General features: G+C 36.6%; 1 pseudogene; it reads right to left on the bottom strand.

Moving 5' to 3' along the window:
• Positions 1 to 42865: 42865 nt before the first annotated feature.
• Positions 42866 to 45296, bottom strand: LOC116638619 (annotated as a pseudogene).
• Positions 45297 to 72089: the final 26793 nt, after the last annotated feature.

Below are 72089 nucleotides of genomic sequence, written 5' to 3'. Positions count from 1 at the left end.
CTATGATGAGTTACTCCTTATAATATTTTTAAAGAGGTTATCTTTGCTTTCCTCTAAAATTTGCTTTTTTAGAATTAATTCTGAAATGGCCCCCACTCAATATTTGACATTCAGTCAGGCTGCCTTTTCCTTGAACTACTTTGCTTTCAAAATCATGTCCAAAAGAGTTTAATTTCTTTCTCCCCAACCACACAAGTTATTGTACTTGTTAAAGAATAGATAAAATTCCTAATTAAAAAAAAAAAAAACCCCAGGGGCACCTGGGTGGCTCAGTCAGTTAAGCATCTGACTCTTGATCTCAGCTCAGGTCTTGATCTCAGGGTTGTGAGCTCAAGCCCCGCATTGGGCTCCACATTGGGCATGGAGTCTACTCAAAAAACAAAGAAACATATTTATGTATGTGTGTGTGCATCTTTCTTGAACTATTTCATAAATATCTCATTATATTATTCTTTCTTTTTTTTTTTAGGTTAAACATTTTTTTTATTATGTTATGTTAATCACCATACATTACATCATTAGTTTTTGATGTAGTGTTCCATGATTCATTGTTTGCATATAACACCCAGTTATATGCAACCCATCCCTCCAGGCTAACCCATCCCCCCACCTTCCTCCCCTCTAGAACCCTCAGTTTGTTTCTCAGAGTCCATCGTCTCTCATGGTTCATCTCCCCCTCCAATTTCCCACCTTCATTTTTCCCTTCCTGCTATCTTCTTCTTCTTTTTTTCTTTTTTTAACATATAATGTATTATTTGTTTCAGAGGTACAGGTCTGTGATTCAACAGTCTTACACAATTCACAGTGCTCACCATAGCACATACCCTCCCCAATGTCTATCACCCAGCCATCCCATCCCTCCCACCCCCGACTCTGGCAACCCTCAGTTTGTTTCCTGAGATTAAGAATTCCTCATATCAGTGAGGTCATATGATACTTGTCTTTCTCTGATTGACTTATTTCATTCAGCATAATACCCTCTAGTTCCATCCACGTCATTGCAAATGGCAAGATTTCATTCCTTTTGATGGCTGCATAATATTCCATTGTATATATATACCACACCTTCTTTATCCATTCATCTGTCGATGGACATCTTGGCTCTTTCCACAGTTTGGCTATTGGGGACATTGCTGCTATAAACATCGGGGTGCACGTACCCCTTCGGATCCCTACATCTGTATCTTTTTCTTTGCAATATTATGTTTCAATTTGGCAAACATCCCCTAAGACAGTTACCATGGATAATAAAACCACTCCAGGCTAGTCAGTTCAACCTCAGTGAGACAGATGACCATTTTCTTTTTCAACACCTGCAACACTAACTGCCAAGAGAGAAATGTGCATCTCACTCTGTGTCTGGTATAAACAGCACAGAAACAACAGCAAAGATGATTCAGGTCAATGTGAGCCAGCTCTAGCACACCACTGAATCAAATCCATATCTTAAAGTCTGATTTAATAGGGGAAGATAAAAATTAATAATCAAAGCTTAGGAGAACTTTTGTTTGGAATAACACTCAAAACACAACAGGCTTCCTTTCCTGAAAGCTGTGTTAGCTTTTTCAAATAAGGGTATCAACAAATGTCTTATAGTCAATTACCTGAGACTGAGACTGTGAATCTAGAGGAGATTCCAAACCTGTCTGAAATAAGAATTGTAAATTAAAAGAAGGGAACTGGGGATCATTTTTAATGAAAAAAATTTCAACCTTATCTTCGGATTAGTGGCATCATTATTTTTTTTTCTTTCACTTCTTTGAAATAGTAAGAGAAAAGTACTGATTTCAGATTTTAATTCCTCTCTCCCCTGGTCAAATACCCTGCAGTACTTCCTCTATTCCTACTGTTATTAATTTATTGGGCACTTATGATTTATCACCTGAATTAAGACAATATTCTTCTAACTGGTCCCCTTGCTTCTGAGCCATAATCTTCATAAATCCCTATACAGTGCTGCAGAGTGATTTGTCAGGGGGAAAAACCGTATCATATTGATCCTCTGCTTAAAATGCTTCACTATTTTCTCATTCCCCTCAGTACAGATACAGACTTTACAGCCTAGAATAAAGAACCTCAATGATACAGCTTTGGCGTCTTTGCCTCCTCTCTTACACAAAACCAAACTCATTCTGTGCTCTCTGTGATAGACTGACTGCACTGATATACCCAATTTCCATATCTTCTGGTACCCATGCATTTGTTAATACTCTCTCACATGGATTTTGGACTTAGTAAGCCATGTGATTTGCTCTGGCCAATGGGACAACAGCAAACTTGATGCAAGCAGAGTCCCAAAAAAGTGTTTGCATATTTCTACTTCCATTCTTGGACACCTAGGAATATGACCAGGTCCACTTTCTGCGGGCTGAAAGGCATGGATTAAGGATACTCGTCCCAGTCATCTTACACCATCAGCCAACAGCAAGGAAACATTCACATATGTGTCCCAAGCTGAGGCCAAAAGAAATGGTCAGACAAGCCATACCAATATCATTTGTAGATTCACGAACATTAGCAAATCACCATTATTTAAGGATCTAAGTAATGAAGCATTGGACAGTAAATGGTACCATAACAAAAAACAGTAACATGTTTCATTGGCTTCTCAAATGGGCATTGAACAAAGACGAGAACAATACTGAGAATGCTGCTAAAAAATGTTTTATAGTGGCAAAACAACTGGTGTAACTGTCACTTGCAGTAAGTTGGAAGATGTAAAATGCACCTAATAAAATTTCAGAATTGAGCAGCAGGGGTTTCCAGGCACAAAGTGGAAAGTGTGTTGGCTTTTCTAAGTTGTATATGTTTATGAGATAGATGAACCAGTATTTTCGGGAGAGAGCATAAAATTGTCTCTCATCTCCAAATTCTCAACTGGGAAAACAATTCTCAAAGTAAAATACCTAAGAGCAAAGATCAAATCAAGAGAGACCCACCTAACTAAGTAAAAGGATTTCTTAAAGTCATAAAGGCATTATCCCACTGCAGACAGTGACACACAAAATATCACTGAATCAGTCAGGAGAGACAGGCATGCCTCAATAAAAAATTCTTGGTGTGACACTTTTAAGCATAAAATGGAATCAAAAAAATGTTTTAGATAGCCACAATATTTATTGTTATTTTTTAGATAACCCACAATACTTTTTCAATATTGGTGAAAGTGCCGTTGGCCTAGAGTTAAAAAGAATCTATGTATTTCAAAATGTATTTCAAGGCCTTTCAAAAGATTTTGGGACATCTACCTTTCTATGTGCAAGATCAGGCTGAGAAAGTAGCTGAAAGAGTATACTTTTCAATGACCTTTTCAGAAGTTAAAAAGTGAAGGTAATGGACCTGGAAAGACATCCCGATGTGCAGAGCCATTAAGCTGTGAAAAATAATGGAAAAGAAAGTTTACTCCCATAGAACAATAGAGAACAATAGTCTAGAGAGCCAATCCCAAGGAGCAAATCTTGGTCTAATCAAGAAACACCAACCCCCCACACACACACTTGAGGTAGTGGGAATTTGTATTGTTCCATCTGGATTCTATAATTTTTATGAAGCAGTGACTGCTATGTGTCCCCCACCCTACCTTTTATGTTTTTAGTTGTTTTTTTCTTATTATGTTATGTTAATCACCATACATTACATCATTAGTTTTTGATGTAGTGTTCCATGATTCATTGTTTGTGTATAACACCCAGTGCTCCATTCAGTACATGCCCTCCTTAATACCCATCACCAGGCTAACCCATCCCCACACCCCCTCCCCTCTAGAACCCTCAGTTTGTTTCTCAGAGTACATATCCCACCCTACATTTTAAATGAAATGGACTATTGCGGTTATCCTGTCCTTATCTGATTATGTTATGAGTGTGTAAAGACTTGGTGGGGGCGGGGAGGAGAATAACTTGTCTTTCTAATGTATAGATCTCTGAATGATGACAAACTAAACTATATGGACCTCATGTAAAGCATGAGTTCCTGGACTCTCAGTCTAATATAATAATCAATGAGTATATAGATTATTAAAGGGAAATGGGATATGCATACAGAGTATTTACATGTGGAAGAGACATGAATCAGAGGGAAGATGTTGGTGAAGTGATTCTATTTGTGCCTCTAAGTTTTCATGTCTTTCTCTCTTCATGTTCTTTGTGGTACCACCCTCTTATGTGGACTCTGGGTTTGGTTACATGAGTTACTGTGGCCAATAGGCCACTAGCAAACTTACCACAAACAGAGGATTAAAAAGTACTTGGTACTCTCTTTGGTTTGCCATCAGAGTATGTTCAGATTTGCCAGCTAGAGGTTGAGATATGTGTCACAGAGACAGTCAGCCAAGCTGAGAGTATTCTTAATTAGTCAAAACAAAATTCTGATAACCAGCTAATATCCCTAAGTAATATTATCATTCCTTATCTCTAAGAAATGCCCAGCCAAAACCCAATCAACCTGTAAACCTATGAGAAATGACAAATGTGTGTTTAAAGCCACAGAGTTGCCTGCTGATTGCCATACAGCATTATTGTAATAGTTAACTGATAGAATACTCTCTCAGACCGGATTTCCCTCTAGCCCCCACATTATTATCATCTATTAATTACCTAAGTTAGTAATCTCCAAATTATCTTCATGATTATATTCTTTCCCCTACTCACCAACACACACACACACACACACACACACACACACCCAAATCATCATAAATTATGTCAATTCTACTTATAATATTTTTTAAATTTAACTATTTCATTCTATGTTCTACAGTCACAATTCTAATTTATAATTTCATTACATTTGTCTCTTTGTTTTTTGGGGTTTTTTTTTGTTTTTTAAGATTTTTTTTATTTATTTGACAGAGACAGAGACAGCGAGAGAGGGAACACAAGCAGGGGGAGAGGGAGAGGGAGAAGCAGGCTTCCCGCTGAGCAGGGAGCCCGATGTGGGGCTCGATCCCAGGACCCTGGGATCATGACCTGAGCAGAAGGCAGATGCTTAATGACTGAGCCACCCAGGCGCCCCTACATTTGTCTCTTTGTAACATTCATCCCATATCCACTTCCTGTTGCCTATCTTGTATTACTCTCTCATATGCCAACAAGATTGTCCTAAAAGAGATTTCATCATGTCAGTCAGGCTTCAATGTCCCTGGCCAACCTTGCAACTTGGCTTGCTATTGGAAATCTTTCCCAATTTACCTTAGGCTATTATCCAGCTTCATCTTCAAATACACTATAGCATTCATCTATGCTCTAGCATTTACAAATTACTATCTGATTTCCGAATACACATGAATCTTTTCCTCTGGGCCTGTTTGCTCCTCCTGGAACTGCACTGTCCAATTCACCATGTGTGGCTATTTAAATTTAAGTTAACTAAAATGAAATATAATTAAAAATTCAGTTCCTCATTCACACTAGCCAGATTTCAAATGCTCAGTAGCCACATCTGGCTAGTGGCTACCACACTGGATAGTGCAAATTACAGAACATTTCCATTACTGCAGAAAATTCTATAGTTGATCTAGAATATTTTCTCCTTATGTGAATATCTGCTCTACTGGATGAGGCAGACATAATGTGAGATCCAAACTGTATTTATATTACCCGATATTCATGCCATTATTTTCATTGACAAAATATAGATGAAAGGGGGAAAGTTCAAGGATAATCAGGTTGAGATTGATTCTTTTGCAAGGTTGCAAAAGTACTAATGAAGAAACTAGTTATATAGAATCACACAGCAGATTACTAATGGGTTATGCATTATGTGACTTAGAACTGGGATTCAGAACAATTCAATAGAATCCTAGTACTACCAGTTTGGTCTCTCATCTGATTAGCTTTCAAAGAATCCCCAGAAAACTCTGACTCCTATTGTGGTCATTTTTCAAAGTCCAAATTCAAATTTCCCCTTCTCTCTTTAATATTCCATGTCATCTCTTCCTTCTAAAATTGCCATATTCCATCTTTATCCCATCTGGAATTAATTCTTATTTTTATGACTGTAGTTACATTTTGCTTGACATATCATATTATACTGAGACTACATACGGTTGAATTTTTAATGGAATTTAATGGATGCCAAATATTATTTACTAATCATAATGTTCCATAGAATATAAAGGATTAAGAGGGTAACAGGAATCATGCCTTATATTATATATATGATGTATCATCTATATATAGATATTATGTATTTATCTCTCTATTCCTGCCCCTCGATGTTCATTAGAATATTAAGGAATTTGCTGACTCTGCATCAGGTGAGTCTCAATTGAGAGGCTCTTCAGAAAATCCCACGTTTTAAAAGAGATTAAAACAGTCAGGGGCAATGCTTAATTCAGATGGATGAATGTTATTGAAGAATTTCAGCAAGTGTGAGAGCTTGGGGTATTTTATGGGTAGAAATGTCTTCCTAGGGGCACCTGGGTGGCTCAGTCAGTTAAGCGTCTGCCTTTGGCTCAGGTCTTGATCCCAGGGTCCTGGGATGGAGCCCCGCATCGGGCTCCCTGCTCAGCGGGATTCTGCTTGTCCCTCTGCCCCTCTCCCTGCTCGTGCTTTCTCTCTCTCATAAATAAATAAAATATAAAAAAAAAAAGAAATTTCTTCCTAGTAGCCTTTCAATTACACTATATGGAATCCAACTCCTACTATGGAACGAAACCTTGACACCAACTTTGAAATGGCCTGATTCTAATCAACCAATACAGGTCTCAAAACACACAAATCAACAATTCTATTTAAGAGAATTCTGAGACTATGAGTATATTTCAATTCATGGGGGACAATTCCTGATAGACTTTGTTTAACCACACAGTGAACATTTCTACTGTGGCTACATTTTAAAAAGAAATAAAAGCAAAGTGCGGAATTTACTGAACCTCGGTAAGTGCTATACAAGTATTCATCCACCACTTGTTAAAGAAAAGACATTCAGAGTTAGGTTGCCTTTGACAAATGTAATCAATACAATTGGTAATTAGAGTAGCAATCAGCTGGCAACATCCTGAGCAGAAAACCAAGTGGTCTATTAAACAATAACTACAAAATGTCAGAACAATTTTATTTTTTTTTAAGATTTTATTTATTTGAGAGAGAGCGAAAGCGAGAGGGATCAGAGGGGGGAGAGGGAGAAGCAGACTCCCTACTGAGCAGTGAGTCCGATGTGGGGCTCTGTCCCAGGACCCCAAAATCATGACCTGAGCGGAAGACAGACGCTTAACCAACTGAACCACCCCGGCGCCCCTGTCAGAACAATTTTATCAATGAAAGACACATTACTAAAAAACAAAAGCGAAACTCCAAACACAGGTACTTCACTACACACTGTATCTGGGTTTTCCCATTTCTGTTATAGCCTTTATCTGTACTTATGCATAGCAATATTAGCTCTCACATCTGACCTCTTATCATACTTTCTCTGTATCTTGGCATTCATGACTATTGTTATATTTGGGCACATGTTATCTCGCATACACATGTTATCTCTCATACAAGTGCTCTTAAAAGAACAGGCATGTCTTTAAACCACTGTATTCTTTGTTATTCTTATGCCTGAAACACCTAAGATATTAAATGTCTATTGAATGTATATATCATAACAGCTTTTATAGGTTATTACAGTCAGACTCTCCTCAAAAAAGCAGTATAATGTAATGACTAAGAGCAAACACTAGTCTTGATGCTTAAATATTCATTCTTTCAGTTTTTAGGTTGGGCAAAGCACTCAACTTCCCTAAGCTTCAATCTTGTCATCTTTAAAGTGAAATTAATAAAATATTTATTTTACAGGGCTGGAAAGATTAAAAAGGATTATTTAAGGAATTTTTAACTATTACTACCGTTAATTAGGTCTAACTTAGACTTATCTTTAATACCTTCCCTCAAGGTAAAATAATATTGTCTCTACTAACGTGATTAAGGATATTAATCGTAATTGGCAGTTTGGGGTTCGTTTTTTTTAATTTGGGCATATGGAAGAAGGTGATATATCTTACTCATCTTCTGTGTTAAGACACACTAAAAGGGGGGAAATGCCCAATATATAGGCATCAACAATTTGTTAAACTAAGACAGTGCTTTAAATTTCAAAGCAGTTCCTCCTCACAGCAACCAAAATAACCCAACACTTGGCTAAGATGAGTTATTAATTCTATTTCAATTATGGGAGATTATAACTGGCAAAAAAGTATCTTTTATAGTTGCAGAGTCAGCTTCACCAGCCTGATGCTCATCCCAGAAAAGCCAAATGAATAACAGATTCACTGTGAGCAATTTTCCAAATTTCTTGCAACAAGCACTATAATTTGCTTACAGGTGTAATGTGCCACCAATAATTGGACTAACTTGAATTCTGTTAGTGTAGCATCTGCTGATACCATTCCTTCCTCCTAATTGCAATTATTAGAGCTCTTTTTGACTTCGTCAATTTCCAATTCCAATGCATTGGTTGTTCAAAGCCATTTGAGTAATTATGATTGTTGTTCTCCAATCATGGATTAATTCTCTGAAGCATGAGTTGGGAGATAATTCAGTGAGGCTGTTGCTTCACCATAAAAACTGAGAAGCATTAAAGACAGAAAGTGAGTGTGAATATGTATGGATGTCTATACATATCTACACATATATAACATATATTTAACTTCTAAAAATATATATACATATACATACATATATTTAACTTAATTAAAACCTTGATTTACAATGTTTATATATTACATTAGCTTCTTCCTATGAAATGGGGAATATACCAATCCAAACACTACAATTGGTTTCCCAAAACATTACAGTAATTTAATACTTAGCAGTTAATGTTAAGGGTATATTGTCCCTTTGTTCATGTTGTTAGTTTGTTGTAGGGAGAGGTTACCTGTTTTAGGTCTATTTTAAGTTAATGGGATAGTTATGAAAACAAAAGACTTATTTTGGGCTCAGTCCACTCACTTGCTTGTGCAGCCACAATCTGGCCTCAAATAAATGAGCTAAACTCCTACAATGTGTTTTGATGGACTCATATCAATCATAATGATGCTAATTATTGCTAATGAGAATGTGATAGGAAGGTCAATATGTGAAACTTTAAATAAACTTGCTATGCTTCACAATGATTTTCTCATAATGATCATACCTGTACTAGTTTTATTAATGAGTGACTACCTGGCAGAGCTGGAAACCCTCTTGCTTAACTTTGGGTAGTGCAGTGAATGTAAGGTTTTGAACCATAACTAAATCAATCTGAAATTCTTTTCTAACTGTACCAGTAACTTCAACAACTCTGAAACTTAGTTCCCTTATCTGTAATGTTGACATAATAAAATCTCTCTTATAAAGTTATGAAGAATAGAGTTGACATGTATTGGGATCCTAGTAGACAGTGCTCAGCAGAGAGGAAGTACCAAAGCAACGGTATTTGTCAGATGCTGAGTTGAGACTTAGAAAGTAATATAAGAACCTCAATAAGGAAATGTTACATAATGCAGAAAAAATAATGCCTTTAAGAGAATTAGTTATATAAAGACTCAGAAGTTGGTTTTACTGGTTTTATTCATAAAATACCCCCAAAGTTGAATACATTAAATAAATTGATAGCATAAAGTACATTTCACCACTTATACCTGAAGTTATCTACCTTTTGGTCTTATAATCAGCTGCATTTCAGAAATCTCAGTCTCAACCACAGAATTAATTCACTAATAAAAATTGCACTTACATTATAAATCATTAATGACTGCACGCTATGTGCTAAGTGTATTAACCTACCTTAGCTCACTTATCAATTATGACAAATCTATGTTGTAATTGTTATTGTAGCCATTTTTTTTTTTCAATTTAAATTTTAGGTAGTTAACATGCAGTGCAATATTGGTTTCTGGAGTAGAATTCAGTGATTCATCACTTACATACAGCACCCAGTGCTCATCACAACAAGTGCTCTCCTTAGTACCCATCACCCACCTAGCCCATCCCTCACCCATCTCCCTCTACCAACCCTCGGTTTGTTGTCTATCCTTAAGAGTCTCTTATGGCTTGTTTCCCTCTCTCCTTTTATTCTTTCCCCCGTCCCCTATGTTCATCTGTTTTCTGTTAAATTTCACATATGAATGAGATCATATGGTATTTGTCTTTCTCTGACTGACTCATTTCACTTAGCATAGTACACTCTAGCTCCATCCATGTCATTGGAAATGGCAAGATTTCATTCTTTTTGATGGCTGAACAATATTTCATTGTATATATATACCACTCTTCTTTATCTATTCATCAGTCGATAGACATTTGGGCTCTCTCCATACTTTGGCTATTGTTGATAATGCTGCTATAAACATCAGGGTGCAGGTATCCCTCTGAATCTGTATTTTTGTATCCTTTGGGTAAATCCTTAGTAGTGCATTTGCTGGATCATAGGGTAGTTCTATTTTTAAATTTCTGAGGAACCTCCATACTGTTTTCCACAGTGGCTGCACCAGTTTGCATTCCCACCAACAATGCAAGAGGGTTCCCTTCTCCACATCCTCGCCAACATCTGTTGTTTCTCATGTTGTTAATTTTAGCCATCCTGACAGCTGTGAGATGGTATCTCATTATGGTTTTGATTTGTTTTTCCCTGATGATGAGTGATGTTGAGCATCTTCTTATGTGTCTGTTAGCCATCTGAATGTCTTCTATTCATTCATAACCCATTTCTTACCTGGGTTATCCGGTTTTTGGGTGTTGAGTTTGAGAAGTTCTTTGTAGATTTTGGATATTAACCCTTTATGAGATATGTCATTTGCAAATATCTTCTCCCATTGTTTTCTTTGCTGTGCAGAAGCTTTTCATCCTGATGAAATCCTAATAGTTCATTTTTGCTTTGTTTCCCTTGCCTCTGGCGACGTGTCTAATAAGAAGTTGCTACAGCCAAGGTCAAAGATGTTGCTGCCTGTGTTCTCCTCTAGGATTTTGATGGTTTCCTCTCTCACATTAAGGTCTTTCATCCATTTTGAATTTCTTTTTGTGTATGGTGTAAGAAAGTGGTCCAGTTTCATTGTTCTTCATGTTGCTGTCCAGTTTTCCCAACACCATTTGTTGACGTGTCTATTGTTTTTCCATTGAATATCCTTTACTATTTTGTTGAAGATTAGTTGACCATAGAGTTGAGGGTCTATTTATGCGCTCTCTATTCTGTTCCATTGATCTATGTGTCTGTCTTTGTGCCAGTACCATACTGTCTTGATGACTACAGCTTTGTAATAGAGCTTGAAATCCAGAATCATGATGCCTCTAGTTTTTTCTTTCTCAGAATTGCTTTGACTATTCAGGGTCTTTTGTGGCTTCATACAAACTTTAGGATTGTTTGTTTTAGCTCTGAAAAATGCTGGTGGTATTTTGAGGGGGATTGTATTAAATGTGTAAATTGCTTTGTGCAGTATATTGTAGCCATTTTAAAGATAATTTAATAGAGATTCAGACAAGTTAAATAATTCTCATGCATTCATATATTAGTAGAGCTATGATTAGAACCCCAAAATTCAACTCTAAAGTCCAAAGACAGTGAAGAACCAATAGAGGTTACAGTAGAAACACCATTTACCTGATTGTGAGATGGACCTAACATAGGCCCAGTCCCACAAAAAGGGCCTTGTGTGGACCCAAATTTGAAACTAGCCCATACAAAAATCCTGATTAAAAATAAGTAAATAAAAAGGCAGCTTCTGGAAGCAGCAAATTTAATTTGTTTAGTACTTAAGATATGCATAAAGATGAATGGGGAGATTAAGCTGTAACTATAGATTGCAGTTGGAACAGCAAGGACCTTACCCAAGGCGTATGAATGGTTTTGTGCAGTCAAAATCAAGGGCATGGCATCTCTGCTGTGACCTGTGTTGGTTCTTGCCATTTCTATTGGTTCCTATCAAGTACTAAATGGTTTGTCCAACAGCTGAATATCATATAATGAAAATTGGGTTTTCCTCAGTGTAGACAAAAAAGTTACCTCAGAATTGTCAAGTTGGTGCTATGACTAATGACTCAGTGGACATTTATGGATTAACAAGAATACGACAGAAAAATTCAGAGAGGCTAGAACTATAATCAGGGCAATGCACTAAAGGAGAGAAGACACTGCAGACTAAGCAATGGGAACAAGTCTGCTAAGGTAAGTGAAGCATAGTGCTGAGCAAATTCGAGGTTATATGATACTACCTTCCCTTCCCCCTCCACTTCCATGGTATCCATCACTAATCAATCATGATCCTCATTTTCCCCAGTAAACCTGAAGAGGGTTCATTCAATTCCTTTCAAACCTGTGAAACAAGCAGCCAGTACTGACTGGTATGGGTTGATTTGCATAAAATCTAGTGGCTATCTTGAGTATACAATATTTAATTTAATAACTGTTTACTGAGCACTACCATTAGTAAAATCAGTCCATTTCTGTACTCAAACTCACCCAAGAAAGTATGGTCCTTTCAAAACAAAACAAAAACAAATATTGTTAATAACTTACCAGAGGAAAGGACAATGTAACAACTTGAGATTTTTTTCCAAAAGTAAATTTTATATTAGATTTATATAGAACATACAAACCACTTCTGCAGTTATAGATAATTTTTAAGAAATCTGAGAAAGATTTAAAAGTTGAAGAAATATTGATAAGGAAAAATCCAGACATTTAAACTTAATATTCAATCTCAAACAGTGAAGCGTATGTGAGGTTATTTTGTTATAGCTGTTGTTTTGTTCTGTTTATTTGTTTTTGTTTTTTGTTTTTTTCACAAATTCACCTACTTACCCCATAGTTTATTCCACCAGCTACATGAACAAAATATCTGTCAGGTAGCTGGAAATTCTGGAATGCCACAGAATGCTATGGCTGACAGTAAATAGTAATCTAGGTTAATTATTGAAAATGGGATTGTCCAGCAAGAGATAATCTGGTATCCTAGTGATAGAAGGGTTATGACCAAACACTATTAAGGGCTCTATACCAGCAGGAAGAGATCTATAGCACACCTTTCAGTAAAGGCATGCGGAAGAAAAATTCTGCAAACAAGGGCAGGCATTATAAAATCTGGGCATGTTATTCAAACAAATGTTCAAGCAAAATCTTTACCAGGAATAGAGTGAAATGTGGTGGCTTTGTCTCAGGAATGAGGCAGAAATTCAAATTATAAAAGTAGGCTACAAGGTCAGAGCTGGACTGGAGCTGTTTCCTGAATTCTAAGTCCTCTGAGTATTGTCTTTGAGAAGTAAAAGACCTGAAAAACCAAGTCTAAATTCCAATTCTGCTACTTATTATTTGTGTAATCTTGGAAAAATTGCTTTGCCCTTCTGAACTTCAGTTTTCTCATCTATAAACTACTGTGGGCCTACTTACTCTGTAGGGATATCTTAAAGATTAAATAAGAAAGCATAATTTAAATGCCTTATACAGTAGCTAGCACATAAGTGGACCTGAATAAATCTACTTGAATCCACTATGGAATTGTACCTCCTCATCCACAAATGTTGTCAGGATCTGGCCTGGACTTTGATATAGAACAGGGAGAGAAGTGGACTTCAAGTAGTTCCTCCACAGTGGGGATACCGTGTTAAAGGAAGGCAGTGAAGTATGGACAACTGGATTCAGAAGCCAATGAAGAGCTTACTCCTCAAATCAACATTGGTTTCATTTTTGGACCAGCTCGGTTCAACAAAATAAAGGATAAAAGCAAATATAGGGGCGCCTGGGTGGCTCAGTCGTTAGGCGTCTGCCTTCGGCTCAGCTCATGATCCCAGGGTCCTGGGATGGAGCCCCGCATCCGGCTCCCTGCTCGGCGGGAAGCCTGCTTCTCCCTCTCCCACTCCCCCTGCTTGTGTTCCTGCTCTCACTGTCTCTCTCTCTCTGTCAAATAAATAAATAATAAAAATCTTTAAAAAAAAAAAAAGCAAATATAATTGTTAGTAATGTTTTTTAGCAAAAAAGGACAAAGACAACTTCAGGGGTTTTTCTTCCTGTTAAGAAAATGCCCCCAAATAAAAGTCAAGAAGGTAACTGCCTTCATTACTGCAAGGGGGAATTCAGCTTTCAGTTCAACTTCTTGAACTAACTTCCCCTTCAACCATATGCACCAGACAAAGCCCACTGACGGTGTGTGGAATGAGCTGTAAGAGAAAAGACTCCTACATATGGCTCAGTCTCATTACAGTCAGACCTTCTTGCAGCCCTTTCCAGAAGATTAAGGCTAGGAAGGCTTTGTTTGGAACGATGTAAATGAGAGAGGCTGGGAGCTCAGCTGTGGAGAAGTAGACGCAATATATGAAATTGGCTTGCTGCATGTCATTTTATATGCATTTAATGTTTTGATATGCTTTTGAGAAGAACTGCCAATAAAGTACTTCCTCGCTGCCATAGAGAAGGATATAAAAAAAAATTCCTCAATCTCTTGGACTAGGTAATGGTGTGTTTGTCTCCCTTTTTAGAAAGCTGTATAGGAAGATTTTAAATACATGCTTCTTCTCTCTCCCTCTCCCTCTCTCCATATACATTATATATATGTGTGTGTATATATATATATATATACACATACATACATGCACATATAATTTTTTCTTATATTTATATATATGCCCAAATATATATCATACATATGTATTATATATAATATGTTAATAATACATTATAATGATATATGTAATGTAGCTTTTATTATATGATAATTTGGGAATCTTTTCTTGTATTGGGTTTCACTGAAAGTCACATAAGAAACAAGCAAATCTTCAGCCAAATAGTCCTTCATTATTGCAATAACCCTAAAAGCCCACACTGTAGTTCAGGATATCAAACAGTACAAAGCACTACATTTGAACCTTTGGATAGCACTACCTCTATAAAATTATTACAATATATTTATTCCAGGTCATAACTCTTTCTGGTTTCCAAAATATATGATATAGAAGAAGGCAGAGATAAGTAAATGCTCTCTTTCAGATGGTTAAGAAACTCAGAAAAATGATTATTTCTTTCCACTGCACTAACCACTCACATAACTCATTGAGTGATGATGTGTCTCCAATTAGGGACTCTAAAACTGATGAATGGGAGTGAGTTCCTGGATTATCCATAAACGCTATAAAAACGTATGTTGAATTTTCCATATGTATGTAATGTGTATTTTTCTAAGGAAAAGATCCATAGCTGATAACAATTCTCAGATATGTGATTCCCACTAAATATAAAAATAAACGGCAACTACCTTTGAGTATGTTTGCCCTGAGTTGTATCTCAAACCTAAAAATGTATTTCTATCAAAAATGAGAATTATTAGAGGCACAATGTAATATAGTATAATGATACAACTCCTTCGTTTTCTACTTCCAATTTCAGTAATGGTGGTGACAAAAAAAAAAAAAATTGTACTCAAATGTGAAGGTATGTTTTCTGAGGTTTACTCTGAACAAATAGCCAGGAAATACTAATTTAGGCAAAGGTTTCTAAAGAGTTGTACACACATATATTTTATACTACTTAAGAATGCCAATTATGCAGAAGTATTACCTTTTATGGCTCAAAAATCAATACAGCTATCCCAAATATCAGTACCAAACATTATGGATTTTACTTTTAGATAAGGACAGCATATCTTTAAGTCATGTAATATCAAATTTATCCTTATTTTTGTCTGCATTCAGTTTTATGCCAGCGCTTATCTATATGTAAATAGAAAGAGTCAACACAGCTATTTCCCTGAAAATTTCAGGATATTTCCTCTTATCACCTACAGTGTGATAACACTGGGTAAAAAATCTTGGTTCTTCTATTTATTCTCCCTTTTCTGGCATTTCCTCATGGGAAGAAGAACGCTAATCTAAAAGCTCCATATTCCTAGTGGCTGGAGTCCTGACAGATTCAGTCTTAATGTACAATCCAGCCTGTTGCCTCTGGCCCCCCCCAAACCTGTCTCCACCTGGGCACGCTAGGCGTCTTAGGCATGGTCTATGTTCTAGCTCTTCCAGTGTTCCTCCCTACCACTGACTAAGTCAACAGACAAAGTTATATATCCCAGGGTTTGGATTTGAAGTAAGAAAAACAAATGCTCCCCCTTCCACCCAATCCAGTAATAGCCAGTAATCAAGCTCACATTTTGCCCCATTAGACTCACTATTTTATAAAATATTCTTTTTTTTTTTTTTTAAAGATTTTATTTATTTGACAGAGAGAGAGAGAGAGCCAGAGAGGGAACACAAGCAGGGGGAGTGGGAGAGGGAGAAGCAGGCTTCCCACTGAGCTGGGAGCCCGATGCAGGGCTCGATCCCAGGACCCTGGGACCATGACCTGAGCTGAAGGCAGACGCTTAACGACTGAGCCACCCAGGCGCCCCTATAATATATTCTTATCTAATAACACTACAAAACAGAAGGAGGAGGAGAAGCCCGAGCCATACTTCCAACAAACTTGATATGTGTAGAACACTCTTTCAGAGAATCTAAAAAAAGAGAGAGAAATAAAAGCAAAAAGCAGAACCTGCTACCAATGATCTCGATAGCCCAGGTACAGACACACCTTGTTTCATTGCACTTCCCCTAATGTGCTCTGCAAATGCTGTGTTTTTTACAGACTGAAGGTTTCTGGCAACCCTACATCAAGCAAATCTATTGGTACCATTTTTTAACAGTATTTGCTCACTTTGTGTCTGTGTGTCCCATTTTGGTAATTATCACAATACTTCAAACTTTTTCATTATTATTATATTTGTTCCAGTGACCTTGATCGGTGGTCTTTGATGTTACTATTGTAGTTGCTTTGGGGCACCACAAACTGCCCATACAAGACAGCAAACTTAGTCAATACATGTTGTACACGTTCTGACTGCTCTAACAACCAACCATTTCCATCTCCCACCCTCTCCTCAGGCCTCCTTATTCCCTGAGACACAATATTGAAAATTGGGCCAATTAATAACTCTACAATGGCTTCTAGGTGTTCAGATGAAAGGAAGCGTTGCCAATCTCTCACTTTAAATCAAAAGCTAGAAATGATTAACCTTACAGAAGGTGGCATGTCAAAAGCCAAGAGAGGCCAAAATGAGGCCTCTTGTACCAAACAGCTAGCCAAGCTGTAATGCAAAGGAAAAATTCTTGAAGGAAATTAAAAGTGCTACTCCAGTAAACACATGAACAATAAGAAAAGTGAAACAGCCTTATTACTGATATGGGGAAACTTTTAGTTGTCTGGATAGAAGATCAAACCAGCCATAACATCCCCTTAAGCCAAAGCCCCATCCAGAGCAAGGCCCTAACTCTTCAATTCTGTGAAGGCTGGGAGAGGTAAGGAAGCTGCAGAAGAAAAGTTTGACACTAGCAGAAAATGGTTCATGAGGTTTAAGCAGCTTTCTCCATAACATAAAAGTGTAAGGTAAAGCAGCAAGTTTTCCAGAAGATCTAGCAAAGATAATTAACGAAGGTGGCTACACTAGACAATAATTTTCAAAGTAGGCAAAACAGTCTTATATTGAGAGAAGGTGTCATTTGGATTTTCATAGCTAGAGAGGAGAAGTAAATGCTTGACTTCAAAGCTTCAAAAAATAGGTTGTCTTGTTCAGGGCTGGTGACTCAATTGAAGCCAATGCTCACTGACCATTCTGAAAATCTTAGGGACCTTAAGAATTATGGTAAATCCACTCTGCCTATGCTCTATAAATGAAACAACAACAAAGTCTGGATAACAGCACATCTGTTTATAACATGGTTTATTTAATATTTTAGGCCCACTGTTGAGACCTCCTGCACAGAAAAAAAAAGATTACTTTCAAAATATGACTCATTGACAATGCGCCTGGTAACCCAAGAGCTCTGATGGAGATGGACAAAGAGATTAATGTAGTTTTCATGATTGCTAACACAACTTCCATTCTGCAGCCCATGGATCAAGGAGTAATTTCAACCTTCAAGTCTTATTACTTAATACATTTTGATTTTTTTTAGCAGTGTAGGAATTTTATTTAGGAATATGGAAATATATATCTTTTTTTATGGTCAATTAGCCAACATATAATACATCAATAGTTTTTGATGTGGTGTTCAACAATTCATTAGTTGCATATAACAAAAAAGAGAAAAAGAAAGAAATACATTTTGAGGGGCACCTGGGTGGCTCAGTCAGTTAAGTGTTGGACTTTTGATTTCAGCTCAGGTCATGATCTCGGGGTTGTGAGACAAGCCCCGAGTCATGCTCCATGCTCAGCAGGGAGTCTGTTTCTCTCCCTCTGCCCACCCCCCCGGCTTCCTCTCTCTTAAATAAATAAATAAATCTTTAAACAAATACATTTTGTAAGGCTACAGCTGCTATAGATAGTGGTGACAGATCTGCGCAAAGTAAATTAAAAACCTTCTGAGAAACATGCTAGATGCCATTAAGAACATTTGTGGATTCATGGAAAGAGATCCAAATACCAACATGAACAGGAGTTTGGAAGAAAGTGATTCCTGCCCTCATAGATGACTTTGAAGGGTTCAAGACTTCAGAGGAAGAAGTCACTGCAGATGTGCTGGAAATGGCAAGAGAATTGGAATTAGAAGTGGATCCTGAAGATGTGACTAAATTCCTGCAATCCCATGATAAAACTTAAATAGAGGAGGAGTTGTTTCTTATAGATGAGCAAAGCGGCTTCCTGAGATGGAAACTACTCCTGATGAAGATGCTGTGAAGACTGGTAAAATGACAACAAAATATAAAGTTATTTGATAAGGTAACAGCAGGGTTTGAGAGGACTGACTCCAATTTTGAAAGTTCTGTGGATAAAATGCTAGCAAAGAATCTTGCATGCTCCAGAGAAATCATTTGTGAAAAAAGAGTTAATCAACATGGCAAACCTCATTACTGTCTACTTTTTAAAAATGCCACAGCCACCCGAACCTTCAGCAACCACCAACCTGATCAGTCAGCAGCCATCAACATTGAGGGAAAACCCTCTACCAGCAAAAAGACTGTAACTCACTAAGAGCTCAGATGATTAGCATTTTTTAGCAATAAAGTATTTTTTAATTAAGGTATATATGTTTCTTAGACATAATGCCATTGCACACTAAAGAGGCTATAGTATAGTGTAAACATAACTTTTATATGCCCTGAGAAACAAAAAAATTCATTTGAGTCGCTTTATTGTAGTGGTCTGGAACAAAACCCACAGTATCTCCAAGGTATGCCTATATTAGATCTGGGTGCAAAATATGTGGGAAAGTAGTGGCAAATATTTGGATTTGGAGCAACCACTGCCCAAATCCAACCACATCATTAATATAAGGTCAGGGCATATGAATACACTCAGTACACTGGTGAGACACAGATCTACCAACTTCACATGATTAATTGGTGCTAAAGATAGTTAACAAAATCATCTCCAGCCCACAGCCCTCATGCTAATCTGGCCAGGCAGAGCCTTCTCTCAAATGACCACAAAATCTAGATTTGTTATAACCCTCAGGGCAAGGATCTAAGCCAAAGGTAACTCAATCTTTACACTATATATACTCACTGCCAGAGAAAAATGTTTAACTCAAATTTCCTCTGCTTTAGGAAGAGGAAAAAGAGACAGAATGCTGCTTTGCTTGTTGTTGTTTTTTTTTTTCCTTGAAAAAAAAATTAACTAATGAGAGATAAAACCTGCAAACCAGGAAAAAGTCCTACCTGTTAAGTAAAATATAAGAACCATCTATTTTGAAGAAATTAATGATTCATTCTATAGAGGTTTATTAACTAACTGATGCATATAAATGTTTTAGAGCCCAATCACCAGCATCTATTACATGGTGTTTAATATGAAACATAAAGGCATATGGCCAACAGGAGCCCCACAAACTGATATTTTGAAACAGATCAGTGAATTTCAATAGATGAAACATTTCTACTAATGTAGGTCACCGCATACCCTCAGAGCCCTTTAGGACAATTATATTTGTCCAGATTACATTCACTGTTGCCTACCACTTGGAAAAAATAACAAGCTCTGAATTTTACAAAGGAAGAAGATAATATTTATGTACTATTGAATTAAAATTGACTTGCTAGTATAGGTAATTTATATGTTTATATATGAAGGCTCCTGATACTGGCTAAAGTGATGGTGGTGAACCAGAATGAAGAGAAATGAATTTCTCAAGTGGATCCTTCTTTGGGGACTGGGAAATAGAGGTTGTGGAAAGAGCTCCCAAGGAAAATGATTCAAGCAATGAGTAGGTATTAAATGGTAATGATAGTGACTGGGATGGGGCATTAGAAGTGACCTCAGTTGACATCCAAAAAAATAATCATTTGAATCAAATCCATCAAGCAAATGATGTATTTACTGGAAGTTGAAAAGTAGAAAAACATTATTTGAACTGAGGTTGTGTGATGAAAATTGCTACCTAAATACTGACTTAGACCAATATGAATAGAAGGGGATTCTATGTCTGATTCAGCTGCTTCTCCACAAGCCCTGAGCTGGAGTTTCTAAAAGATCAACCAGACTGTGCCACAGCAATTTCATGAGAATCTACTCAATAACCTATCGACCTTCCAGTTCCTTCTCTTCTGTGAATTCCTGGCTTCCCTGATTTCACCTTCAATTTTATCATAGCTGTTCTTAAATCTCTAGATCTTGATCTGAATAGGTACTCTTGTTCAAGCTGTGGCTGCTAAGCAACCCCTTCTTGCTCACTTTTCACATTATCATCCTCAGGAAGAGTTTTACTCCTTGTGGCTCCTAGAAATAACAACATCCCACCTGGTATATTATCCATATCCCCATTCCTTGGACTAGAGTAGAATTACCTCTTCTATGACAGATCTATTAGCCATGACACTTCATTTATTTCCAAACTCGTTATTTGTACATTTTTCTGGTAGTCTGTAATTATTTAGGACCTAATACAAAATGGGCTTCATATGAAGGTCCAAAATCAATCATATTGTAGAGATGTATGGAAGTCTACACAGAAATGAATTCTAAGTCCATATCAAGCCTCAATAAGATAAGATTCCAGGGCCATACCCAGGTTGAGTGAGAAATGGCATATTTATTGATTAAAATTAGTTACCCATGATATAGGTTGCAGAATCTCCCTTTATCTATAAGTGGAGTTGAACCCATAGTGCACAGGCAGCATATTTCCTTTCACTTAGAGAATTACCTTGCCCTCATTCATTTGGCTACAGCTCCAATCTGTATACTACTAAACATGCCTGTCCACCTCACCCTGCCAACTTCATTGATGGGAATGTGTTTCAGGCCTTCCAATAACACTATCTGTTCTCCCATTTTAGCAATTCTTACAAAGAGTGAACAAATGACCCAAAAACATATGCCTTGCTAGGGACTGATAGAAGATGTCCAGGAGGAAGGAGCATTCTCTTGTCCTTCTGAGGTTGCAATGAGATCATGTATTTCTGGAACACTAGTGACCATCTTTTCTACTTGCATGGAGGAAGACCACCTACAGTAGGAGCAAATAAGACCAACACATGCACATGTATACACACACATGTGCGTGCGCACACACACACATACACAACAAAGAGGCAGAGATACGTGGTGCTGGAAAAAAAGGACAAAGAGAGGGTATTCTAGAGGCATTAATCATTTTCTGATTCCTCTGGGGAATTTCTTTCTTTGTAATTTTTTCTTTGATTAGGTAAAGTGCATCTTTTCTAGCTGAACATGTAATTTCCTTTTTGCTCCAGCCATTTATTCTTTTTTTATTTCCAGTAGATATATATTCATTGCATATGATTTGCTTGGCCACTATTGTAGATAATAAAAACACAGCTACAAACAAAATAGACCAAGCCCTGACTTTGTGGAGCTCATACTCTAGTGGAGAGATAGTTAAAAATATATATGTAAGTAATTATTTAAAGTGTGTTAGGTAGGATACATGCTAATAAAAAGAAAATGAAGCAGAATAGGATAATGGGTGCTGCTGAAGGTAAAGAGGTGTTAAAAATTGATATAGTGTAGCCAGGAAAAGTATTTGGAATTAGGCTTCTGTCATATATCACCACAAAAATTTTATTGCAAAGCCCAATATCGTGTGGGTCCCTCATCCTATTAATTTTACTTATCACCTTTTTAAATTTTAATCTTCTACATTACCCTCATATTGCCATTGGAAGACTCTATCCCACAAGACCATGGCACGATCTTATTTTGTAGCGATTATTCCACTCTTTAGATGTTTTCATTGTATTTGGTTTTTAATCCTGTAATCTTTATAGTATTAGGTTGCTTCAAAAACTGAAATTCATATTCCTCATCTGAAGCAACAATAACTAGTTTGCAATAGCTTTTAACAATGAACACAGTTGCTTTATTAGCTTTTGCTGCAGTACTAATTGTATAAAAACAACCATAAAATCTCACTGGCTTACATTTTATTTCATGCTCGTGATTTGGCAGATTTTTGATCTCATAATGGATCAGAGGAGCTTGAGAGAGATGAGCGGCAACCTGCCTCTTTAAGGACATTACTCAAAACTGGCATCCTATCCTTTCCTTCTAAATTCCATTGGTCAGTGTAAGTCATAAAGTCAAGCCCAATATAAATGGAATGGAGATGAATATTCCACTTTAAGTGAAGCAAGGACAGAGAGGAAAGGAAGAATTTTTATTAGATAATATAATCCACCATACTCACCAAGTGTAATTCTATAATCTGAAGCACTATAATCCTAGGGAGTGATCTAAATATGGCTACATAGTGGAAATTCTAGAAAGTTGGCCCTATTCAGTTGATGTAGAAAGAACTGCCAAAAGAGAGACAGGACTTAAAAAACATATGCAAAGGTCATAGGCCCACAAATGGAATATCTTCATATAGTTGCCTGAACATACTATATTACTGTACGCCTCCCCTACCTTCTACCTAAATACTCTGTCCTTCACAATTGATATTCTCCTTTGCAAAGCCCTGCTTGGCATTCTTTGCTTCCTATATTTGTCCCTTATAACAGAATGTGTTTAGAACTGTAATACATTTATTACTGTAACTTATCAAAATGGGCTATATCAACAGTTTATCTGCATTATGAATTCTCTGAAAGTGAACACTATACATTCACCTCCATGCACCCATGCGTAGCTCAGTTCCTAGCTATAGGGATATTCAAATATCAGACAATCCATTTAACCTAAATGATCTTTAAAATTTCTTGCTACTATAATATTATAAACAAAGCACTGTATTATCACAAGAATTTGGAATGCTTTTTTTTAATGAAGTATCAATGATTCTCCAATGCCCAAAATCCTTGACAACAATAATCAAAAAAGTTGTTTTGTTTGCTGCATTTAAACAGCATTTGCTCCAACCTTTAGCTCCCAACCTTGGATTTCTTATCCTCAGGGTCCTCTTTTCATTCCATGTTCAGTTGTGCTCAGTCTTTGGATTGCTGTTCATTCTGCCGATCATTACAGCAACGATTTTGGCAGACAAAGCAACTCCTATGCACAGCCAGGTGTTCACTTTGGCACCCTCACCACTGGAAGGGGTTGACTCAGATGTTTCCCACACCTGTGAATTGGCTGCCCAATCTTAGCCAGCTCCCATGAACTTAATTATCATGCTCTATTTCAACAGTCACAAAAAAAAAAAAAAAAGGTGAAGAGAACATGCATAAAAATTCAGATGTGGCTGCTTCCTGCCATCCCCTGCCACATCTTCCCCAACAGAACACTACCGTAAACAAATCAGTGTTTCTTCATCATCATTTTAGTTTGATTTGTGGGATGTGGAAATGGAATACAACTCATTATCTCTGAGAAGCTGATTAATTCCAGTGGTGAAAGTATCTCTGTGTTTGCCCACTGGATTGTGACTAAGATGCTGAACCTATAACCCATGAGGAAGTTAAGGGTCCATGAATAACCTTGACATTTGACATGTCTGTTTTTGAAGCACATTACAGTTTAGACATCAAAAGGTGAAACTTTATAATAAAATAAAATTGTAAGTAGAATTAGACTTCAAACACATTCTCATAACTTTCTCTTTTCTGACTCTCAGCCAACAATTCATTTTAATTCCTCAAGGAAAAATACTTTTGAATATACTGAATAGCCATTCATCTGCTTAATACTTTTCTTGCTGTTCCATTTGTTTTGGCTATTATACCAACCAATTGGTCATAATTCGATGTTCATTTTTCATAATCAAAACTAGGGTACTGGCATAAGAACTGACATATAAATCAATGGAATAGATTTGAGATTTCAGAAATAAAACCATATATGCATAGTTAAATGACTTTTGACAAGGGCTCCAAGACAATTTGATGAGGAGAGAATAGTCTTTTCAACAAATGATGTTGGGATAACTGGATATCCACAGGCAAATTAAGTTGGACATCTTCCCAACATAACCAAAATTAACTCAAAGTCAATCAAAAACCTAAATGTAAAAGATAAAACTTTAAAACTCTTAGAACAAAATACATGTAAATGTTTATGGTAAATGTTCATGACCAAGAATTAGGCAATGGGTTCTTAGATATTGCACCTAAAGCACAAGCTAACCAAGGAAAAAAAACAGGCAAGTTGGACTTCATCAAATTTAAAAACCTTTTTGCCTTAAAGGTCACTATCAAGAAAGTGAAAGGACAATCCACCAAATGGGAGTTAAAACTTGCAAATCATGTATCGGATAAGAGTCTTGTACCCAGAACATATAAAAAGCTCCAAAATGAAAAAAAAAAAAAAACTCAAAAAGCGGACAAAGAATTTGAATATACATTTCTCCCAAGAATACATAAATGGCCAATAAGCACATGGGAAGATGCTCAATACCATTAGTCACTAGGGAAATATAAGTAAAAACAACAAGATGCCACTTCACATCCACTAGGATAGCTATAATCAAAAAAACAATAAAAAGTTGGCAAAGATGTAGAAAAATTGAAACCCTTACGTATTGCTGATGGGACTGTGAAATGGTACAGCCACCTGAAAAATAGTTTGACAGTTCTTCAAAAGTTAAACATAGGGTTACCATATGACTGAGCAACTCCACTCCTAGATGTATACCCAGGACAAATAGAAGCATATTTTCATGCAAAAATTTGTTCATAGTAGTATTATTCACAATAGCCCCAAAGTGAAAACAACCCTAGTGACAATCAACTGATGAATGGATAAATATAATGTAACATATCCATACAATGAAGTACTACCCAGCCATAAAAAGGAATTAGTGGTTGCCAGGGACTTGGGGGAAGAGAAAATGAGAGTGACTGCTAATGGGTATAGGATTTTTTTGTGGGGGAGATAAAATTGTTATGGAATTAGACAGTGGTGTTCTGGAATTAGAAAGTGTATAATCTTTTGAATACACTAAAAAAAATCACTGAATTGTATATTTTAAGAGGAGTAAATTTGATGGTATGTAAATTATATTTCAGTAATAAAAAATGAAAATCTATTAAGCAACCCATCAAGGTTTCTCAAAATAATCATGTTGAGTGAAAGAAGTTAGACAAAAAAAAAAGGTACATACTTATATGATTCCATTTATATATTCTAGAAAATTCCAACTAATCTGTAGTTACAGGAGGCAGATAGATCAATGGTTGCCTGATGGGAGGTGTGACAGGAGGGACTGATTTCAAAGGGGCATCAGTAAACTTTTGAGGATGATTCATTCATTATCTTGATGGTGGTGATGGTTCCACAGCTGTATGCCTATGACAGAACTTACCAAATTGTACACTTCATATGTGTGCAGGTTATGATACAACAATTATTTCTTAGTAAAGTGGTTAAATGGAAAAAAAAAAGCATACTGAATCTATTGGTGGTGAGTAAATCATCAACTGGGAGGAGACAGGCCCAAACCTAGAAAATTGCTATTAATATTTTAGCTTATACAATATTTATGATGAGATAAATTGGACTTGATGAGTAGCAATCACTTTGAGAATTTATGTCTATAGTACCTGAGCTTCAAAATTAGATCTGTTCAATCATAAAAACTCCAGGTGCTGATGGTGCTAACCAGTCTCTTCTCCACAGACCTTCAACAGGATGGGATACACGGGGAAGTGACAATAAAAACTGAATTTCATCCCGGGTAAGTCCTCATCAAGACCTCTGCAGCCCACTCCATGTCTGCAAAGGAGTAGAGATAACATTCATCCTGAGGAAGCTCTCCAATTGCCACCAGTGAAAGCGGTGGGCCTCTGTCTTTTGCCTATGAACAAACAGGGCAGGGCTGTGGACTTTTCCAACTGGTTCTCAAAGCCAGGCTTCAGGTCTGCCCCCTACTGTGGAAATGGAGGAACTTCCTCCAGATCATCAACTCAGACTCCTTGGGGTTAAAAGCATCATTTTAGCACTGTTCTCTGTGCTCTGGTGAAGCCCCAACTCTCATATGTCTTAGGAGATGTGACTATAGGCAAATGAAGAAAAAAGAAAAGAATTTCATGAAAACCACTGGAGAGTCACTAGTTGGTGGCCTCCATGATAAACTTGCTTCTGCTCAGAGGGACAAAAAGCATACATTATCTTACTTCAACAATCTCAAGGACGGGGTATGACTCAGTTCCCTTAATTTGAATACCAGAATTGTAGAGATGGGTACAACTTTCTTGGCAAGACAATAAAATAGCAAGATAACTGCTCAAAGTTAGAAGAACACTATATTTATCTCTCACATTAGCAGGCTCCTGGCAGTGGGCAATCACTAAAATGTTTGGCCTGAAAAGAAGTGAGAACAGAAAATAAGGTCACAGGCATTTGTAAAGCCACCTAAAAATTATGCCGTAGACAAAGCTCCATGAGAAGTAGGTCTTTGTGTTTAACCTTAGTGCCTGAGAACAGTACCTAATAAAAAGTGGCATCCAATAAATGACTGAATAAAATGTTCTAAGTTTCCAATGATTAAATGACCTGTTGTTACTGAAGTCCAGAATTACTTTAAAAAGATTGCACCTTGCATGTATGTGTGCCACACATTCAATTAGAGACACAAATGGGATCTATGACCTAAATACAGTGAAGAATCACTTGTTTAGACCTAGGGATTAGCATTTTAAAGCTTCCTATTTGAGAATCAGGAAAGAAGGATAACTTTCTTGGCTCCCAGGTGATCCATTTGAAGAAGTGATGTAAGAGTTGAGATTTTATACTACTGGATATTTGTTCCAAGATTCAAAATTCTTTCTCTGCTTAAATCCTTTTTACCTGGAACGCTCTTTCTCTGGCATAGTGGGGTCTACCTCATATATCAAAAGAGAGGAATTTCCAATCATGCTATATTAGTGCCTCTCCCAGCCCAAATTACACAGTATTGTGTCTCCTTGTATTTTCCTCACAGCACTAACACATTCCACTAATATATATATTTTTTAATTTGCTTTTAATCTGGCTTCTCCAACTAGAATCTAAGCTCCATGAAGGGACGAACCTTAACTATCCTGTTCTTTGGGGAACGTCCAATACTCAAAACAAAGACCAGAACATTGTAAACACTTAACATTTGTGAATGACTGAATGAATGAGTTTAAGTATAATGATTTGAGAAGGAAAGCTATTTGCATTCTTTGAATACTATGAAACTCTGGCTGATCTCACCTGCAAAAATAAGGAAAGACCATATCCAGCTCCCACTTCAGGAATTACGAGGATCCTTTCACTCTACAATACTAAACTGCAGCCATTTCATTCCAGTCTAACAGTTCAATATTTTTTAACATCCACTATGATCCAAATTTGTTATTAGGCCCTGAAGATAGAAAGATTAAATAAAGCTTTCTGTTGTTTTCCCTGTTTGGAGAACAAGCGACATGAAAGGAGATGAAACCCGAAATCAAAAGACATCATCTCTAGGTAGTGCTTCCAACAAGCTTAGTGCAAGAGGAGAACGATGTAAATGATTAAACTCAAGTTTGGGGACAGTCTGTGAATTTTAATTATCTCTACTATCTCTGTCTCCCATTGCCATGGATAATTGAAAGTTGGCCATATTGCTAGGTAACGCTTCATTCCCTGCATAACTTGGCACTTAGAAAACGTTTTGCAAGAGAAGCAATTACAGCAATGGTCCCATCTGGGGCGGGTGGAGGGTGGATATAAACTGACTCTTCATGATATTTTTGCTCTTTCAACATATTTATAAGATAGATTCTTCAAACTAGTTCTGAAAATTTTCACATATATATGGTCAGTTGCTATACCCATCAACCTGTGTGCACAGAGAGCGGAACTCCAAGAAATACGTGTCATCCCAGGTGCAGCTACTCTCTTCATTCCTTACATAAGGATGCTCTGAGCAATAGCCACTATGGCCCCTCATTTCCCCCCAACATATGTATGCTGGGGTAGTTACCTTCAAGCTGTCATTAAACAAAGATTTGAAGACAAAAGCAAACAAAACAAAACATAGGATGGTCTGAGGCCTGAAAAGATGCTGGACTAACTCTGTTTGCCCCACAGACTTAGTGGTGCTTTGGTGGAAAGGACTTACAGAGTTTTCAAATTGTTTAAGTACCTCCTTTGTTCAACCCCTTACTTTTCTCCAACCACCTCACTTCCTAAGTCAACGTTTCGTCACTTTGACACAATTTAGACTTTCTAAAGTATGGGGCTTAGGACAATCCTTCTAAAGTGTGAATGCCTGGGAGGATCTGATGTGTTCTCCACTCACGTTCTAACAGCCATTCCCAGATAGTTGTCTAGGAAGGAACCTGCAGAGCCTCTCAAATATTGCTCTGACCCTCTGTGGCACAGGCAGAGCAGAAAGATTTTTCCAACAAGAGGAAGGAGCAGGCATTTTAGTCCTGGGCTAAGGAGGATGCATTTGGTGTTATTAACACAACTGTAAGTGCTTCCTAATATGTTAGTTGGTAGAAGGGTCTCTGTCGTACATAAGGTATAGTTCAGAAAGTATATTGAATGCAGGTTTCTGGGTCAGGAAAATAAAACTCACTGATACCTCAAAAGCCCTCGGGATTTACAATTAAAAATATCAGTATCTTCAGCTCAGTATGTGTGTTGTTTGTTTCTGGTGCCAATAAGTTTTGGTAATCTTTTTCCTTTGGGTAGTAGATTAAACTTTTCAGGGTATATTTCAGTTCTCTTTCAAATTCTTTCACTTCTTATTAAAAATTTTAAAAAGGGGCAAAGCACTTTTTTTTTTAATTTTTTGTTGTTATGTTAATCCCCATACATTACATCATTAGTTTTAGATATAGTGTTCCATGATTCATTGTTTGTGCACAACACCCAGTGCTCCATGCAGAACGTGCCCTCCTCAATACCCATCACCAGGCTAACCCATCCTCCTAACCCCCTCCCCTCTAGAACCCTCAGTTTGTTTTTCAGAGTCCATTGTCTCTCATGGTTCTTCTCCCCCTCCGATTTCCCCCCCTTGCTTAAAGTTATCATAAAAGTTATGATACAGGTAAGATTCTTTGACATCTCATTACCTAATGAGCTACTCTCAGGCAAGTGATTCCTCCGAATTCACATGGTGTCTTCTGATTTTTTTTTTTTTTTGTAAGAACAGAAAACAGACTTCTAATGTAATAATTGAAACCATTTTTCCTTACCATCGTCAGAAATTCACAGAGGTCTCCTACTACACTAGATAATTTGTGGAAATGCTGTTGTGGATGGATGACTCAGAGCACTGGAAATATTTGCTGCACTTCCCGATCAGTTGCAGACCTGCCATGTCCTCCCACAGGGTCCTGTATATCTCCTTTGCAGAACTTAGGACAATGGCAATTGATTATCTGTATGGCTTTTGCTGACTAAGCTCTACATGTGTGTCATTATGCTAAGTGGTTTGCAAATGTTATATAATGTAATCTTTAAAATAACCCTGTGAGCTTGATACTTTCATTAAGTCAATATTATAGAAATGAAAAATGTGTCTGAGTGATGCTAGGTAGCTCAAGGTCACACACTTTGTAATTGGCAGTGCCCTGAGTGACCAAGAGTTATGTGACCTCAAAGGACATGATCTTAACCACTATGCAAAACTGACTTTCCAGTTGATAAACTAATGCTGGATTTTTTTAAAGGCATTTTTAGTTGCCCTTTAGGAGTAGTAACTTGAAGAATGCAAAGCAAGAGATTGTCCACATCTTGGTATGGACTCCTCAAGACTGAGTAAAGAAACTGAAAAATGCAGCCAAGACCAGCAGCATTCAAAAGAGTATAGCCACACAAGGCAGAAGCAGATTGCAAAAAAAGCATGGTGCAGCCTGTGCATGGTGAATAGGATTTAGTTAGAAATGTATACAAACTTTCATTTAAATTTATTGTCATTTGTAAATGTAGAAATAGATATGCTCTTAGGGTTCTTTTAATAAAAAAAGAGTAAAGAAGAAGACATCAAATCACCCTAAATCCTACCACTGAGAAATAACAACGGCCAGCATTCAGTGTACTTCATTCAGGATGGTGAGGTTCTATATATATAACATATTATATTATATATTATATTATATGTGTAATATGGTGATCTTGTAAATTCTTCTATCAGGCTAAGTAGATAGAATCACAAGATTATTATTTATGAAAACATTACTGAACATGAATTCATATTATCTGTACTTTAAAAAATTAAATATTGAGATTAATTTCAATTAAAATTAACATATGTAATAAAAATGCTGGCTTTTAGCTAAACTAAAACAGTTACTAAATTTAAAGAAGTGTTTCTTAACAGTAAAAGATATTACTAAAATATCTTGATACAAAATTTAATTAAGAACCGTGAGAAATATTGAGGTTGAAATAGTTTTTAACTTCACTTTGCAAGTTTAATCAACTTTAAACTGTATCAACTGACTCTGCTATGAAAGATGAGCAAGAACTTCATTCTCCTTCCAATTTTCTTAACTATATTGAAATTTTAAACTGTCAGTGTTCTTAACATATATTATCTTGTATAATCATTATTTAAAATTGACTAAATGCTCAGTGCCAGTCCTTCCTAAGTTCCTTATTATGAATTAATTCTTCTGTGGGCTGGATTTCATTATCAAGATTTGTTATCCTCTAAGAAAAATGGATGGGTGCTATAATTGCTGAATTCTTGCCTTTTGAGAATGTCTGTCCCTTGGGTTTATTTAAATAATAAAGACAATTTGGCTGGGTTTAAATTATTCGTGATATTTTGTTTCATGCAAAAGATAATGTACATTGCTGTAGTTTTTTGATATATGCTGTTGCGAAAGGAAACTTAACTTAAAATTTTCCTCTTCCTTGGTAACTTGCTTTTCCTGCCTAGACATTAACTTCCTTCTCTGTCCTTGAAGATCAGTATCCCCAAAATATGTCTTAATTTTGATCTTTCAGTTTTATTTCCACACCACTCACCAATAGATTGTGTATCCTTTTCAAATGGAGAATCAAGTTTTATTTCAAGAATACAGTTCTGGCATTATTAAACAAATAGCATGTTTAATGTTTTTGTTTTTAAGTACTTGTTTAGGGCCATTTTTTAAAAGCTGAAGTAATTTTAGCAATTTTTTTTAAAAGATTTTATTTATTTGACAGAGAGAGACACAGCAAGAGAGGGAACACAAGCAGGGGGGAGTGGGAGAGGGAGAAGCAGGCTTCCCGCGGAGCAGGGAGCCCAATGTGGGGCTCGATCCCGGGATCCTGGGATCATGACCTGAGCCGAAGGCAGATGCTTAACAACTGAGCCACCCAGGTGCCCCAAAAGCTGAAGTAATTTTAATATTCCTAAGTATTTGTGATAATGTCTTAAAATGGCATCCTGCGTTTAACTTTTTAAATAGATTTTCTCTATAAGATTCGAGGTGGTTTGATCAGGTTAATGGCACCATCAACTAAAAAATGGATCATCATTTTAAGTACAACTAAGAATGAAAACATGCCATCACTGATGAGGTGGTATTTATTGTTAGATGTGCTCCAATTTAAAGGGGGTGAAAAGGGGGTAGGAGGAGTAGGCATTAGAATTGATGAAATATGAAACTCTTCTCATTTTTCAGGTAAAAAAAAAAATCCAACGAGGTTCAGTAAAAAGATTCGGTGACCTCACTGAAGTGACTGAGCTAGTTACTGGTCCATCCAGAAGCGTCCACTCCCATGTCTCTTAATGCCCATCCTCGTTTCTCATCCACCAAAACAGCTTCCTCCATCCTATACGATGTGAAAGTAGAGGGTAGTGCTAGAAACCTAAGCTCACAATGACAACAATAACAACACCAAATTTACTTTCAAATAAAAATGTCTGCTTTCATGATTCCTGATATTGGATCATTTTAAACAAGCCATATGTAACCTAAGTCTACCTTTTTTTTTTTCAGTGGTTGATCAGAAAACTATGATCTGTCAACTTTCTTCCTTTCATTTGTGGGTCAAAACCGAAATAATGGTCTATTGATTCTACTGGATACCCAGCATTCAGAATGACCCATTACATGCAGTTGCACCTTTGTTTTCTGTTATTTTATCTTTTGATTGATGGAAATTCTATGACATTTTGAATAGTGAGTCCTCTTTGGCCATTTGTAGATCATCACTATTACATCACCCAAATGTGATCAGGTTTAAAATGTGTATGAATAAACTCTCTTTACCTAGAATGGTTTTCATTTTGTTCATAAACAGCTAAAAGGAAAAAATTCTATAGGATCAGCGACTACTAAGAATGAAATCCATATTAAAAGTTAACTGTGGCTAATCTAGAGATTAACCTATCCCTACAAGATGGCTTAGAAAGTTATTTTAGCAGCAAAAGTTTCTATTAGACATTAAAGATATGGCTTTGTGTCCCAGCTCCACAAGAAATTACTGTGTAAAATTTGGAATGTTGGTTTACCTCTCTGAAGCGGAGTTTCATGGCCACTCCTATATGCAAAGTAGATAAAAAAATGTAGCAAAGCGGCACCTGGGTGGCTCAGTAAGTTAAGCGGCCAACTCTTGATCTAAGGTCATGATCTCAGGGTTCTGGAATCAAGCCCTTTGTCAGGCTCCACGCTCAGCAAGGAGTCTGCTTCAGGATCTTGAGGATTCTCTCTCTCCCTCTGCTCCTCCCCCTGCTTGCTTGCTCTCTCTCTCTTTCTCTCTCAAATAAATATGTCTTTTTAAAAAAGAAAGAAAGAACATTTAGCCAATAACTTTAGCAGGTATAAACCCAGGTAAAATAGAAGTGATACTAAAACGAAGGTAACAAAATTTCATACTGGAGTATAAATAGTTAAAAAAGCTAAATTGTCTTTTATGGTTCAATAAAAACAAAACATAAATGCAAATACTTTAAAGATATTATTTATAAGCACTTTTTTTTTTTTTTTAGATCTCTTATAAATTTTCAGGCAGAAAGTAATAGCTTGTTTTTTGTTACTGCTTCTCAATCATAATACTCTATTTTAGGAGGAGGCTCCACCAAGCCAAGTTTAGTGAAATACTTGAGTCAACCAGAACTGTAGAATAGTTTCATTTAAGCAACTTATGATGCCATTAGTGATACAGGCGAAGACATTTAAAATGCATGTTAGGGGGGCGCCTGGGTGGCTCAGATGGTTAAGCATCTGCCTTCAGCTCAGGTCATGATCTCCAGGTCCTGGGATGGAGCCCCACGTTGGGCTCCCTGCTCAGCAGGGAGTCTGCTTCTCCCTCTCCCTCTGCCTCTCCCCACTGCTCCTGCTCTCTCTCTCTGTATCTCTCTGTCTCAAATGAATAAATAAAAAAAATTATTAAAAAAAAATAAAATAAAATGCATGTTAGTTTTTATCCTGCCCCATTAAATAAAGAGGCATTTTGTTGAAGCAAGATGATTATCTCTAAGATATTGTTCTTTTATCAAATTTCCCAATTTAACCCACTTCTGAGTTCTCGCAGGGTTTGAGTAAAGAGTATCATAACTGAATTGCTGTAGGTAATGATATCCCCTGATGGGGAGTCAGGAAAGTAGAGCAAAGTTTTGAGCAGCTGAAGGTTCAATTTGGCCTGGCATGAACCTCCTTCCTTACAAGAGATGGAAGGGGAAACAAAACAAAACAAAAACAATAAATAACTTCTTTAATATGTATTAAAGATAAATTTTCTCAGAATCTATGCTTCCACAGTATATTATGCAAGCCTTGAGTTTTTGATATTTTAAACAACTTTTGCATTGTATTCGAACAAAAAAACTGAGGGAGAAGACAACTTTTCATCTCCAAATGTCCTAACTGAAAGCCCCTTCACTTCAGAAAGCGGTGTGTCATGCAGTCTGAAGGCAAAATTTTTTGATACACAGACCCACCCTAACCCAGTTAATTAATTGGTCAAAATAAAGTGGGTTTTGTTTAGTTTGGGTTTTTTTTTCTTTCTTTTTTCTTTTTCTTTTTTTTTTTAAGAGTGACAGGAATTATGGATATGACTGATTGAAGAGACTGGCAAATTCTCTTCTCAAAAAGCAACTATATAGCCAAACAATAGACCAAAAACATAAAACAAAAACAAAGAAAACCACTTCAGTGCTCCAGAAATCAACCAAAAGTAAAATACAATCTGCAAAGTATTTATGGCTTAAAAACAGCTGGACATTAAGCAAGAATAGTGGAGATCTATGGCATCCTGGCCTGGGCATGCTCCCATTCTCTCCCGCACTCCCAACTCCCAACGTGGTTCTGCCAGGATGGGTTAAGACACAAGGACTATCAGAGTCTCTACAGCATGAAAAAGGGGCTTACTTTATTTGGGGTGACAGGTGACACCCATGCCCAGCAACACTGTCCGTGGATGTGACTTCTCAGAGGTAGGTGAGTGAAGGCAGGGGTGGTCAACATACCATGTCTACTAGCTTGATATCGTGTGGTTAGGAGACAAGCATATTCCTAAGACTGATCACTGTTACAGGGAAGAAAAGATGGAGTAAACAAAATATTTGATAAAATAGGACTAAAAACTTGCAAATTTGATGAAAATAATATTTACATAACCAAGAACCTCAACAAACCTAAGCAGGATAAATACAAAGAGATCCATATTTAGAGACCTCATATTCAAACTATTTAAAGGCAAAGTCAAAATCTTGAAATCAGCAAGAAAAAACAATTCATTACATACAAAGGAGCATCAATATTATTGTTTCTCATCAGAAAAAATGGAGGTCAGGGGCGCCTGGGTGGCTCAGTCAGTTAAGTGTCTGCCTTTGGCTCAGGTCCTGATCCCAGGGTCCTAGGATGGAGCCCCACACCAGGCTCCTTGCTCAGCAGGAAGCCTGCTTCTCCCTCTCCCTCTGCCTGCTACTCTCCCTGCTTATTCTTAATCTCTCTCTCTGTCAAATAAATAAAATCGTACAAAAAAAGAAAAAAGAAACAAGGGAGGTCAGAAGGTAGTGGTATGGCGTATTCAAAGTGGTGGGAAAAAATGTAAATGGTCAACAAAGAATCCTATACGTTGCAAAACAATTCTACAGAAATAAGGTGAAATGAAAAATAAGAAAATTTTCTGCTGGCAGAACTGCCTTACAAGAAATATCAAAGGCATTTCTTCAGGCTGACAAAAATGACACCAGATTGCAAATGCAATCCACAGGAGCAAATTTAGATCACAGGAAAAGGCAAACATATTAGTTAATACGAACAATATAAATGTACATCTGTTTTCTGTAGATTTATATAAACATATAAATATGCTTTTATCTTCATTCTTAACTTTTACAGAAGGCAAAAGATTATATAAAGTGATAACTCTGTATTGCTTGGACTCAGAATATATATAAATAGAACATATTTGACAATAACAGCAAAAGGAAGGGAGAGGGAATGAATGTATACTGGAATAAGGTTTGATAATTTAACCAAAATTGGCCTGGTATTAATCTGAAGTAATTTGTGATTAAGTTAATATGCATATTATAATCCTTAAAACAGCCATCAGAAAATGACCAAATAAATTCACTGAAAAATCAACAGATGAATGGAAATTCCACATTAAAAAATACTTATTTAGCACAAAATAATGCAGTCTTGGAGTAAAAGAGAAAAAGTAAATGACAAATTTGAAACTAGAAGGTAAATTACAAATGACATAGATAAATCCAACTATATCAATAATCACTTCGAATGGGAATAGTCTAAATACCCCAATCAACAGGCACAGATTGTCAGACTGTATATGGGGGGAGAAAAATAAAAGCAAGACCAACTGTAAGCTGTTTACAAGATATTTACCTGAAATGATGAGACAAAAGTAGATTTAAATTAAAATGATACAAAAAGATTTATCATGCCAACAGTAAACATAAGAGATCTGGAATGTTATATAACACTAACAATATAACACAAAACAGACATTAGGAAAGAAATGTTATGTAATTTCATAATCATAAAAGGATCAATACATCAAGAAAATATAACAATTATAAACATGTATGCACCTAACAACACTGGCCCAAAATATATGAAATAAAAAATGGACAGAACTAAAGGGAGAAATAGGCAATTCAGCAAAAATAATGAGAAAGTTTGATACTTTATTCAGTAAGTGATAGAACTACTCAGAAAACTCAGAAACTATATAGAAGACCTGAACAACATTATCAACCTAACAGAGATCTATAGTAAATTCCACCCAACAAAGCAGAATCCACATTCTTTTTACGCACCATTCTCCAAGATACACCATATGCTAGGCAGTAAAACAAGTCATACTACTTTCAAAAGTACTGAAATCATACATAGTATATTATCTTATAGAATATTGTGATTTCTAAGGAATACATATTCATTCAGATGACCAAAATATATTTCTCATATGTATTTGGTCTTCATCCAGTTACTAGCTTACAGCTCCCAAAACTCTTGGAATTTCCTAAGTGTTGAGAGTGAAGCAGGTGTCTTTTTTTATATTAATGAAGGTGACTTTTGGACCCCACCCAAGGGCAGGGACTGGTTGCCAGAAGGACCAACCATGTGATTAGAGGATTGAAACCTTCAGCCCCCTGAAGGAGATGGAGGTTGAACCAGCCAATGGCCAAGGACTTAGTCAATCACAACTATGTAATGAAGCCTCCACAAAAACCCAAGGGGACTTGGTTAAGAGAGCTTCTGGGTTGGTGAACATGTGGAGATGGGGGGGTGGGGGGAGTGACATATCTGGAGAGCGCATGGAAATTCTGTGCCCTTTCTCCATACATCACCCTATGTATCTCTTCATTTAACTGCTGAAGTGTTTCCCTGAGTTCTGTGAGCCACTCTAGCAAATTAAAAGAACCTAAGGAGGAGGAGGTCAGAACCTCTAATCTGTAGCCAGTTTGTCAACACACATAACAACCTAGGGCTTGCAACTAGCATCTGAAGGGGGTGGGGGTTCAGGGTAGAGGAAAGTCTTATAGAACTGAGCCCTTAAGCTGTGGAATATTATGCTATCTCAAGTAGGGTAACAACTGAGTTGAATTCTTGGATACTTCACTTGTGTCCAATGATTGCTTAGTGTTGTATCAGGGCAGCGGGGGGAGGGGGGGAACACTCATGCGCATATTGGAATTGGATCTGGAAACCCAAAAAGAGTTGGTATCAGGGGATCTGATTACAATAAATACATTAGAAATCAACAACAGGAAGAAATATGGAAAATCCCCTAATATTATTAGACAACACTATTCTAACTTACTCATGGATCAAAGGAGAAATCACAGGTAAAATAGAAAATATTCTGAAATTAATGAAAATGAAAACACTATATACCATAATTTATGTGATGCAGCTAAAACAGTGCTTAGAGAGAAATTTATAGCCATTCGGCTTATATCGGAAAAAAAGAAAGTCTCAATAATAACCCAAGTTTCCACCTTAAGAAACTAGATACTCATGAGCAACTAAACTCTAAACAACTAGAAGCAAAGAACTAAAAAATATTAGAAGAGGCATCAATGAAATAGCAGATAAACAATTGAGAAAAATCAATGAAACCTGAAGTTTGTTTTTTGAAGAATTCAAAAAACTCAAATTACCAAAAGCCAGAAAGAAAAAAGGAAACATCATTAATGACCCTAGAGAAATAAAAATATGTAAGGGATTATTGTGAATAACTTTATACCAACAAATTATATAACTGAGATGAAGCAGGAAAGTGTACAAAGAAATGATCAAAAGTGACTTAGGAAGAAATAGCAAATCTTAATATACTTATAAAATATAAAGAAACTGGTAATTGAAAACATTCCCACAAAGAAAAGCTCAGGTCTGGGTGAATTCTATCAAACAAAGGAAGGAATTATTATAAATTTTTTACAAATTATTTTTCTTAATGTAAGAAGAGGAATCATTTACCAACCCATTTTCTAAGACTAGCATTACTTTGTTATTCAATCCAGACAAAGATAACCCAAGAAAAGAGAACAACAGAAAAATATCCCTCTTGATCATATATGTAAAATCCTTGATAAAATGTCAGTAAACTAAATATTATGCACTATAATTGTTTTAGTTAGGCTGCTTATAACAAAATACCATAGACTAGGTGGCTTAAAAAACAGAAATTTATCACTCACAGTTATGAAGGTTGGGAAGTCCAAAATCAAGGTGCTGGTCCATTTGGTTCTCGCTGAGAATCCTTTTTATTTGGTTTGCAGATGGCATTCTTCTCATTGTATCCTGACATGGTGGAAAGAAAAAAGCTCTCTCATGTCTCTCCTTATGAGGACACTAATGTCATCATGAAGGCTCCATTCTTATGACCTAATTACCTCCCAAAGACCCCATTTCCAAATACCATCATGTTAGGGGTTTCAAGATAATGAATTTGGGGGTGACACAAACATGCAGGGTATAACAATAACCAAATGCTATTTACCTCAGGAATGTAAGGTTGGCTTAACATTAAAAAGAAATAATGTTTTACACCATATTAATAAAATAAAATACAAAAACACATGACCATCTCATTAAACACAGAAAAAGCAATTCAAAAAATGAATCTATGATTAAAAAATGATGAAGAACATCTGCAAACTATGAATAATAGGAAACAACTTATTCAACCTGATAATCTCTACAAAATACCAAACCTAACATAACCCTAAGTGGTGAAAAAGAATGCTTTCCTCCAAAAATGAGGAACACGTATGTGCATTCTTGCCACATCTATTAACCTTGTACTAGAGGTTCCTACCATGGCTGACAAAAGAAAAGAATAAGTAAAATTATCTTATTTGCAGTTGACATGACCTTCTATATAGAAAATCCTATGGAATCCAATAACATCAATAAAACTAATAATTAATGAAGTCATCAAGATTGCATGATTCACTATTATTGTTGATGATAAATATATTAAAGCCAATTGTATTAGTGAATATTACAAAAATGAAATTAAGAAAGTAATTCTATTATGATAGCATCAAAGAATAAAATACCCAGGAATATAGTTACTGTACAAAGAAGTGCATAACTTCTATACTTAAAACTATAAAGCATTATTGAAAGGAATTTAAGAAGATCTAAAGAAATCTAAAGACAACCATGTTAATGGATCTAGTATTCTCATAGACCTGAATGTAAGAATTAAACTATCAAACTTCTAGAAAATAAGAAGAGAAAGTCATTGTGATCTTGACTTTGGCAAAAAAAAAAAAAAAATTCTTATACTTCAACATGATCCATTAAATAATTAATTGATAAACTGAACTTCATCAAAATTAAAAATGTTCCTGCTAAAAAAATACCATTATGAAAAGTCAAGCCATAGACTGAGAGAAAAATATTTGAAAATCATGTATCTAATAAAGGACTTATATGCAGAATATATAAATAATCCTTAAACTCAGTAAGAAGAAGACAAATAACCCAATTTAAAAATCAGCAAAGGATTTTGTATCTTTGAATGGACACTTGACAAAAGAAGATATATGAATAATAAAAGCACTTGAAAATATGCTTACATTATTAATCATTAGGAAAATGCTAAACTCATAAAGAGACACAACTATACACCCATTAAAATGGCTATCATGAAAAAGTCAGATAATATTACGTGTCAGAGAGAATACTGAAAAACTAAAACCATCATGCACTGCTTGTGGGAAGATTAAAATGAATACCGCCACTTTGGAAAATGTCTCTTAAAAAATATAAACATTTATTTACCATACAACCTAGCAATTTCACTTCTAGGAATCTATCCAAGCGAAATGAAAAGACAGATCCACATGTGCATGAATGTTCATAGCATCATTATTCCTAATAGCCCCAAATTGGAAACAACCCAAATGTCTATCAACTGACAGAGATAAACAAAATGTGGTAGACATATACAATGTCACAATATTCAGCCATAAAAAGTAATGAATTACCAACATATGCTACCACTTGGATGACCTCAAAGCCAGCAGGATAAGTGACAGAAACCAAATGTAAAAAACTACACTGTATGATTTTATTTATATGAATTTTCTAGAGAAGGCAGATTTATAGGGAATGAAAGAAAATCAGTGGTTTCCTAAAGTTAGGTGTGGGAGCAGGGATTAATTTGGGGGATGATAGGATGTTCTAAATCTGGATTAGGGTGAAGGTTGTACAACTCTAAATTTGTTTAAACTGTAAATTTATTATTTTTAAAGTTAGTTGGCAGAAACCACCATTAAGTTTGGTGCATTTATACTTACAAACTGATCATTAATTGAAATAATTCACTGAGGAAATATATTCTTCAATCTAAAAAGAATAAATAAATAAAACCAAATTTCTCCTTGTTCTCATGGTGGAGTGTTGGGGGTAGGAAGGATATATGACATTCTTTTTCCTTCTCTATCAATAGGCTTATTGTCTGCAATTCCTAGAATCTTTCCATCTCCAGTTTAGGACTAAAGCTTTTATTCAGAGATGGTAGGGAAATCCATGAGCAACAAAGTAACCAGATCAATAGAAAATTTCCATTTTATTGCAAGGATGCCTGACATTTGAGGCCATTTTTCTACTGCTGTCCTATTGCCATGGTCTACTTTGTAGATGAGGTTAAATAAAAGGCAGTGTAATGTTACAGGCAAAAACTCACATTAGAGAGACAGCCAAGTCCAGGTTTAATCATTTTTAATTCTACCATTTACTACTAGTGCAGCAACATTGAGAAAGTCACTTGACATCTTCCATCCACAGATTCATCCTCTGGAAATGGGGATGAAAATAATGTCTGTCTTCCTCATTCAGTTGTTTTGAGGTTAGGAGAGATATTATATATAAAGAACTTAGCATAGTTTCTGACATTTCAAAATATATATGAAAAAGGACCACTTCTCACCTCTTCCACTATAATTTCCCTAGTCCCTCATAGCATCATTCTCTCCTACATAACTAAAATAACTGTTGAATTGGTCTCTCTGCTTCTATCTTTTTCCTCCCATGAACTGTTGTTCACAGAGCAGATGCTTCTAAAATGTAAATAAGATTATGTTACACTCTTGCTCTAAAATCCTTCAGTGGTCTCCTACAAATACCTCTATGATCTGGTTCCCCCTATGTTCCTGGCTTCATTCTTACAAATGTCCTCCTCAATCACTGAGTCAACCTGACCTTACAATTCCCCGAACTAGAGAAAAAATTGTATCTTAAAGTATTTGCCCCTCCTGTTTACTTTTTTGAAATATTCTTCCCCCAGATAATCAAATAACTTATTCCTTCACTTCACTCAAGACAGAAGACACCTTCTCAAGGACACCTCTCCTGAGTTCTCTAACATAGCAAACTATCACTCTATGTCCCTTTAAACTTAATTTATTCTTACTTTTGAATAATATATAGATACCAATTTTTCTATCAGGAAAGGCCTTTGTATCTTACTACTGTTTTCTTAGGATCTACAACAGTGCCAGGTACATAGTAGGCTCTCAATAAATATTTGATAAGCAGCAATTCCTCAATATAATTAAATATCATTATAACTGAACAAAGACCTTAGGTAATTTGACTCAACATTAGCTAATACACAGAGCATTGTAATCAATTTCCTAATCATAATCAATATTGAAATCCTCTCATCTCTTAATGTTCATTTAAAAATCAAAACAAAATAGTACAAAAACAAAAAACACTTGTCATTCCAATCGGATAACATGTTCACAGGTCGTACAAACACTTCCATAAAGATTAAATGGAAAATAAAATATTTTTCTATATAAATTCATTATTGATTTACTACTTTCTATTTCTGTTTCAATATTAAACTTAGTATAATTTATCTCCCTTATGGAGTGCAAATATATTTTAAGACCTCTACACATACTACTACTCTGTTAAGAGAAGAGGAATTTATCCCTAAAACAATTAATCATAGCTTACTGGAAATGCTTTATAGACCCAATCTTCCTATAGCTATTTATCTCCTTATAAATTACCTCATTATACAGTTTAACACTTTTCTACCTGAATTTTCTATTATATTTCCTATTTACTTTGTAACTACAGTAAAATCCTTCTATAGAACACTAAACATTACCCTGAAATTCAATTTTATAAAGTTCTATGGGAGCAAAAAACAAGCCCCTGGTTGGTAGAGATCCTAGTTTGGGCTACAGGATTTAAATCCTAAGATCCAGTTGACTTTTGGAGTCACTTAGTTAGTTGATAACTTCAATACCCATAATGATCATTCTAGGTCCCATGGTTAAATGCACCTGGAAAGTTATCTTTTTAATTGGTCCCATCCAGAAGAATTCACTGGGTGAATAGAGAGCCATTAGGACCCATGCCTGACCTCTGCGCTCCCCTAACTTTGCCTACATATCTGTCATTTTATCTCCCACTAGCAAGTGCACTGTCACCTAATAGAAAGACACCGATTAAAGCAAAAAAAAAAAAAAAAAAAAACCCACACAAAACAAAAAACCTCACAAAAGTGTAAAAATGCTCTTAGTAATGGTCTTTGGAGGCCTCCACTTTACCAGATGCTTCTAGGCGGGCTCTCTCCTCTTGGCCATCTTTAGGACCAATTTCTCATCAGGCTCCTCACCTGCCAACTGCCAGAAATATCCAGTTGCACACCCCACCCCTTCCTCTGGCTTTCCCTCCTCCTCCTCCCACTACTGCTGGCCAGTCCCCTCTGCTTCCTGGGCGGCCCCCCAGGATCCTGGGCATCACTGTCCCGTCGGCCTCTGCCCATGCCCTTCATGTCAACCAGGCTCTTCCTTTTGAGAGCCTCTCACCATTCGTGCTTGCACTGGACCGTTCTGGGCCTGCTGGTCCTGCCTCTGGGCCTTAAGCCGCATTTTCTCTTCCTTGGCTGAGGGGGGCCTGGTGTTCCTCCAACCTCTTGTGCAGAAACTGCCACTCTCCTGGATCTCAGTGAGCCGAGATGGGATCTCTGTGCGCCGCCTGGTGCTCAGCCACTATGGCAACAGCCCGGGGCAACTCAGTCACGTGCTCACCTTCGAGCTCCGCCTCACTCTCTGAAAGTCCTGTGCCAGTAGCCGGCAGATCACCGATGTCCTGCAGGTGGCTCGTGTTGGGGAATTTCTCCTGGAGACCGTTCATTAGCCCACAACTTGCACCCACAGGAATGACTTTGATGCTATGATGGTGGGAATCCAACTCCCGGGAGTGGAGTTGTAGCTGATGAGAAGGCAATGTTTGTGCACGCTGATGGAGGGGAACCACGTCTGGCACATGGTGGCCACGAGCTTCACGTGCATGCTGTGGGGGCCGAAGCTGTTGAGCACCAGGAGAGACGGTGGGTAAACAGCTGCCCACACATGTGATGTCACTGCAGCGAGGAGACATCACCAACCAGCGCGTACTTGTTGATCTGGAGCGTCAAGGTGGGGCTTTCTGGAAGGTGCATGGGGTTAAAGTAAACATTGTTCCCTGTTTTGCTCAAGATTAGTAAGTGTATGGCCCTGAGGGGCCCAGCTACTGCCGCAAAATCCTTTGGAGAATTTTTCTTTTGAAGCCAAAGACTGTGGCAGTGAGCGCTCCGCGGCTCACCTCCAGTCCAGGCTGCGTGGCCGGCGGAACGCCCCGACCAGCGCAGCACCGAGCGCACAAGGAGTGCGGCTGCGCGGCCCCGGCCTCCCGGGGGCGGAGCTGTGCCTGGGAGCGCGCTTCTGGTGTGGACACGCCCCCTCAGGGCCCAGGGCTGCCTCTCGTCCGCGGGGGCACCGGTGCCTCAACTCCCAGCGCTGGTCTTCACTCTTCTGGTGCCGGCAAAGAGTAAAGGGCAGCCCACTGTTTACATACACATATGACTTTAAAAATCTCAGGAAACAGAAATGTGTTTGTTTCCTGAGTGGGGTACACAATGGGGTATGTTGCGGAAGACAGATAAAAGCAGAGGACAGCTCTTGTTAAACAAGACATCGCTTTGGGGAGGCTTGATAACCCCTTCCCCTGGCAGGTGCTCAGAGCAGAGTGCTCTCCTCCCTGATCACCTTCACATGTTACTCAGAATCACATCCCCACCTTGCCCCAAACAGCTGATGAGACACTGCTGCATGTGAGTAAGGATTTTCTTTGGATTGCCACCCGTCCTTCAAACCCTGGCCTTTGGCAACTTATCTACTCAGGATTTCTCTCTTGGGGTCCCATCATCCCTCTTTGTGTTCTCTTGGTCGGTGTTTTAAATGACTTCAGAATGGCTCTCTTCTCCAAGTCACACACATCTGATACTGGTACTTCTACCTTCTTGTCTCTGGCATTACTCATCACTCTAAGTATCTCTCAGTCTCTCCTGTCTCAAGCTGATAGCTACAGCCTCTTGCCATTATAGTCCTCAATAAGAGTCTATCGTGTTACTCCCCTACAATTATAGGAAATACATACCAAGCACTCCAAGGGGTCCCACAGAAGCCTGTTTCAATAGAATTGAGGTTGGGGACAGGTACACTGTACCTCTGCTTTGGGGTGACAGAGACTCACAGAACACACACAACTCTCTCCAAAGAAAGAGCCCTCGTGTATCCTCTCTCTGCCCTCTCTCTCAATGTGTTTATGTCCTTGGGGACTTTCGAGAACCCTGAACTTGTTTGTAAATATTTCCCTTGAAAACTTCATATTGCTCTGGTATATCACTTTAGAATTTTATGTTTGGTTTGATTTGGCTTTGGTTGAAAACTGACCTGCTCTGACATTCACATCACTGAAAAGTGGCGGGTCGAGGATTTAAACCGAGGTCAATGTGACTCCAAAGGTCCTGTTCTGTTAATGTCCCCAAACACAAGTACACTTGTCTCACACTCCTTCCCATCATCATTTCCATCATCTTGCCTCTGACCTTCTTAAATGCTCTGAGAAAGTGGTGGTCTTGCCCCACTCTCTTGGAATGGTTTAGTTTGAACTCTGAAGGAGAATTTACTCCAGCTCTTACCCATTAACTTTAAAGAATCCACTAACCTTGTGTCTCTTCTCTTTCCTTTCATGCTTTATCCAGTTAATTTCTTTGTGGGAACATCTATGTGGCAACTTATCTTCCCACATCCTGTCTTGGAAAATGACAACAGTTGTTTTCCTTCTCAGACAGACCTTGCATAATCAGAAACTGGGTTAATATTATAAACATTCATCTGATCACTGTATATACTATTTTTTCAAAAATATATCTGGCAGCTGAGTAGCATAATTTTTTCTGTTTTCCCTTTGAAGTATTTTTAATCACAAACTACAGAGGCAAATAGGCCTATATTTACAGACCATTTGATAATTCCAATGATTCTACCACAGCAAAAGATTGGTAATCTAGTGTGTGCAAGAAATTTTAACTGGGAGTCAGAGAACTAATAATACCTGCCCAGACACCCACATAAGATGGTTGATAAATGTATGTAATAACATTTTGTAAAACATAAAGGGATTTTAATACCATTACCCACCCCTACTCCTGGCTTCATAATGCAGAGAAAAGCACTGGTTACACTCACCAAGAAACTGTACATAATCTAAAGCTATATAGTTGAAACAATACTTTATTATTGAGTTCTATAAGAGTTGAAATTTCCTTTTATGAAGTTGGTGAGAGTATCTTGGAGGAGAACATTGCCTTTATTCTGATTCACTAAATCATTTGTAAACTACTGAATACTTTGAACAAATTCTTCAATACATTTGTATTGAAGAAACATGATAGGTTCTGAGAAATCAAAAGATGCAAACATCATCTTTGTATTTTAATTGTGTATGCAATTTTATTTCTTTTGCATTTCCCCACATTTCATTTGATATATTCTATTCAAACGGTATACAATGAGATCAAGCCACAAGAACTCCAAATTCACAGTCTATAATTACCAGCTGGTGAATAGGTTGTCTTTCAACTTCATTTAAATAACAGATCCTGAATTTTAGTATAATAAAAGGAGCCTGAAATACAAAGATTGCTGCCCTTTACATAAAACACTCATCCTTACATAGTTCAGTAAAACCTGCATCTTTAAATCATTCCTTTGATAATGACTGAATAAAACACAAAAGAGAAATCACGTAAGTGCAGGTTAAGTCAATAACAGATTCAATTAAAAATGGGTACAGGTGGAAATAGCCTTTTTTGTGTGGGGAGAGGGAGTGGGCAGAGTAGTCATTTCTTATAGTGAAGAAGTTAAATGGAAAAAGGAAAGGACATTAATTTATAAAAAAAAGCCTAAGCAAGTATAAATAGATAAATATCTAACTTAAGACAATTTAAAAGCTAAATATTTTTCCTATAGACTCATTATATTATTCAAATTTTCCAAAGATTAATTCTCCATCCTCTGAATGAATTCCATAGACTTTGTCAAAAGTTATACTGGTGAGATGGTAAGGGACTTAACATCAACCTAAAACTATACAATTTATGTAGCTGCCATGAACTATGTTAGCTCCATGTTTATTTTAAATTCAAACATATCATGTCAGAACCATTAATTATATAATCTATATGCTTTTTCAGAATGCTGTTAAACTGCCTTTTGGTTGTGATCCATAGTACCTTACATAGATGTAAGTCCACTGCTATCCTTACATATCCTATATGCGATAAATATACATACAGATATTATTATTGGTTTGGTTTTTCCCCCACATCTTCCCTATTGGACTGTAAACTCTTTGAGGGCCAAGAGAGTGAGTTATCAATCCATGTATATACCAAGTGATATATAGTAAACATTGTGAACCTTCTATACATGTAGAATATAAAATAGTTTAATTTAAAAAATAGTTTAATAAACTATATTAATCTGAAAAACCTAATTGTGTAAATATTAGATCCATTTTGAGTTAATTTTTACATATGATGTAAGGATTCAACTTCCATCTTTTGTGTATGGATATCCAATGTTCCCAGGACCGTTTGTTAAAAAGACTGTCCTTTACACATTGAATGGTCGTGGCCTTATATATGAGGGTTTATTTCTAGGCTTCCTCTTCTATTCAATTTATCTATATGTTTTTGTGCCAGTACCACAATTTTTGATTATTATAGCTTTGTAGTAAATTTGAAATCATGAAGTGTGAGACCTCCAACTTTGTTCCTATTTTCAAGATTGTTTTGACTCTTTGTAATCCCTTGAGATGCCATATGAATTTTAGGATGGATCACAAAAATACATACATGCATACATACTCTTACAAAAATTGCTAAGTCGAAAAGTCAAATGTGGTCACTGTAACACTCTGTAATGAAAAAGATTTGGTGGCAACCTTAATGTCTGTCATACAGATATGGGTAAGTAAATATTTGAGACATATACTATGGAATACCTTACAGCAAGAAGTAATCAATTAGATAATTGGAAACATGAAGAGATTACAAAACAATATTTTTTTTGAGTTAGAGAGAGAGGTATCTTAACTCAAATATTGTTTTAAGATCTATGTTGCCAATTATCTAATTTATTATTGGTTACTTGTTGCTCCTTTAAGTTTTTTCATAATATGTCTAATATATGCATCAAATGTATATTTTATATACATTATAGAGAGAGAGATGGGTGTGTGTGTGTATTCATACAGAAAGATTCAGGAGGATGAAAAACAGAAAAACTAACAAGAAATAATTTGAGGCTAATAAAGTACAAATTTAAAAATGGAGGGTTAATTAAAATATTGTCTTCATCTTAGATAAATGGGTACTTATGGTTTGGAATAAAATGCAAAAAGTACCTAAAACAACTTCGAGGGTAGCATAATTACTGTGCTCTAAAAATTGTTGTTCATACAGAAAGTGGATCCTGTGTTGATAAAGACCTGATGTAGGTGCAAGGGGAGAGTTAGAATAAAATTGTTTCATGAATTATAAGAATGGAAATTGCCAAGGTTCTCCTACATTTTTCTATTATCATATAGTTGTAACTTTCACATTTAGGCCTTTAAATAAACTGAAGTCTATTTTTGTAAGTAGCAAAGATGGTAAGGCAATTTTTCTAACGTCACTTTAAAGGAGTCAATTTTATAACACCATATGCGTAATACACTTTATATAGATAATACGTTATACACCATATATGCTTATTTATATACTGCATGTGTGTGTATATATAAAATTTAAAGAGGAAGCTCTAAAATTATATGCAATTATATAATATAATGTTTGTCTGTCTAAATCAATTCAAGCTGAGATTCTTTCACTTAAATCTGAAACAGCCTTGAACAACAGAGATGTTATGAAATATTCCTGAGATGTTACCATAATATAGGTTTATCTGTCATTGTTTCACCAGGCTGATTTGAAAAAAAAAAAAAAAATGGAAAAATAATTTAAAGCCTACAGTAATAGTCTTAGATTGAGATGAAATAAACCTCATAGAAGAACTTGGCTGTTGGCATATCTATTTCACAGAGAAAAAAACAGGCTCATTAGTACTGAGTAACTTTCTCTGAAATTCCACCTAACAAAGAGCGTACCTAAGATTTCTATTTAGCTCCATTAGTCTACTCTTTTTTTTTTTTTTTTTTTTTTAAGATTTTATTCATTTATTTGACAGAGAGATAGCAAGAGCAGGAACACAAGCAGGGGGAGAGGGAGAAGCAGGAGAGGGAGAAGCAGGAGAGGGAGAAGCAGGCTTCATCCACTAAATCAGGGGTCAGCAGACTTTTTTTAGAAGGGGCCAAATATTAAATATTTTAAGTTTTGCAGCCCATGTTCTCTCTGATGCACTGCTCAGCTCTGACATTATAGGACACAGGGGGCCACAAACATGTAAACAAACACGGCCATATTCCAATAAAACATTACTTGTAGATGCAATTTTAATTTCATAAAAAACTTCACATGTCATGATATATTATTCTCCCCTCAATGTTTTTCAACTATTTGAAATATAACAAATATTCTTTGCTCATATGCTATACAAAAACAGGTGGCAGACTGGGTTTGGCCCATGGACTGTAATTTTTCCACCTTTGTACTACACGTGTGAAACTTCAGCAGTCGGAAAGGGATTGAGGTTTGTATTTCAGTGGTGAGATGCTGCAATGCGATCCTTTTACCTTATGAGTGTACGCTGAAGTTATTCGATGGCATCAAAAATAGATGCCCAGCAGACAGACAGAAATGCAAAATCAGAGCTCAACATTTAATCATGGTAAATATTTGAGAGTCATTTCCATGAGATTGTAAGTCAAGGTGAGGTAGTAGTTGAAAATGTGAGTTTGGAAACAGTCTGAACTACGCAGTGGAAGGGTCTGGAGCAAGAGAAAGTGACATGTGTATGGGGATAGCAGTGAAAAGGATAGAATCAAGATGAGAAAATTGATAGGAAATAGGGGAGACAGTTTCATGAAAGTGAAAGAGCAAGGCTAATAACAAATCCAAGAAGACAGGGAAAATCTATGGCTCCCTTTAGCAACTAAGTAGATCCACAGTGACTTTTGAAAAGAAGAGTCACCACAGAAAGGTTAGTCTGGGAAGCAAGTTACTCTTGCTACTTGCTACACTTACAGGTGCTTAAGTAGGAGGCGGAATAGAAGATCCAACTTCCTTTAGAAATGAACTTTTTGAAAGGAGACCCCATATTTAAGTTATCTAAAGTTTAATGGTTAATAAATACTAAATTTAGTGAAAGCTTTATATTTCATAGGTAAGGATGGACAGCAATAAGTAACTGAGAGACAGTGGTGTTTATGCTCAGACCTGCAATCTTTGCAAAGATTAAGAAACTGATAAGGTTCAGTTGTCATAATCTGGGGTTTCCATGAGCTTTTGCCTCTTCATTAAAACTTTTCTCATGTAACTACAACTTTTATTTCAGTGTGTTTCAATATATGTGACATGTTGCTAATTTGGAGTTTGTGGTCGTCCAACTTTAAGTGATACACTGATTCAAATTCTGGCCCTGAGGTCTCTTTCCATAAGAGATGAAACTGGATAAAAAGTAGCTTCCATGGTGATATTTTCAGGGAAAGAGAAGTTAGAGGAAATGAGAACATGGAATGTGGAAATATATCCCCTTCAGGGTGGAGAAAGTTTTCAACAGGATATATAATCTATGAATGTACAGTAAAATTGGTTTCTGATTTAGGGTCTCAGAAGGATACACAAGGCAAGTATTGAAAAGACATTCACTTACAGAATAATTACAGAGGTGTAGGGAAGATTAAGAGAACACATGGGCATGGTTAGAAAAAGCAAGAAGCTGTTTTTATGCTGATGAATGAAAGGGCAAGTGGACAAAATAGTTTTTACAATTCAGTGAGGCCAAGACTATGGAGGAAGGTCAGGGTCCAGAAGTTCTACTCATGGAGAAACACAGCCACTGCTAGAGATTCAGCCTTCTAGAGAAAGGGTGGCAAATCTGGTAAGAGTCAACTGTTCTCTAGGCATTTAATGAAATGGCTATAGACAAGATCTTTGCCTGTAAAAAAAAAAAAAAAAAAAAAAAGGCTGATGTTGCATTTTCAGATATCTGAAAATATTTAACCTAATGGCTTACATCATTTGATTAGAGTATATTTGAACATATTGTGATAAATACATAGTTTGCTATATTCTGCATTAAAATACATCCTGCATTTGTTATTTCATAAAATATTGTTTTCTTTCTACAACCTTCCATCAGGACTCTCTACCACCTCTATCACATATTTCTAAACCAATTTTACTATCATAATAGACTCAATTTAAAAATATCAACCCCAGAATTTTTGACATATTGTTTGGGGGAAAAAACTATATCAAAGCAGTTTATAATTTTCTTCTTCTATATTGTCTCCTTTTAGCTCCTTTGGATAAGATTAATTCATTAGCTAAAACTAATGATGTAATGTATGGGGATTAACATAACAATAAAAAAAATAAAAAAAAATAAAAAAAAAAGATTAATTCATTAGCACATTGTGGTATTTTTCCTAGGCATCAGAGAGAATAATAATTAGAAAACAACATTCCTGGTATACGATGCCTACAACCAGTTTGTAGGGAATAAAGCAATTTATCAACAAATATATTGGAATTCACAAGAGAGAAGTACTGGAGGAAAAGAGATAAAGTGACAACTTGACGAAGGATGAGTTCAGCATTTAAGAATGAGTGACAGGGTATTTTCCAATTACAGGAGCAAAGAGAATGCCCCCTCCAATTGTGATAAGTGAAAATAAGCAGGCCTTGGGTACAACCACCACCACCACTGTAAATAGAAATAAATTGTCAATGATGCAATCCTTGGGATGGATTGCTCTCTGGGGAAATACATTCTATCTACCAGATTCTATAATAATGCGTAAAGTGACAACACCAAACTTTTACTAATGCTGAGTAGGCACTCTGCCCTAATATGCTGTGACCACAGAATTTATAGCAAAAGGTAAAACACACTATGTGATTATCTCCCTGGTAAATCCCTTCTAAACCATTTGAACTCAATACATTTTTATCCTGTTTGGAAAAGAAATGGTATATTTTATTCTCCAGGAATCTTGATAAAACAGAGTAAGAAAATTTACACTGAAAATGAAGATGCAAACTCATAAACAGCTGCAAACTTATGTGTCAGTAGTCAGTTCTTAAATAGCTAAAAAGAGGACGGATATCTGAAAAAAGAAATAGAAGAAATAAAAGTTTGAAAAAGATATACATTGCAAAGCTGGTTAAATGATGGTTAGTCCTTAATAGTTAATTAACTTATTTTTTTACCAATGTGGAAGTAAAAGTTTTTTTAAAAATTGTAGTTACAAAGATCTACTCAGTATTTATTAGCTCTAATTCGTATTATTTTATTTTGTATTTATTATTCTGACAACTTCCTCAATGTTTGGCAACAATGTGGACCTAGTACGATGTGGTACCTATCACAGGCAATTCTGAATATCTGTTCCTGTTTCAGAGCTCCCCATGCAATTGACTGAGGCCTCTGATAATATGTGTCATGGGTGAATTTATTTCATTGTCCAGAATTGTTATTCTCAAGAGAACTCACCAATACCCTCGTGGGTGCAAATATCAGTGTCAGAGCCCATATCACAGAGAATCCAACCTAAGACAGATGTCCATTTTCTCCAAGTTGATCTGTAGATTCAGTTCAGTATTAATAAAATCCAAACTGATAGCTGATGAAATTGACAAGTTGATTCTAAAAATTTATATGAAAATGCATAGGACCTAGAATGGCCAATTTGTGGAAGAAAAAGATGAAGAACTTACACTATTTGGTTTCAAGTTTTACTCCATAAGCCAGTAATCAAAATCCTTGGTATAAGGATAAACACACAAATCATCAATTGAATGGATTTGAGAGACTACAAAGAGCACCACGCATGGAGTGAACTGATTTTTGACCAAAACAAGTCAAAGGAAAGGAAAGTCTTTACAAAAGAGACAGCCTAGACTCAGAAAAGCTAGATTTGTGGAAACATGAAGTACAAATTCACCAAACACTGAGACTGATGACAAATGGGGCTACTACCACTTGTATACTTTGATAACCAAACCCATGTATTCTACTTATTTGGGAAATACCACATAAGGCCATTGAACTAAGGTGTACACTGCATCATGGCTGGATGGAGCACTGTTCTTGTAGCATAAGATCTCAAAGTGGGAACTTCAGCTGTGCCTTCAAAAGACCATTCCATCCATCACTCTACCACTGTGGACCTATACTTCTGTGGAATATTGTAAGTGACAGACCAATGGCTCCCATAGTATGTGGCCACTTCCTCACCATATTGGCTCTTATGAAGGCCAACTTCCAAAAGGGTATATATTGATTCTTATTTCCATGTACACATCTTTTTGTGTAGTCTTCTGTCACACCAAATGGGGCTAATTTCTATAAACAATAGGACATTGTGGAAATGATAGTGTGTGACTTCCAGAGATATTTCATATAACATTCTTCATCTACCTTGCTCCCTACTAGACCATTTGCTCCAGGGGAAGCATTTGTCAAGTTCTTAAACAGCCCAAACACTCTGGATCCAGATGAAATATTAAATTGTCATCCTTAAATAAATAAAATAAAATAAAATAAAATAAAATATAAAAAACTCTTTTAAATTAAAAAGCTCAAGGGTGCCTGGGTGGCTCAGTTGGTTGAGCGACTGCCTTCGGCTCAGGTCATGATCTTGGAGTCCCTGAATCGAGTCCCGCATCAGGCTCCCTGCTCAGTGGGGAGTCTGCTTCTCCCTCTGCCCTCCCCTCTCTTGTGCTCTCTCTCTCATTCTCTCTAATAAATAAAAAATCTTTAAAAAAAAAAAAAAAAAAGCTCAAGCAGCCTTATGCAGGGTCCAAGCGACAAAGAATTGGGATCCCCTACAAAGAACAAGCACTTATTTGCCAGGTCTGTAAGATAAATTGGCAATGGGTCTCCAAACACAATCAGTCCTTTAGGTGAATGCAGCCCCAGCTGACATGTTGAGTATAACCGTAGCCAGCAAAACTATCCAACTAAGCAACTTCCGGACTCTTGACCCAAAGAAATTATGTAATAAATGTGTATGTTTTAAGCTTTGTATGTTCTTTTTGTAGTTCTTTTAGGTGTGAAGTTAAACTGAGATTTTTTTTGTTTGTTTCTTGAGGTAGGCCTGTATTGCTATGAAATTTCCTCTTGGAACCACTTTTGTTGCATTCTATGGGTTTTAGTATGTTGTATTTCTGCTTTCATTTATCACTCAGTACTTAAACTTGGGGGCATTTTTATGCCGCAATTGATAACCAATGCAGCTATAAAGCAGGTCCGTTAGTCTAATGCAATTTTATGTGTAATCTCATAGGTGAAGCAAACATAAATCCTCAGGAAATGGTGCTAGGGAAAACTCCAGGAGAAGAAAAGAAAAACCCGATCCCAGAATATGTGCTGATTCTAATCAAGATGAATCGCTGTCTTTTCCAAAGCAATCAAGTGACCATCCCTTAAGGGAATGTACCATTTGGGGAACTAAGTGCAGGCTTCTGCAGCAGGCATAGCTACCTCGGCCTTGAAGCCTATGCTACTAGGTCTTTGTACAGCGTCCATTCCTGCCATCATGACTACGCCTTTCATGTACCATTGTGGCCACACTGAGGTGACCAATGGAAAAAAAAAAAAAAAAACAGCTGATGTCAGATGGCTAACTTATTTTGCTTATTTGTGAATTTAGCCCCTACTCTGTAAACCAGTGAAAGGTGTCCTTTTACCTTGGAGGAGACATCCAGGCATGCCCCATACCACTGGGGCCCTAGAAAAACTGACCGATGTGGTAAGCTGTTGAATCTTCGGAGCTTAATTTAAATGTACAGAGTGTACATTTCTTATGAAGACCTAGCACACTTGGCAATTTTCCCTCAGTTTGATTGACCTGATGTATTTATATAGCGGCCTAATGTTCTATTCACAGAACTGTCCCAGGCAGACCAGATAACTTTGGACTGTATTTTGACTCATGTTATGGTCCAATATATGGTCCATCCTGCTGTTCTGCATGTCCACTTGAAAAGAACATGTGTTTTACAATTATTAAGCTTGACTTTGTATAAATTGAATCAAGTTATGTGATTTCATGTTCGATTTGTCACTAAGTATCACTATATATAACCATTGATATTTTTATCTAAGTTCCCTATTCATTACTAATAAAAGGGTGTTAAAATCTGCATTGGTCTTATTATCCATCTAGTTCTGTCCAGATGTATCTTATAGTATATAATGTATCTTATAGTTCTGTTATTAGATTTATGGACATTTAGGCTCTACGTATTTCTTTTTTAAGGTTTTTATTTATTTGAGAGAGAGAGAGAGCAAGAGCAGGGGGGAGAGGGAGAAGCAGGCTCCCCGCCAAGCAGGGAGCCTGATGTGGGGCTCGATCCCAGGACCCTGGAATCATGACTTGAGCTGAAGACAGACGCTTAACCAACTGAGCCACCCAGGCGCCCATAGGCTCTACATATTTCTTGATGAATTAACTGATTTGTAACTGATAGGTTCCTATTTATCTTTTTGTTATACTCTTTAAGTCAGTTTTGTCTATTATTAATACAACCATACCATATTTCTTATGTTTAGTATTCACTTAGTATGTAGTTCCAACCTTTTACATTTTACCTAATTGTTTTTTTGTATATAAAGTATATACTAACTCTTGTGACCACAAGATAGTTGGGTCTTGCTTTTTTTTAATCTAGTCTGACCATTTCTGCCTTTTACTTAGAATGTTTAGTCTGTTTACATTTAATGTCATTATTTATATGGTTTGGTTTAATTCAACTACTTGCAACGGGTTCTGCAGTGGTACTACCTGGTTTTATTTCTCTCATTCTCCTTTCCTGACTTTTTGGAGTTAATAAGTTTTATTATTTAATCTTCTTTATAGACTTTTTAGCTGTATCTCTTTATACATTTTTAGTTGTTTTTCTAGAGGTGATGATATGTATCTTAACTTACCAAGGTTTCCGAGATTCAGTATTGTGCAATTACATATAAAATGATAGGACAATAGTGAAATCTCATTATCCTCCTATTCTTGGCGCTATGGTTTTAATACATTTTACATCTGCTTATGAAATAAATTCTGCAATATAATTTAGATAGCCAGTTTTCTTTATAAAAATTAGAAGAAAAAAATGCATTTTATTTACCCACATATTTACCATCTTGTGTTCTTTCCATCTGGAAGATCTAAATTTCCATTTGCTATTTCTCTTCAGTCTCAAAAACTTCCTCATTTCATGAAAAACAGATGTGCTAGTGACAATTTTTATCAGCTGTCTTTTATCTGAAATGTCTTTTTCTATTCTTAAGGAGTATTTTCATTGCTTGTAGAATTTTAGGCTGACTATTGTTTTACATTCAGCACTTTAAGATGTTGGTCCATTGACTTCTACCTCCTTTGTTTCCAAAGGGAAGCCAGTAATCCTTTATAATATTGTTCTTTTCTGTATCTAATGTTTCTTTTTCTCTGTCTGCTTTTAAGATTTTCTATTTTCAGTTTTCAGCAATTTAAGTATGGTACACTATGACATGATTTTCTTTGCATTTATCCTTCTTGGGATTAAAAATCAACAAGTTTTCATATATAACTTGGTGTTTCTTATTAATTTAGGGAAATGTCAGCAATTAGATTTTCAAGTATTTTCATTGACTATTCCCTTTTTCATCTCCTTCTGGGAATTAAATTACACTAGGTTACACTGTTCAAGATTAACTTACAGGTCACCGAGTCAATGTTTGGTTGGTTCATATTTTTTCCAACATTTTCTTCTGTATTCTGGAGGTTGAATAATTTGTATTGAATCTGTCTCAAGTTTAATATCCCTTTCTTTTCCTGACTCTAGTTCTAATAATCTCATCATTTAATTTTTTTCAGATATAATTTTCAATTCTAGAATTTCTATTTAGTTCTTTATTATCTTCTATTACTATTCAAACTCTTGCCATCTGTTCACTCTTTGTGACCAATTACTTTTTATTTCAGGTCTTTAAATATATTAATAACTGCTTTAAAGTCTTTGTATGCTAATTCCATAATTCATGTTTATTACTTTTAAAATTGGCACTGAGTTACATTTTCCTGCTTCTTTGGTTATCCACTAATTTTTTAAAATTTTATGCTTCACGTCACATCATATATTGAAGGGAGCCTAACTTATGCCACCTTTTAAAAAGTATTTTCACTCTTTGCACAGGTAGTTAAATTACTGGCTGGTCCTTTTGATCCAGCCAGGCTTGGTTATATTCCGTTAATACAGGCCTATTGCTATTTGGAACTTGGCCTTAGAGAATTTCCTTACTGTAGTAAGGGATCCTCACTACTAAGGACCTTTCTAAGACCTGCATTGTATGTCCAAGGTGCTCAGTGAGGTCTTTCCATTCTGGTTGGGCTGGAATGCCAACGTCTTTCAGAATGGTACAACCTCCGGTCCCAGCCCTGCAGGACCTTTAGCGTCATCATTCAGCTTTCAGTCTCATAGCAGGGGATATCTACCAGGCTGAGGCTAGAAAGGAATCTCACCTTGTGCATGTATAGCCTAGCTCATGGCCAAGATCCACAATGAATGACCTTAGAAACCTCTGAAGTACTCACTCTGTACGGCTCTTTTTCAATGTATGCCCTGCAAATTCCAGCTAATTTAAACAGTCCAAATTCTAATGTTTTATCCCCAGATCGGGAAAACAAAGTTTCTTAGCCTTTTCCTCACTGTTCTGTAGCAGGAAAATGTTACTAGTTGATTCTTCACTTTTAAGAAATCAACATATTCGTCAACACTTAGTTTAAATGCTACCAAACTTTCTCTCACCCTACTACCAAAGATCACCAACACTTACCCAGATTTTTTCTTTTTGTATAAATCTCAATAACCTTTATTTAATAGCTGGCTTTGAGTGTGTGTTCTTGCTTAATATTCCTCATTAAAAGCAAGTTCCTCAAGGGCAGGTATATTTGTGATTGTGAAATAGAGAGGGCATGGGATTCGGTTTTGGGAGCCCATGGGATTTAGTATTAGAAACAGCTCTATTATTTTCTAGTTACATATAACTTACATATTTTCTAGTTATGTATAGCTTACACATTTTCTAGTTACATATAGTTTACACATTTCTTTAGAAATTTATCTAACCTTCCATCAAATATCAAATGTACAAAAGGTATCTAAAACCAGCTACTATCAAGTTGCCATGGGGATAAAGTAAGATAATATACATGAATGAAATTTTAATGAATAAAGGGTCCATAAAAGTATCAGTTAAAGTATTGTGGGTGGATCAACATCATCTTTGTAAAAATCATCCTAATGCCTCATAAGGTAACATTTTATATGTTTTTTTTTTTTAATGGTAATAAAATCTTTCTCCTTGGAATATTTAAATGCACACAAAATTCATGACACTAAAGGATAACGGTTACTATTAAAATAAATTCCACTTTGATTTTTGTGTTTTAAAAAATTGAAACTTTAAGTAGAAAACCAAAATGTTGAATAATTGGTTTTCCTTGAATGAATGAAGAATCAAAAATGTCAACTGATAAAAAGCTATATTTTTTTTAAAGATTTTATTTATTTATTTGACAGACAGAGATAGCGAGAGCAAGAACACAAGAAGGGGGAGTGGGAGAGGGAGAAGCAGGCTTCCCACTGAGCAGGGAGCCTGATGCGGGGCTCGATCCCAGGACCCTGGGATCATGACCTGAGCCAAAGGCAGATGCCTAACGACTGAGCCACTCAGGTGCCAAAAAAAACTACATTTCTATAATGCTGTTCACATACAAGAACCATAAACAGTAGTAAATATTTTTGGAACCTCTGTCATAAAATAGATTCTTCTGTTGTTGCTAAATATAACCCCTTCCTACACCGCCTTCTATGTATAAGCCTACCCTACAGTATATCTGAAATCTCTGGGGACTCACAGCAATATAATTCTGGTGAAAATGGCAAAACTTGCACCAGCTAAGGTAAGGAAAAGAGTGAAACTTGGTGTCATCAGCAAATTTAATCATTTCTTAATGTACTAGAGAAAAAGTATACTTCTTCAATTCCTTAATGGAAGGACTTTTAGAAGATGTGCTTCACACAGCGAATAAAACACTCTAAAATTTCACATATTTTAGTTCGAATAGTAGCTCTTATAAGGATATATTTATATAATGAGTTTTTATCATAACGGCATGACAACGGAGCATAGCTCCACTGGAGAAGAAAACTGGATGCAATTGAATGCTATGTGGCTATATAAAACATTTTATAAAAGTAAATAAAGATGTCTAACGGGTTTAGTAAATATACTGAACTTGGTAGGATATAGTCAGAGAACAATTTCTTTTCTTTTGTCTTTTTTCTTTTTTAACCACCAGGGCCTTCCAATATACTCTGAGATCTCTATTCCCTCTCCTGGATATCTTTGACAGATAGACTGTTTTTCTGATAACTTCTGGGTGTTAGAAGAGTATTATTTTTCAGCATTTAACAAGTCTAAGATAATCTGAATCAAAACTAACCTCTCCCATAATTCAAACATTTTCCCCTACCCCAGCTCAAGATTGACCAAATGTTGGGGAACCAGCAACAAGAAAGGATTTTGGCATGGTATCTTTCCACTTGACAGACTTTGTGAGGTAAGCGAGAGGAGAGAAAGGGATGAGAAGGAAATGAACAAAGTCTTTCTACTTCATTAACACCGCTTGTAGTCCTTTGGTGATTGCAAAGTCAGAGATCTCAGTGTTAGTTTTTCTATGAATGTGCATTAGAAGATCCTTGGAGACTTTTCACTGGAGCCTTCACTCTGCACCATTCTGACATTTGTGTTGTACTATATGGCTGACCTCACTCAAACTCTCCAGTCTCTTCTCCCATGTTACCTGCACTCAACACCCAGAGTCCTTTCAATATGATAATCCCATCTACTGAGCTTACGTGAGAAACACACATGCATCTTCCATCTTACCAAAATCTCAAAGGGAAGACCATTTCCAATAGAACTTTCTCTTCTTCCCCTACCATCAGGAGATATGCCAGCTAGCTTTAATTCTTTTGGGCTTTTTCAGGCAGGGAAGAAGCATTCTTCCTCTCAAGATTTTCCTTGCACTTAACTCTAGTAGAAGCAGTCTTCATAATTTTTTCAGTGTGGAAGTCTCCCCCATTGTAGACGACCCAATCTCTGAATGTTTTTCATTTGGCCCTAAATCGCTTGGCCTGAAACAAGAGGAAACACAGCCCTTCACTAATAGGAATGAAAGGAAAGTACACAAAACCTGTTTCATGTATTCTCTTCAAGGAAATTCTTTGGAATACTCCTCTATTTTGCTCATATATAGAAGGTAGGTGTTTTCTATATGGTAAATTTAGAATCCTTTTCAATTATCCCAACAGAGATATTTATAGCTCCTCTTCTTAAAATGTAGAAACACGTTCAATTTACTCAACTTGGGGGGCAGAACCTAAACCCCAGGATAACAATGAAGGTCCCAACTCTTATTCCATTACAAATGTATGTGCAAATAACTATTTTTGCTTCTAGTTTGCCAGAATCAGGGACAGATTTATCATAAAGCTACTGATGCTTAAGATTCAGGTCTCTTTAGTTGCACAGGTCTCTTCCAATGTCCTATACCTACATGTGAATTTATAATTTTCTGTTCTTCTTAAAGATGGCTCCCGAGTTGTATAAGATTGAGGGATATATTTGTAGAGTGTTTAGAGCAAATGACTTACTCAAGGTTGATACCAATCTTTGTCTCTCTCTTACCAACTCTTCCCTCCAAATTCCTACCCATTTGTGCACATTGAACTCTTCCTAGGCTCTGGAACATGATATAATGTAATAATTGTGAGAGTTGATTTAAACACACAATAATTTACTCTGGTACAAATTTACATACATGTACCAGCGCATTAAGATCTTGGTGACTTGAGAGGTTTTGGTATGGCGTTCATGGTATGCCATGAATAATTTAATGTAGAAATAAATTTAATTTGGAGGTTTTGAAAAAGGTGTTGTCATGGCAGGTGTTTGACATATCTAATACTGTAGCAACTCAATAAAGTTATTAACTAAATTAGGTGACACAAAGGAGGACCACTGGGAAATAATTCACAATGTGACAAAATGAGGACAAATGGATAGAAGTTTGCTGGATTTTAAATATCCATTTACTGTTTTGACACTGAGGGAATTATGACTATGGACCTGTTGCTGTCTGACCTTAGTTAGACTTGCAGGCTCCTGCATTCCTCCACATCCACCAACTTTTGTGGGGCAGGTATAGCAAAGAAGTTTGACTTTGCCAGTAACATTCGGTAGGGGCTGCCTGGGCACTGTGTTAATATGGCCTTTTTCTGCTGCAGCGACCTCTGGATTTAGTCTAAAAGCACGTTATGGTCACTCAGTGATGCTGCCACAGGTACTGCAATGAAAAGTGAGGATATTTATTCTGTGTATCTGCCATTCATGTATGAGAATAAGCAGATGCACTGCCCAGTAATATCCTTATCATCATATGGTCCTACATCAATGTATCAAGATATACCCTACAGTCTGTATTGGCATTTTTATGAATACATTTTGTATAATAATCTGAAAGAAATACAAAATCCCCACATTTTGTGTATTCATTTTAAAACATGTGCAACACTCAGCAGCACATCATAGCTAACCATGACTGGAATGGAAATAACTGAATAGGGCTTTTTGTCCCCCATTTCTAATTCTTCCGCCTCAGTGTATATAATGTAATACCATGTATTATTTATCAACAGCAGTGCAGTCCTGCCGTGCAAATGTCACTCAATGAGATTACCATATATATATCTGGCTGTACATCAAAATGTTCTTATGTGGTTTGCTGTTATCCAACATTATGAAAATGTGAGTAACAAGAGTTAAGGCAAAGAAGAAATCGCCAGTCTGATGGTGAAAAGGGAAGAGGAATTTCCCCTATAGCAAAACTGTTGAAAAGAGCCCAGGTGAGACGAAAAGGCCTCTTTTAGCTGCCATGCCAAAGCTGACAGAGACCGTGGCGATCCAAGTTGGCAGACATATATTACAACCAAGTTCCCAGACACCAGCACCTCTCATTCTGACATCAGCCAGGAAGACCTGCAGAGCAGCTTCATGATATCAAGTTAGGGACTTGACAGACTCATAAAATAGACTCCTGAGACCAGGGAGAGATTAGTGTTTTCCCTCTTTCAGTTAACAGGACTTTCTTTGCCTTCATTTAATATTTCAGTGTTTAAAGCACTTGAGTGGGATGGAAGAAACTAATGTATTTAAGACCAACTATGTTTCAGGTACTGGGCTGATACATATTAATACATTTAACCATGTATTTGAATACATTTAATTTTATCATATTAAATTGTAATTTAATACATTTAATCATACCTGAATATATATCCACATTTTATAATAAACTACAGATCAGAAAGCTGAGGTAATTTACCTAAGGTAATTTACTCAGAATTTGAACCTAGAACTAATTAGCTTCAATTTGTTTTTTCTACTACATTACTCTATCTCATGATGAAAAAACTGCGTTTTCCCAATTATTTGTTGTATTTTGTTTATCTCCCTGAATCTCCTCAACTGTCTCCTTCCCACCACCTCTTAGAAGGTGAGACCATTTTCTCACCATGTTTTGGAAACTACACTTACTTATAAAAAATATAAATTAAGTAATTTTCTATAATTTGGCCATATTTCACTATTTGACATTCAATATTTTCCAAATACTTTCCTCTTGTTGCTTTTAAGTTAATTAGAAACAATGATTTTAGAGATTGGTTGATCTACCTGCTCACCTAAGGCTTTATTCTTTATGTTCTAGAAGAGCAACAGAGCATCAGGGCCATTCTCTGTATGTATCTCAGGAGTACTAATTCTAGAAATCCCACTTCCCCTTGTAGAAGTTTAACATCAATAGCAGCTTTTATTACGCTAGGCAATTCCTTCTACTCAAAGATCTTCTTTCTCTACTTATAGCTTTCCATTTCCAAGGGCTGACCTACACACGTTATCTTAGTTGTGATCACAGTCTTAACCTTTCAAATCCTTCCAAAGTCTTCACTTTTTTACTACTGCTTAGCGAATCACTATGTCACATAGAGGTAATCATACGTATAGGCTCCAGTATGGTATCAGATATGGATCTAACTCCATTTACAATAAAGGTTGCAAATACATTGTTTTAATAAAAATAGCCTGATATCTTTTGAGTACTTACTCTGTGCTAGTCATTATTTTAAGTGTCTTCCATGGATAGAAACACTTAATCTTCAAAACAACACTGTAATATAGGTATTAAGATTAACTGCATTTCACAAAGCAAAGTTATCCATGCAAGGTTACATAGCTTGCTCAAGGTCTCACCTTCTAGTAAACAGCAAGGCTGGGATTTGAATCCAGTCATTCTGACTATAAGCCCCGTATGCTTCACCATCACATCTCAGAGCCTCCATTGCCTAGCAGCTGCTTTATCTGAATTACCTAATAAACTATCATACTTCCTGTGAGTTAAGTACAACTACTGGCTGTATCTTCTCTATTATTCAGATAAAGAATCTGAGGGTCAGCTTTTATCTAAGTCCACAGTTATTTATTAGAATGAAGATTTAGACTGCGCCTGGGTGGCTCAGTTGGTTAAGCGACTGCCTTCGGCTCAGGTCATGATCCTGGAGTCCCGGGATCGAGTCCCGCATCGGGCTCCCTGCTCGGCAGGGAGTCTGCTTCTCCCTCTGACCCTCCTCCCTCTCATGCTCTCTGTCTCTCATTCTCTATCAAATAAATAAATAAAATCTTTAAAAAAAAAAAAAAAGAATGAAGATTTAGACTAGGCTGTTTCACGTCTGATCATGCTAGCAAGCATGTGCTATGTATTACAATTTAAAGCTCTCTTCAGAGGATGAGCAATATGTTCTCACAGAAAAATGTTCATAACTATTACACTGTGGTAAATATTTTGAATCAACCCACAATTCCAGAGTGCTAAATAGCTTGTTTTAAAGATAGGTCTTCTAAACTCAAAACAAAAAAACAAACAAACAAAAACAAAACTAGATAGTGCTTTGTAATTATCATTTGAAAAGAAAAAAAGAGAAGAACTTAAGTTGCCTAAGTATTGGGTTAAATCTTCAGGTATTCATATTCCTCACAGGAAAAAGAAGTAAAACAAAAACTTTGGTGGGAACAACATAGGACCAGGAACTTTTCATTCTAGATCTCTAAATTGTCTTTATCTACTTGTTAAGTGGTTTCATTTAGATATTTTTTTTAATTAGAAACATATTATAAAATATTTATTGTCTAATAAGATCCTTATTGTACCATTCCTATATACATGAAGTTTGCCCACTCTCAGCTCCCCCCAAATGACCTTGAATTATTCATTTTAGTGCATTATCATCTATGTGGCATAAGGATTTTTCCTGCATAGTAAGGTGGTGACAAAAATGGGATATGGTGTCACGGAGACTTATGTTTCTATCATTTACAGAAGTCTGGTTTTAAGCAAGTTACATATTCCCAACCCCAATTTCCTCACACTAAAATGTGAATAATAATGCCTATAATTCATGGCTATTTTAGGGTTAAATGAAGTGCTTACCAGGTATTAGTTTCCTGCTCTACTTCCTACCTCAGTATCTTAGTCAAGGTGATTTTGTGACAAAGCACAGAAACTCACTTCAAACTAGTTTAAGCATGAAATGAAAGTTATCAGAAAGACATTCTGCAAACTCAAACAATCCAAGTAAAGGATAATCAACCAGGTCTCAAGACAAGCGGGAAGAGCAAACAGCAAGCTATCAGGAACCTAAGCAGATATTTTTAAATTGCCTCTCTCTGATGCCACATGGGTTCTCAACCTGCTTCTGTCTACCTCATTTTTCTTTCACCTGTAGGTCTGAATTACCTGCCTTTATATACAGCTGGCCCTGAGCAACACGGATTTGAACTGCATGGATCCAATTACAGGTGGATTTTTTTTTCAATACAGTACTGAAAATGTATTTTCTCTCCCTTAAGATTTTTTTAATAACATTTTTCTCTAGCTTATTGTATTATAAGAATACAGTATATGATACATATGACATACAAAATATGTATTAATTGACTGTGTTATCAGTAAGGCTTGTTAGTGTAACAGTTAAGTTTTTGTGGAGTCAAAAGGTCTATGCAAATTTTCAACTGCACAAGGGTTGGCTTGTTGTTCAAGGTCCACTGTATGTGGCTAGTCCAAATTTTATGATTAATATTCCCTCAAAATCCCCATACACTGAATCTGATTCCAAATTCTAGGGGAGAGAATCTGGCTCTAGTTGTGCCAGTTGCCTGGCGCTGATCCAATGGTCCAACCGCGAAGTATTGGGGGCACCGGGAATCTACCACTGTGCTTAACACAAAGGGGTGAGTGCAAAGCAGGAACTATATTTGATATTATGTTTTACAAATAAGTGTTCATCATCCTATTTTTATATTCTCTATTTCACCTCACATAGAACTATGTACATAATGTTGTTTTGTTTTGTTTTTTTCTAAACCTGCTGGCAGAAAAAGAAGTCAGTCAATATGTATGGAAGACCTACTAGGAAATTCGCACATTGTTATATAATCCATAGAAAATACTCATGGGGAAGATATTATCATCTTAATATTTCTGCATATTTATATACTGAGTCACAGAAATACTAAGGGACTTACCCACAGTCACACTAATAGGTAATAGAGCCTCCTCTGTCTTCCTCTAAAACCAGATAGTCACCTCCAACTATCAATCATTGCCTGCACGTCCACTAACCCACTGAAGAACCTTGAGAAAGATGTCTGACAGATTTAAGAAGCCCTTTGATTCTCTTCAGCTCTGCATTTACAGCAGTGGCTATGGGTGCAGAATCCACAGTATTACCGACTATGTGATTTTTGGATTGGTGACCTAATCTCTCTGTGTTTCAATTTCGTCATCTGTAAGAGGAAGATAATAGTTTTCACACTATAAAATTGTGAGAATTCAATGATATATTCAAGCGTTTGGCACATAGTAATACCAACAACTAACAATTACTGAACACCTACTCTCTAACAGGTGTGTTCCAATTGCCTTTCTTGGTTAGCACTTTCAATACAAGTGACCCTATGATACCCATTTTATACATGAGGAAAATAAAGCAGAGAAAAGTTCCTGGTCAATTTCACACAGTTAAAAGTAATAGCGCCAGCATTCAAGCCCAGGCAGTCAGGTTCCCAGCACCAGGGCTCTTAATTATGGCACTATGCTGTCAACCAATAAATAAATAGTAAGGCCTCAATAATATTAGCTGGTCTGCTACTTTGTTCTGTGAGGGTTCATATCATGCAACCCACCCCTTTATGACCTTTCAAAAAGTAATTATATAACTTTGTACTGAGATATAGATTGCTAATCTATAACTATGTCTTGTATAGTATTTGTCAGAATCTTTGCATTTTTTCCTTTTAAACACAGATGCCTATACCCATTGAGTATAGTGAGCTTCCAAGGGTGGGGTCAAAACAGGTATAATTTTAGTAAGTTTCAGAGTTGATTTCCCATTTAAAAATGAATAGATCCATTGTGGAGGCAATGTTCATTGCAGAGAGGCCCACTTACTAACTACATAAGACTCAAATTTAGTGCCTGTGAATTGGAAGGCCCAAAGGTAGGACCTAGAAAATTTAACAAATTCCCCAGAATAATTTTTGACACAAAAAATGTAGACTCATTGTCCTGGGGTTAAGATTTACAGGGTCAGAAAAGTTTCCTTCCCAATGAGGAAGCTGGGAAGTCACAGTCAGAAGGGAGGTGGTGTGTCCCCACTTACTAACCCACCACGAGGTGCAGCTACCTGACCTTCATCTTACCCACAGGGCGGATCAGTTGCTCTGGAATCTGTCAGGTTAGATGAAAGGCTGCCCAAGCACAATAAACCAATATGCATTTGGACTGTATGGGGGCATGACAGCCCCTTCAGTATTTTCTCCATCAACTGACAGTGAGAAAGCTTAGACTAGGGGGTGTTGAAGAATGCTTCCAAGGCAGCCACAGGGTTTGCAGTTTTAATTTGATGTGATTTATAAATTGCTGTTATTGTGTTGTTGCTAGTGAACCCCGCTGCTGTATAAGGCGGCTGCCTTCTGTAGTGGAGGTAGCCTGCGACCGTTAATGGATGTCTCGGCCACAGCTACAATGTTACAACAGATGTCATTTACCTAGACTGACATCCCATATGAAATTCCTGCTGTTTCCCTTTTGCACACCAGTGAGAGGAAGCTGTTTTCTTGCTGCAATCCAAGTTGTATTGCTGTCAGCTAATGATTCAGAACGCAATAGCTACCTTTAAAAAAAAAAAATCCCACCAAGAGACATTGCTCAGTATGGCAAAAAAAAAAAAACCATCTTTGCATTATGTTTCTTGCGAAGCCAAGAAGCTTGGTATAACAAGAAGGTGAAGAGTGATCAAACACAAAGAGTTACACATCTGAAGTCCAAATCCTATACGGGCTTACCATTTCCTAAAAAGCGTTGTGGTGAAAGCTCTTTCATTTTTGATATTATACTCAGTTTTTTCAACTCATATTTTTTTTCTTAATTTAAGAACATCAAAAGTTTTATGACATATAAATTATTTATGAACAGCTTTTCAGGAACAAAAATTTTTAAATGAAAAAAGACAGGGAGCCTGGGTGGCTCAGTTGGTTAAGCATCTGCCTTCGGCTCAGGTCATGATCTCAGGGTCCTGGGATCGAGCCCCACATTGGTCTCCCTGCTCAGCAGGGAAACTTCTCCCTCTCCCTCTGCGTTCTCTCTCTCGGTCTGACTCTCTCAAGTAAATAAATAAAATCTTTAAAAAAAAAAAAGCATATCATATTTACATTCAATTGACTATAAAATACAACACAGACTAAAAAACATTAAAATGTTAAAATCAAAAAGAGCCTTAAATCAAACAAATATGGTATATTTATTATGATGTTCTTTAGGTCTTTTAAAAAATGTCCTCAGGTACCAAGAATCAATTTATAATTGTGTTTATAGGCCTGGGAATAATACTTCCAATCAGAAATTAAAGTTGATCTGCCTGATTTCCAATTTGCCATGCTGTGTGTAATGCATTCTATTTTTTTCTCTTTAAGGAACAACAACAACAACAAAAAAAAAAAACTTGTAAGAAAATAGGGCTGCTTATTACTATCATTAATAGCCAACACTTACTATGTGGCTAGTACTTTCTAAGCATGATCTCATTAAGTACACACAATAATCTATGGAGTAGATACTATCATTAATCCCTGGAGTAGTAATTAGTGCTACTCACCAAATGTTTCTTGCTAGCCACCTCCTGGGCAATTGGTATGATTCCACTCCCCAAATTCCCTGCACCCTTTGAAATAGTCATGTCTATCAGCCTGAATCCTGAGTGACCATAATGAGCAGAGCACCCTGTCAATCTACTGTGGACATGTGAAAATATTTTATTTTGTTAAGACACTGAGATATAGGGGTTGTTACCAGCACATAACCTATCAGGTCCTGACCTGATGTTATCACCATTCTCTATTAAGGAAATGGAGGTAAGGGGGGAGCCTGGGTAGCTTAGTTGGTTAAGCATCTGACTCTTGGTTTTGGCTCAGGTCATGATCTCATGGGTTGTGGGATCAAGCCCCACATCAGGCTCCCCACTCAGCAGGGAGTCTGCTTGAAGATTTTCTCCCTCTGCCTCTCACCCCACTTTCTCTCTCTTTCTCTCTCTCTCAAATAAATAAATCTTTAAAAAAAAAAAAAAGAATGAAAATGGAGGTAAGAACCATTGAACCTAGAGTGCATTCCCCACTCTCATTACAGGCTTGTTTCTTTATTTTCCCCTTGAAAATACAGTTCCTTACAGCTCTCTTTCTACAATTTAAATTCCTGTTCCCTCTTTAATTTCATGGCATAATTCTCTCAGCTCTAAATACCACCCCTTTTCAGCTCTCTCAATTCTTTGATGTTCAATGGAAGTCATCATCCTAAAATGGGGATGGGGTGGGAAAAAATTAAAAGTTTCAGAGAAAATCTATTCTATCACCATGTACTGAAAGTTACATAGCAGTGACCAATATCTGTGCCAACCTTCTAAGAGACCTCTTCACTTTCCTCCCTGGTTGGGGAGGTAGTCTCATGGTGCCTTAAATATCATGGTCAATTTTTAAGGTGTATTAAGCTTTTAACAGAATGTAACCTCTCTAAATGTTATTAAAAGATTCTTTAGATAACAATTCTGTCATCATAGCCATTAAGGGTCAAAATAGAATAAAGCAAGTTGACCCTAGTTTTGGCTTAGACATAAAAATCTAAACTGTGCCATTTTCTTGCTTCTCAACCTTGGGCAACTTATATAATCACAGCAACTCAGTTTCTTAATGTATAAAGTGGGGATTATAATGGAACATATCTTTGGAGGCCAGTGGAAATGTTAAATGAGTTAGTACATCTAAAAGGCTTAGGACAGCTTCTGAACGAACACATCCTAAATGCACAATAAAAGTTGTTATTATCACTAGTTTCCCAAAATATGGCAGACTACACAGAAATTCCTAAGATGACTAAAGCATAATCTTTGTTTTTGGGATGCTCACAAGGCAAGAAGGGAAAGGCACAGATCATTGCAATACAGTGTGCTAACTTTTATAATAGAAAAGTATGTGAGCCTGGAAGGAGAATTTAATCATGGCTGAGGAACCAGAGAAGCCAAGATATGAACAGAAATCTGAAAATTAAGTAAAGTACAATAGGTGGACAGAGAAATTCCTAGCAAGAGAAACAGCAAAACCATGGAATTATGAGCATGGGCTTAAAGTATAAAGGGAGGGGATCATGAAAAGAAGATGGTCAATTAACCAACAGTAATTTGACTCTGTGTGTATTTGTGTGTGTGTGTGCGTGTGCACTTGGGCTGTAGCTGTTTCTGTCTTATGTTTTGGGTTTTTATCATAAGCCACTCTAAATCTTTTCTATATGGACATGAGGTATAAAAACAGACACTTTTAGGCAATATTGTGCTTACTTAGCCCTTAACACCTGTGGGATGTGACAGCCAATAGAGACTCAGCAAGAGATGCCTAAAGGTAAGGTAATAGGGGAGGGACTCAAGAAAAGAGGAAGAACACAATTAGAATAAGGATGGGGCCAAAGGTCAGGTTAGGTTCTTTCCACTTTTTAGTTATTTCTTATAACCTCTACATATATTTTGCAATGTCTCAGCATCATTTGTACAAATATTACTTAAGCATTTTTGTTTGCTTTTTTTTATTAAGTTTTTAATTTTATTCCAGTATAGTTAACATACAGTGTTACATTAGTTTCAGGTGTACAATATAGTGATTCAACAATTCTATACATTACTCAATGTTCATCATGATAAGTACACTCTTTAATCCCCATCACCTATTTCACCCATCCCCCCCACCTACCTCCCCTCTGGTAACCATCTGTTCTCTACAGTTAAGGGTCTGTTTCTTGGTTTGTCTCTTTTTTCCTCTTTGCTTGTTTGTTTCTTAAATTCCACATATGAGTGAAATCATATGGTATTTGCCTTTCTCTGACTTATTTTGTTAACATTATACTCTCTAGCTCCACCCATGTTGTTGCAAATGGAAAGATTTCATTCTTTTTATGACTGAATAAGATTCCATTGTGTATATACACTTTATCCATTCATCGATCAGTGGACACTTGGGCTGCTTCCATAATTTGGCTATTGTAAACAATACTGCAATAAACATAAGGGTACATATATCCTTTTGAATTAGTGTTTTTATATCTTTTGGGTAAATACCCATTAGTGTGATTGCTGGATCATAGGGTACTTCTATTTTTATTTAAGATTTTATTTATTTATTTGACAGAGAGAGAGAGAGAAAGAGTACAAGCAGGGGGAGCAGCAGGGAGAGGGAGAAGCAGGCTCCCCGCTGAGCAGGGAGCTGGACGCAGGACTCCATCCCAGGACCCTGGGATCATGATCTGAGCCGAAGGCAGATGCTTAACTGACTTAGCTACCCAGGCACCACAGGTGCTTCTATTTTTAACTTTTTGAGGAACCTCCATACTGTTTTCCACAGTGGCTGCACCAGTTTGCATTCCCACCAATACTGCAAGAGGGTTCTTTTTTCTCCACATTCTCACCAACCCCTGTTGTTTCTTATCTTTTTGATTTTAGCCACTCTGACAGATGTGAGGTGACATCTCATTGTAGATTTGATTTGCATTTCCCTGATGATCCCTTTTTTAAAATTATTTTTGTCTCATCTTAAGTAATAATATTAGTGAGCTTAAAAGGAATGTGGTTATAATTTTCTAATACATATTAAGTATGAAAATTAATTTAAAAATTACTCCATTGCCACTAAAATCATGTCATTTATCCCACATGGTCATTTAACACATTTTAGAGAAAAATGTTTTTAACCAATCATGAGAGAAGATCCTGCCTTGATAATAATGGAATCTGTACCAGCCCAGCTATTTCTAATCATAACACTTTCAGAACTAGCAGATTTCTGAAGAGTAGTTAAGCATACTGAGGATACACAAAAGGGAGAAAGAAGGAAATAAGAGGAATAAAAATAAATAAAAGAGAAAATCTAATTGGTGCATATTTTCACATACTGTATTATAACCTGTGCTCGGTGCTGTGAGAATTTAGGAAGTCTGCTCACAGTCTGGTTGGAATCTAGGAATAGGCATCTAGCTGTACTAGAAAGAGGCAGAATGTGTGCTTTAAGAGAAGTTCAAAGAGAGTGTTTCATGGCATGAAATCATATTTAGTTGGGGGTGTCAGAGAACCAGTACCATAAAGAAGCTAGCATCTCACCTGGTCATTAAAGGGAGGTTTGGATTTTAAATGAGTAGAACAAGAAAAGAAATAGGAAGAAGTTTCTATGTTCCACTTCATTGAACCAAATGTCTGATGGTATACACAAGAAATGTCTTTGGTACAATCAAACCAAGCAGGAAGTATAAAGTAATCTGCATTTATACCTCTAGGTCCATATCCTACACGTCTAAACCCACTCTGCTTTCCATCTTGGTAGGCTGACTCATATGGCTTTATCAACAGGCTCTCTTGTTCTTTGATATCCAGTTGGGTTTGCCAATGGTGGCCATTGTCAAGTGATTACAAGATAGAAGGAGGTTAATTTCTGATCCTTTCCCTGTCTGGGTGTGTCCCTCTACGGAGGGTCTCAGATCATAGTAGTCATTCTTCTCCATATAGCTTGTCTTTTTTTCCTCTTATTCCTTCAGATAGGTACAGGAGCTGTTGATATCCTTGAGATTTCCTT

The sequence above is a fragment of the Phoca vitulina genome, unplaced genomic scaffold (assembly GCF_004348235.1).
Source record: "Phoca vitulina isolate PV1807 unplaced genomic scaffold, GSC_HSeal_1.0 scaffold16, whole genome shotgun sequence".
Classification (NCBI taxonomy): Eukaryota; Metazoa; Chordata; class Mammalia; order Carnivora; family Phocidae; genus Phoca; species Phoca vitulina.
Note: the sequence above shows the minus strand (reverse complement) of the source record. Positions and strands in the feature narration are given on the sequence as shown.